Below are 65,597 nucleotides of genomic sequence, written 5' to 3'. Positions count from 1 at the left end.
TAATCTATCTTATAATTTCTAATATAATTCGTTTTCTAGTTAAAGGCAAGCTATTTCTCTCCATAATTCTAATTCTAGATTTTCTCTATTCGCGTAGAGAAGTTCATTAATGAGGATTATTAGTAGTAAAATTTCCGGCTCTATTATCGTAAGTAGAACTACCTAGGAAGCGGGAATAAGATACTACTCTTATACGGCCTTTACTTTTTCCTTTTAAGTCTTAAGCTACTCTTACTTTCTTATAAGAATATTAGTAATAATATTCTCTTTTCCTAGTTAGTAAGTGAACCGGACTTAGTACTTAGTAAGTTATTTAGCCTATCTCGCTTATTATGCGGATAATTAGCGTTTAGACGTAAAGTATTCTAATACCTAATAGTCTATAATTACGAGGAAAGGTTTATAAAGGCCTATAAGCATAGATCTCTATTCCTCTAGTCCCTATATAATAGCTAGGAGTTCTTTATCTAGTATTCCGTAGCGAAGTTCGGCGTCTAATATTACCTTAGAGTAAAAGGATACCGGCTTCCATTCATAATTAGTTTAATATTACGAGAGAACCCTAGTAACTACTCCATTACTTACGTCTATTTCCGTATAAGTATTAAGAGTAGGATTATAGTTTACTAGAAATGATTTACTATATATTAGTTTCTTAAGATTTCTAAAAGATTCTTCTTTAACTAGCCCTAGTTATCGCTATTTTACTTTTAAGCATAGTTTTTCTAGTAGCCGGCTAATTCGTCTATAGTTAGGGAGGAATCTCCGATAGAAGTTATAGAATCCTAAGAAAGACTAAAGAGATTAAAGGGTCGTAGGTAATTACTAAGTACGAATAGGTTTAATTTTTTATGGGTCTATTAAGATACCCTTAGTAGAGATAATATATCCTAGAAATTTCATATAAGTAGTTAAGAATTCGCTCTTTTTTATATCGGCTTATAATCCCGCTTTACGTAATCGTTATAGAACTTTAATAACGTGTTAAGTATATTCGTGCGGGTTTTTAGAAATAATAAGGATATTATCCATAAAAGTAATAATAAAATCATCTAAATAGTTAAAGAGGACTTAGTTAATAAAACGTTAAAAGGTAGTAGGCCCGTTACTTAGCCTAAAGGGTAAAACGCGGTATTTAAATAATCCGTACCTCGTATAGAAGGTAGTATATTCTTCCGACTATTCTTAAAGTCGTATTTAATAGAAAGCTTATCGAATATCTAGTTTTATATAGACCTTTCCTTTACCTACTCTCTATAAGAGTTCTAAGATAAGAGGTAAAGGATATAAGTCTTTCTTTATCTAATCGTTTAACCGTTAGTAGTTAATATAGATTCGCTAACCGCCTCCGGGTTTTTTTACTACTAATATAGGAGAGGCGTAAGGTACGTAGCTCTTAGTAATGAATCCTTTTTTTAAATTCTCTTAGACGTATTCCTTTACTATAGCAAGCTATTCTAGAGATATTCTATAGAGAGGACTTAGTAGAAGGCGCGGAGGGCCCTTATACGTAAGAGAAATTTAATAATTAACTCCTACATAATAAGGTAGTAGCTAATTAGATTCTTATTTTAAAAAAACGTCGCGGTAGTTTTTATATTTAGAAGGTAAACGATCGTTAAGGTATTCGTTAAAAGCTTTATCTTTAATAGCTTCATCGATATCGTCTAGTATAATAGAATAAAGGTCTACTACTTCTATTAATGTTTTTATAGGTAGGTTAATTTCTATAAGAGAAGTAAAAAAGGTTTCTTAATTATTAAGTTTAATCTTATCTAAGGTAAATATTAGTAAGATTAATTAGTTAATAGATTATAGTTATTTTATCCGCGGAACTTTACTTCGTACGGATGTTTTTAGGATGTTTAAAAGATTTACGAAAGAAATTCATCCTAGGAGATCTAACTAAACGAGTTATCGGTTACGGTAATCTAGGAGAATATAATAATAGGCGAGGAACTAGCGGCCTAAGATAATATCGTAGCGCCTAATATCTAGTATAAAGGCGTACGTTATAACTAGCTAATATTAGAAACGGAATTATAATTAATAAACGAAATTAAGTTACTTATTTATGCGTTAGTTAAACCTAGAGACTTTAAGGTTCCTACTAGTAATCTTTCTTTTCTTAACCCCTAATTCCTTAAGTTATAGAAGGAGTCGGGGGTGAATAAAGCTAGATCTATTCGCGCTAGTATTAACTAGGGTACGAACGGGTATAGCGCGACCGCTAGCTATAATTATAGTTCGTATAGTAAATAGGTATTCTCTAATAAGGTTATAAACGTTTACCTATAAATTAGTAATTTATAGAGCTCCGAGTTTAAGTCTTAGGGAGGAGACTTCCCCTAAGACTCGTCGTTTTCTAATAAGGATAAGTTAGTTTCTAAGTTTACACGCTCTTCTACTTCTTCTTCTAGTATAGCATCTACTATCTTCGCTTCGGTTTCTAGATACTACTAGATAAGGTATCTAAATTTTCTATATTAGTAATAGGGTCTAATATTACCTTAAAGTTCTACCTTTCCTTTACGTGTTAGATTTTCTATTATCGCGTAAGGAGTAGATCTCTATAATAACCTAGAAGAAGGTTATTCTCTTAAACTTCTACTTATTAAAAGAGTAGATTTACCTACTTATTCCTATTATTATTTCTTTATATAGTCTTCCTAGGAGGATAAAGATACGTTTTTACTATTTTAGTACTTAATTATACTTCGCGCGATAGAATACGCCTTTTAAAGATATTCTTTAAATAAGATAGAGTCGTCTTATTTAATACCTACTAAATGAGTTTATAGTAGGGGATCTAAAGAAGAATAGAAATCCTCCTTCTATTATTCGTACGGAAGATTAGCCTCTAAAGCTAGGTATATAAACTCTAACTAGAACTTCTAAAGATCTATAGGAATTTTATAATAAAGATCCTTTAACTTCTTCTTTATGTCCTTCTACTAGTGCGGATTCTTAAATACTTACTTAAGCTAGTAATATAAGTTAGTATCTAGTACTAGATCGTCTATCTTTACGCGGGCATGTAAGAATAGTACTAGATGCTATGCTACCTCGCCCTATATCCTTAAAAGGATATAACTTATAATAGCTTCCTTAGTATCTATAGCGGTATCTCTTTTAAAGTAGTCCTTATTACTACGGATTTTATTATTTATAAGGAGTCGCTAATACTCGTACGTAGGGTTTTAGCCGTTTATTAATTTAGGTAGGTCGGGCACCTTTAGTATACGTTTCTTCTTCTTTCGGGATCTATTCCCTTCTAAATACTATAAACTTATTAAATCTATAGCATCTTCGCGTAAGGGAGTTTAAATGCTTATAATCCTTTTAGCTAAGTTAAGGATAACTTATTTAAGAGTCTTAATTTACATTCTTATATAAATAGTAATATCTTAGGTTAGTCCCTTTATGAGGGGAGTAATCTTAAACCGATAGTTACTAGCTTCTTCTAGTAGAATATGCCTAAAAGCTTCTTTAACCTAGAATTATATCGCGTAAAATAAACCTTTCTCTTATATTTACGTATTAAGCTTAACCGGTAAAAGGGAATAAAAAGATTATAATAAGAAGAGGAGTGCCTATCCTCTTCCTTTCTTAGATTCGTAAGGTAACTTAGTACCTCTACGCGAGGGTGTTTATTATTAACTACTAGACCCTTCTTAGGTACTAGCTACGTAGGCTTAATTCTTAGCTATACTATTCGCGTATGGAATAGTCTTCTACTTTCTCGTAAGTAGGTATAGAGAGGATACCTCCTTAAGATTTACACGCTACCCTATAGTCTTATAAAGACTTCTATAGTTAATACGTACTTAATACTCTTTAGTCCTTAGATAACACCGATGCGCCTTACTAAGACGACTTAAATTACCTTCTTAAATAATAGACGGTCGTGTATAAGGCTAGGGCTATATATATAGTATGCCTAGTTTAGGTATTCTAATACCTCCCTTAGGTAATAAAAAATAGGACGGGGATAATACCTAGAATAATCTTCTATATCTATTATAAATCGTTAAACGGCTAATATATAGGCTTTAGCCTAAAGACTATCTACTTAGTCGGACGTATATGAAATTAAAAGAATTTAATTAAAGTTAAGTAGAGGAAAGATGAAGTTAAGTGAAGTCTTATTAATTATTATAAATATAGAAGATACTATATACTCTACTATCTTCTATATATATTTATATAAGAAGTAAAATGAAATCTAAACGATTAAAATAAGAACTAAACTCTCTTCTTACTACGCGAATTACTACTTTAGTTATGTTATTATAATAGATAAAAGAATTAATCTTTTTATTATTTACGCGAATTTCTATTAGTTACTAAGTAGGCTATATAGCCTTAGTAGTATTATTATTTATTAGCGTAGCCGGCTTACTTAGCTTAGCTAGTTTACGCGGCTCGGTTATAATTTACTTCGGCTTATTAAGTAATCGCGTAGTAGTATACTCGCGTTACTAGCGTCGTCTTACTTATTAGCTATCGCGATAGGTAGTATAAAGTAAGAGTAATAAAAGGAAGGGGGATAGGAAGAAGGCGTATATAGAAAAGTAAATATAGTATAGGGTAGTAGGTAAGGTAGATTATATATATACTCTACTATAGCGTTCTAGTACTATTCCTAATAGTACTATTTTTAGTTAGTATTATATAATACCTATCTTAGTACCTATAAAGGTAAAAAAGCGGGTAAGGTTTTTAACTAGTAGCGTATATCTTCTAGCTAGCTAGTATAGTTAGCTAATACATTTATATATACTATACCCTAGTAGATACCTTCGTCTAACGTACGAATTTAAGTATAAATTATTAACTAACTTCTTCTTAGAATAGCTCTCTATAGGGTATAGAGGCTATTTTCCCTCTATTATTATCGTACGCCTTAAGTGCTTCCTATATAGCTTCTCTCCTAGTAGAGCTATAGAGTAGGTAGTTACTAATAAGATATTATAGTATTTATCGGGTAGTATTAATATAGCTATAATTATCCTAGTCTATCTTACTAAACCGTAATAGGTAGGCTCTAAAGTAGCTATAGTTTAGTTTTAGTTAGAAGTAGGCTAATACTTCTAGTTATCTATACTTAGGGAGTTAGATAGACGTCCTTAGTATAGATAGGAAGTTACGTACGTATAACTCCTAGGATAGTATTATCTATACTTCCTAGTATTATATAGTATATACTATCTATTCTACTATAGTTCTTTATCGTACGCGCATCCTAAGTAGGGTAGTACTTAAGTTATTATTCTCTAGGGTTAACCTAGTAGCCTCCTTTATAAGGGCATCTACTTATAGGTTTCCTCTAATCCCTATATAGCCTAGGGCCTATAAGAAGGTAAGACTACCTTATCTAGCTATAACTAAGTAGCCTATATCTATAGCTTAAAGTTATAGTCCTTAACTAAGTAGGTTAGATAGGGTCTAGAGGTAGTATAGTATAGCTTAGTTATCTATATATACTATAATCTATTATCCTAGCTATTTCTAGGTAGCTAGCTCTATAGCCCTTATAAGTACTTCTAGTTCTCTATTATATACGAGCTAGTATAGTCTAATATTTACTCTATAGCTTACTACTACTCTTATACTATCTTATTAGGTATCGTACGCTATAATTCCTATACCTACTCTATTTCCTTTTAGGATAGATAAAGCGTTAGAGTATAGGATAACTACTTAAGTCTTATATTCTATGCGTCTAATATATACTTAGGCTTCTTATTCCTTTTAGAGGTAGCTAATCTTAACTTTATACGGCGTAGTCTTTTTCTATAGGGGAAAAGAACCATGCTTAATAAGGTTTTTAGTACCTATTACTAGGTCTAAAATTATATTCTAGATATATTTAAGTTATATCTAGCGTCCTAGTATGCTCTCTAGTTTAAACATATTAATAATTATACGTACTAGGTGTTAGTAACTAAGTTTAAAGATTCTTATAGCGTATACTTAAAGTAATATGTTACGCCTAAGGTAGAGGGAGAGAAGGCCTACTTTAATTTCTATAGGAGTAATTAGGAAGGTGTAAAAGTATTATACCGCTACCCTAATATATAGACCGACTAAGTAAGATAGCTACTATCTCGCTTACTATACCTTTTTAGGTCGGTTAGTATAGTAGTATCGGCCCTACTACCTCATAAAAAGGCTCCTAGGATTTAGTATAGTCTACTATTTTAAAGTGTTCGTCTAAGTATCTTAGAGCTACTAACTTACTAGAAAACTAGAGACCTATAATCTACTATACTTTATACGTAAGTAAGGTATAGTTATTAGATAGTAGTAGGGGATAGTCTACGTTATATATTAGCTAGCCGCATAAGTCTTCTAAGTAATTACTTTACTTAGGCATTCTAAATTATCGTATACTACTAGAATAATAGGTATATATTAAACTATATCCTTAGCTATTAGATGAGCTACTTTAGCTATACTATATAATCTCCTAGGAGTATAATTATAGCTACCTTAGCCTTATCTAAGCTTATAAAATAGATAAGGTCTATTTTATCTTTATTAAAATTAACGGCATACTAGGTTCTAAGTAAGAAAAGCTAGGTTACTTCCTACTAGAGGATCCGCGTATTTTTCTTCTAACTAGTTAAGGAGATTATAATTAAAACATTATTAATATATAAGAGGAATCGTACTAAGTAAGAGGAAAAGAGCTTTTATATATAAATAAGAAATAGGATTAGTAAGACTAGGCTTCCTTAGGGGATTCCTAAAACTATTAGATAAAGGTCCTCTTATTAGCTATTAAAGGAGATCTAGAGTTATTAACTACTAGTAAATGTCTTTACCTATACTAGGAGGGAAGTAGGGAGCCTAATTTCCCCTATTACATATAAGAGCTAATAATAGCTAACTAGTAGGTAGCGATAATACTATAGTAGCTATAGGAATGCGGTATATATATATAGTAGTAAAAAGTATAATATATACTAGGTATATAGATTCTATAAGTATACTACTAACTAATATATATACCCCTAAGTAATAACCTAAATTTAGCTTATACCTATAAGAGTAGTTTAACTAGGACTTAAACTATTAACCTCTAGGTAGGTATAAATCTTACTTACTCTATAAGGTAGTAGGACTAATACTACTACGCTAGCTAACCTAAAAAGGTATAGTAAGTAAGATAGTAGCTATCTTACTTAGTTAGTCTATATACTAGGTATGATGCTATAACTAAGGCGGGGCCTAGAGAACTCTAACTAGGACCTAAAGAGGGCCGTACTAGGACCTAAAGAGGGCCGTACGTATTAGTAAGGACATATAAACGCCCTAAGAGACGAAACCTAATAAACTAAGGTTTCGTCTAATATCTATACTAAATATATTATTATTATTCACCCTTAATTCGACTCCCTACGGTGCTAAATCTCACATTTAAAACCTTTAACTACCGTAGCTAGTTAAATCGAAAATAGCTCCTATAACTTATTTAGGAAGCGTTAACCTAGAGGCTAGCTCTCTAGCCATAAACTAGCTAGTTAGAGGCTAAGAGGCTACTAACTAGAGGATAGTCCTCCCCCTAGTTAATAAAGATGCTTATGTTAAAATCTAGTCCCTAAATAATAGTAAGAGCTAGCTCTTAGCTACTCTAACGCCGAATCTATATATTACGACCGTTAATAATAAAATCACGGCGCTCTTAGTAACGCTTAATTCCATAAACGTAGAGGAGCTTACTAACTTATACTAACGGGTTTAGAGGCTTTAGGAGATTAAATGAAGTCTCTTAGGGCTACCTATTATGACCCTAGTCGGGCCTAACTCGTAACCTAATTCGTGAGCTCCCTATTATAACCCCCTTAGCTCCCTTATTAAGGCCCCTACGCCTAAGCTTATAAGCTTAGAGGTAAAGGATATAGACTCCTAGTTTTAGGCCCTAAATAATACGTTTAAGATATATAGCGCCTCTAAAGATTTAGGGCGTTAGTTATAATAGGCTACCTAGGGGTTAGCTATTAGTAAGGTAAACCTACGCGATAAGGTATTTAATACCCTTAACTTAAAAATAAACCCCCTAGTCTACTTTAAAGACTTCCGTACGTTTATTACGGACTAGATCTAGGACCCTAATATATAGAGGTTTAAGATATATATAAAGTTCTTTAATACGACCTAAACGAAGAGGTAAGAGTTTAGAAGCCTATAGTCTATGCTAGAAGCTAAGGAGCGACGTCTTAAGTTTAAGATTATTAATAAGGAGCACCGCGTTATATACTAGTTCTTATAGGTATACCTAATCTTACGCACTAAGCTAACTAAGATGAGTACTAAGAGTCGTATAAAGACTAAGTATGATGTATTTACTAAAGTTAAGAAGGCGGAGGAGCTCCTAGGGTAGGTATCCCTAAAGAGCGACCCTAAAGGGGCGCCTAAAAGGGGCCGGTTTAAACCTAGCTTAGTACCCCCCTAGAGGCCGAGGCCTAAGAAGAAACACTAGGGCTCCCTATCTAGGGGCGTAGCTAATAAAGTAACCTAATAGGGGAGTAGGCTAAAGAACTATTAGACTAGTAATTAGTACTAAAAGAGTAGTACTCTCTAGCTAAGGAGAGACTAACCGCTACTAACTAATAAAAAGTTAGAAAAAGGCGTGCCCTAGTTACATACCTAAGAGCGTCTTAGTAACTAGGATAGGAGAATTAATAAGGAGACCGTTAAGTAACGTATAACTTATTAGTAGTTCGTATTACATGTAATATAGCTACTAGGACATACTCCCTAATAGCTCTTATTAATAATAGCGCTACCCTAAACCTAGTTTAGAGGTTAGTAGCTTAGGATAAGGGCCTAGTCCCTACCTAAGAGCTACCTAGTTACTACCTAAATACTACCTTAGCTAACGGGTCTCCTCTTACTTTAGGACTAGCCTATTAGCTTACTATAACTACGTAAGATGATTAAGGTTAGAGCTAAACCGTAGGCCCCTAACTATTCTAGGAGAGCTAAGATGCGGCGTTTAAACTTATCCTTAGCCTAGAATAGATTTCTAAGGCTAAATGCTATTTTAAGTACTCCTAAAGATGTAGGCCGTCTTTCTCCTAGGCGAACCTAGACTATAAACCTATAATTAAATAAGTATCGTTAGAGGAATTAAGAAAGGAGGTTAGCCCTAAGGGATATATCTACGGTGCCTAGACCTACGGGTCTACGGTATAATAACCTTAACGGGTTAGCTACCTAGGCCCTAGTAGGACCCTATAGGGTATATAATTACCGGTAACTGCTAGTTATCCTAATAAAGGCGGTTATGCTCTATACCTAGTAGCCTATATAGATACTAGTAGGAGCCTAATCTAGGGCCTCCTAGAGTAATATACTAAATTTAATAACGTCTTTAACGGCGATCTCACTAGTATATTAGCCTAGAACTTAGTATATAACCATGTAATTAATCTTAAGGACGGTAGAATACTACTATAGTTACCTATATATAACCTATCTAAGAGAGAATTAAGTATCCTTAGAGAGTACCTAGAAAAGGCGCTGCGCCTTAGATAGATTAGACTAAGTAAGTTACCTATAGGGGCCCTAATCCTCTTTATGCCTAAGGCTAATAGGACCCTACGCCTTTATATAGACTACTAGGGACTTAATAAGGTTACTATTAAGAACTACTACCTCTTACCCCTAATTAGGGAGCTAATAGACTACATATTAGGGGCTACTATATATATAAAGTTAGACCTCCGTAACGCCTACTATAGACTCTAGATTAAGGTAGGAGATAAGTAGAAGACGGCCTTTAAGACATAGTATAGCTACTATAAGTATCTAGTTATGCCTTTTAGGCTAGCTAACGCTCCTACATCTTTCTAAGCGTATATCTACTAAGCTATAGCTAGGCTCCTAGATTCTATCTACGTTATCTACCTAGATAATATTCTTATATACTCCTAAAATAAGGTAGACTACATACGGCACGTAAAGTAAATCTTATAACATCTATAGGAATAGAAACTATACGCTAAAATCTCGAAGTACGTATTCTATATAAAACGCGTTAAGTTCCTAGGGTTTATAATCACCCCTAATAGCATCTAAATAGACGCTAAGAGGGTCTAGACTATTAAAGAATAGCTAGAACTATAAAGCTATAAGGATATCTAAGTGTTTCTAGGCTTTACTAACTTCTATTACTAGTTTATCTAGAACTACTCCGCGCTAACCTAACTCCTATATGAACTCCTATAGGAGGCTAGTTAGGCCCTAGCCGGCGCCTTATTAGACGCCGCGGAAGTAAAGAAGAAAAAGACTAGAAAGGGGCCTATAAGGTAGTACTAACCCTAGTACTAGCCGGAGGCCGCCTAGATAGCCTTTAAATAGCTATAAGCAGCCTTCCTAGAAGGCCCCCTACTATAGTACTATGATCTAAAGCGCCTATTAACCCTAATTATAGACGCATCTAACTACGTATATATAGGAATACTCCTATAGCTAGCCATTAGTAGCGATAGGGCTACCTATTAGCACCTAATTACCTACTACTTACGTAAATTTATTACTATAGAGGTACGGTACGATACCTACGATAAAGAATTACTTATAATTATAGAGTGCTTTAAGACGTAGTAGTACTACCTAGTATATATGCCCGCCCTAACGCGAGTCCTTATAGATTATAATAACCTCCACTATTTTATAGATACTAAACGCCTAACTATAAGGTAGGCTAGGTACGCGGAGTTATTAGCGGAATTTAACTTTAAGATTAGCTATAAACCTAGCTTAATTAACCCTACTAATAGTTTATCCTGCCGCCTAGACTACGTAAAGGGCTTTAAAGAAGCGGATAAATAGCTAGTATTAGACGTACTATTACCTACTCTATAATAGAAGCTCTAAGTGAAAGACCTTAAGGAGTTACTAGGTACTACTATACCCCTAGTTACTAGCTAGATGGACGCGTTACGGTACCTACTTAGAGTAGAGGTACTAGTAAAGCTGCCCTTAAAATAAGTCTAATAACGTAAGTAATACCCCCTTATAGTGTCCTTACTTACTAGTATTAGCTTAGCGCTAAGTCTAACGCCTTACTAAGAAGTAGTAGTAGCTACTCTTAGCGAAATAGTATATACCGACCCCCCTAAGTCCCTCCTCTAACTACTTCTAGATAGCTAGAGGAAGGACCCTCTATCTTAGAAGGTCCGTATAGACGGCGTAATAGGGGTAGACGGTGCCGGAGAGGGGTATTCTATAGACCCCTAAGGTCTTATCTACCGGAATAGTAAAGTATAGGTGCCTAATAGTACCCTACTACGCGGTAAGATCTTTATATAGAACTATAACGACCTAGTAGGCGGATACTTCGGTGTTAAACGCACGATAGAGGTTATTAGCCGTAAATACTAGTAGCTAACGCTAGCCGAAGACGTAACCGTGTATGTAGGAGACTATAATGCCTACTAGTAAAATAAGCCGCGGCGGTATAAGCTATATAGGCTCCTTAAACTAGTCTAAAGACCTATAATGCCCTAGTAATATTTCATAATAGATTTTATTACGGACCTTCTAGCCTCCTAGGACCTATTAGGACGCGAATATAATGCTATCCTAGTCCTAGTAGATAGGTTTATAAAATATGCGTAGTACTTTCCTATATAAATAACTATAAGTATAGATTACTTAGGTACTCTTATCTAGCGCGAGGTTATTATAGTAACTAGGTGCCTAATTAATATTATCTTAGACTAGGATAGCCTCTTTATAAGTAACTACTAGAGCATATTCTACTACTACTTAGGAATTATCTAAAAGTTAAGTATAGCGTTCTACCTATAGACTAATAGGTAAACTAAGCGCTAAAACTAGAAGCTAGAGGTATACTTACGCATGTATGTTAACTATAAATAATTAGACTAGGCCTCACGCCTATAGGAGGCGGCCTTTACCTATAATAGTAAAGTCTACTTAATAACTAAGTTCGCTCTAATATACCTAGCCTACGGCTAGGTACCTAATCTCCCTAATAGCATGCTAGATGCTATACCCTAGACGGGGGGGGGGAACTAATAGGGCTACTATAGGGCACCTAATTAATAACGAAGGGGTTACTATAGACCCTAACGTTATAGTAATAACGGACTCTAAGTAAGCTTAGCGGGTAGAGAGCCACCTCTACTAGCTAACTAAAATATATAAGGAGGCTAAGGAGCGTATAGAGCGCGCCTAAGTACTCTAGGCTAAGTATGCTAACCGTTACTAATCGGATAAATAATTTAATGTAGGAGAAAGAGTGCTTCTTTTATTAAAGAACATCTATACTAAATGACTAATAAAGAAGTTAGACGCCCGCTATCTAGGCCCTTTCCCTATTATCTAATAATACGGCAGGCTAACGTATAAATTAGACCTTCTACTAAGCATAGTAAGGATCTACCTAACATTCTACGTCTCCCTACTAGAACCCTATTAGGGCCTAGTAGACGCTAAACCCTACCCCGTTAAGATTAATAACGAGGGCGATAAGTACTAGGAAGTAGAAACTATTATTAACTATAAACTTACCCCTAGAGGGGTATAGTACTACGTTAAGTAGGTAGGCTATAGGAATAAATTCAATAAATAGATGTATAAGGACGGCCTAGATAACTACTAAGAAATAATAGACGCGTATAAGTCTACCTATAACGTTTTAAAAAACCCGGCTAAACGTAAGTAGATAGTACCTAAAGGGGCGACTAATAGGCTAGCCCTAGTAGGCCCCGTAAAGTAAGGATAAGGATAACCCCTAGGGTCCTAAAATAAATCTAAAGGGGTAATAGCGGTAGTAGGGAGCCCCCTTAGGACCCTAGCGGATCCTAATAATACCCTACGGAAACTAGGAGATAACTTAGGTAATAGCCTAAGTAATAACATAGATATATTAACTTAAAGAGGAGTATAGAAAGGATTATAGGTAGTAACGGGTAAGAGTAAGCGCTAGATAGGAATAAGCATGTCTTAGAAACTATCCTATAGACTTAGCCTAATATAAGTAGACTATTCTACTAACTATACCCGTAAAAGACCTTAATTACTATAAGGGTATTAAAAAAGACCCGATAACTCTACTAACTAGACCCTATATAGGAACTAGGGATAATAGGAACGCCTAACTAGTATAAATAGATCCTATAGAAAAGAAAACCTAGTTTAGCTACTATAGTAAAGGGTATTACGGCAGGCAGGCGTAATATATATACGTAATAGCTATAACTACCCTAACTCCTCATTTATGATAACATTAGCGGGCTTATTAGGGCTAAAGAGACCGCCGGCGTTCTACTATAGGTTAGCTAATAGGAACCTAAACGGGGTTATAAATAGTAATAACTTACCTTCTAATGCTCCTACACGGCGCGGTAACTTACCTAATAATAATAACCTAACTCTACTAGTATAACCCCTTTACTCTTTACGCTATTACCTATAGCCTTAGTATAGTTCTAAGCTATATACTCTAGCGTGTTTAAATAGCCGAACTACGAAGCTAAGGGACGCATGAACATATCTTACTAGGCTAGAGTAGTAGTATCGTACGTATCCTTATCTAAAAGCCTATAAGTATAATCTAGCTTAGCCTTAGAATAGGCTGCTAGTAGAGGAATATTAGCTATACTACTAGTAGATATAGGAATAGGAGACGAATAAGACGCCTAAGTCTAAGACTAGGTCTAGTAATAAGACTCTAACTTATTATATACTATAGTATAGTAAGCGTAGTTAATTAAGTACTCGCGCTCCTCTAGCGTAATGTTAACCGCGCGGCGAAAATACTTATTAATCTACTAATAACCGGTTAGTAACGCGCCTAAGTAGTACCTAAATAGTATACCTATTTATACTAATTAGCTATAGCGGCGTAGTATATATACTTACTACTCCTACCTATTAGTACCTTATAACCGATAAATAATATGCGGATCTAGGCCTAAATAATTAAAGAGTCCCTAAAATAGTTAGCTATAGCTATTTAGGAAATTAGTCTTAATAACTTACTATAAGTAAGCCTATAGCTTACGACTACTAGACGATAACGTACTAGTATCACCCCTAGAAGAGCCGCTAGGCGCCTTACGCTTATAAGGAGAGGTCTATAGCTTTATAATAGGGGCTAAAGGGTTACCTAGTAGCACCCTAGACTAGTAGTAAATGTATTACGCATAAGTAGGGCGATCTAATAGCGGCTAAGGCTAGAAATAAACCGGGTAGCTACGAACCTCGTTATATATAAGATAGGGGGGGGCTATAGTAAAAGTCGTATAAAGGTAATAGTTAAAAAAGATAGATAGTAGGTAAGATAAGCGACCCTATTTATACGCTACCGCTACTAGCTACTAACTCCGCACCTATAAGCTAATACCTAGGCGCTTATATATAAGCTACGAGGCTAATAATAAAGTAGATAACTCTATAGGCTTAAATAAAGAAAACCCTATTACTATATAATGATGCTTAGGGCTATAACGACGCTAATTACGGGCTAGAACACGCCTAATAGCATAACTACACCCTTAGGCCGGATAATAGATAATGCTACCGCTTAACTCTAACTTAGCGCCCCTAAGACGGCTACTTACTAACGGTCTAAGAATAGCCCTTTTAGAGGGGGGGATAGTATAATGCTATAACTAAGGTAGGGCCTAGAGAACTCCGACTAGGACCTAAAGGGGGCCGTACTAGGACCTAAAGAGGGCCGTACATATTAGTAAGGACATATAAACGCCCTAAGAGACGAAACCTAATAAACTAAGGTTTCATCTAATATCTATACTAAATATATTATTATTATTTACCCTTAATTTAACTCCCTATAGTGCTAAATCTCATACTAGGGTAGTAGTATAACATTAATATAAGCATCTTTATTAACCTAGAGAGGAACTATTCTCTAGTTAGTAGCCTCTTTACCTCTAACTAGTAGGTTTATAGCTAGTATACTAGCCTCTAGGTTAATACTTCCTAAATAAGTTATAGAAGCTATTTTTAATTTAACTAGCTATAGTAGTTAAAGGTTTTAAATATAAGATTTAGTACTATAGGGGGTTAAATTAAGTAGGAATAATAATATATTTAGAGTAGATATTAGATAAAACCTTAGTTTATAAGGTTTTTATCTATAGAGGGCTTTTTATATATCCTTACTCTTATATATAGCCCTATTTAGGTCCTAGTTAGTAGCTACTAGGCCCTACCTTAATCCCTAATCTCTAGTAGGGTCTATAGGCGCTAGTATTATATTATTATTATATAGGCTTTTTTCTAAGAAATAGTAGCTAAACTAGAGAAGAGTGTCGTATTTATAAGGATGTAGGATAGGGAGAAAATGCGCTAGAGGCTAATAGAATGATTAGATGGTTATTAGTGGTGGCGTCGGCGTAGTAGTGGGGACAGGCGAAGATCGGACCGTGGCTCGCTTCGCCTGCGTTGTGGGGTCGGAATGGCCGAACGCGCTGGATTCGGACGGTCAATGACGAAACAATTTGCTTGATTCGCACGGCAAGTGGTGGTGTTGCTGGACAAGTTTTCAGGTCGGATCCCAATGTTCGCAGCTCGACCTTTTTCTAGCTGTGCTGAAGCGTTGAAGTAGGCCTTGTATTTTTCGACGGAAAGCCGGGAAGCGGTGGAGCAACGAGGGGCAGAAATCGGTCTGCTGGTATTGGTAGAAAACTAATGGAGAAGGGGGCTGTAAAATTGTATAGATATTGGGGAGAGGCAGACGTGTGGAGTGGGAGGCGGATGAGGACACATGGCCATTTTAGTCGAGTGCTCAGCCAACACCATGCAATTGAGTCGAGTTTCGCCAGAGATTTGATCAGAACAACGTAAATTAACGACTTTGTGTCCAATATCGATGGATGGAGAGACGTTGAAGTGTGCGGTGGTGGAGAAGACGAGCAACAATTGAATGCAGGAACACCGGGTATGCGCGATGCATGCCAGTGACGTCATGACCCTCCCAAATGGAATGACACCGCACCAGCCCAGGACGGGGAGGACAGAATGAAAGCGGCGTGTGAGGAAAGAAGAGGTAAGCAGTCTAGCGCCGAGCTGCGGCAAGAGCCTAAATCAAATCAGACGTCTCACGATAGACGTACCTTAACTTCCGTTCCTGGCTCAATTACCCAGCAAGCCATTTTCGTCGTTTTCCCTCCCATCGCTGCCAAACTTTCGCGGGACGACCCGTCTCCCGCTCACCACCTGCACCTGCACCTGCGTCCAGCTTCCGCTAACCTCATCCAACCCGCTCCTGCTCCCCAAGCCCCAACCATGGCTTCCATCATTGGTATCTTGCTCCAGCACACCTCTTGCAGCTCAATTGGGGTCAATGGCAGCTAACAAGCCCCCACAGACACCGTAACCAGCGTCGCCGACGCGTACCTCAACCCGCTCCTCGACGGTGGCTACATACCCTCGCGCGTCATCCGCATCGGCATCCGGTCGCAGCTGCACCAGCGGCTCCTCTCGCTCGCGTCTTCGACGCTGGCCGCCGACTACGCCCGCAAGATGGAGTACGTGGCGCAGCTGCGGTCGCGCCCCATTGCCATTGAGACGGCGACGGCCAACACCCAGCACTACGAGGTTGGCACCGGCGTCCTGGCCGCGTGCTTGGGCCCGCGCATGAAGTACTCGTGCTGCCTGTACGAGAAGGGGAGCGAGACCTTGGGCGAGGCCGAGGTGGCCATGATGGGGCTATATGTCAAAAGAGCAGGGATCGGTCCAGGGATGAAGATTCTAGATCTAGGGTAGGTTTTCTTTTGATGTCTCTCATCATCCCGCTCCATTTGCTCCCTCTACAACCTCGAGAGCCTTAGTACTAACCCTCTCAGGTGCGGCTGGGGCTCTGCCTCTCTATACCTGGCCGAGGTGTTTCCCACATGCCAAATCACGGCCTTTTCAAACTCGCGCACCCAAAAGGAGTATATCGACGCGTGTGCTGTAGAAAAGAAACTCACAAATCTCGAAGTCATCACGGGCGACGTGGTTGACTATGAATTTGAGCCGGAGACATATGACCGTGTCGTCTCAATTGAGCTGTTTGAGCACATGAAGAACTACGAGTTGTTGATGGCCAAGGTCGCAAGGACGTTGAAGCCTGGAGGCAAACTGTTCGTGCATATCTTCGCGCACAAGAGCATGCCATATGATTTTGAGAGCGGATGGATGACGGAGCACTTCTTCACGGGTGGAACCATGCCAAGCGCGGATCTTTTGCTGTATTTCCAGCGCGACCTGACCGTCAAGGAGCAATGGTGGGTCAATGGGCAGCATTACGCCAGAACATGCGAGGTATGATCATTCCATGTTATTTTAAGAGCAGACTGACACATTGGCTAGGACTGGCTGGCCAAGATGACAGCCAACAAGAAAGCCATTTGGCCGCACCTGCAAGAGACATATGGCAAGGAGAATGCGACAACGTGGTTCCATCGCTGGCAGATCTTTTACATGGCATGCGCAGAGTTGTTTGCACATGAGGGCGGCGACACATGGGGAGTGACGCATTACTTGTTTGAAAAGGCCGAGAAGTGATGGCAGTTTCTCAAAAGCTGCTAGAGTCTAGTCTGTGAATAATGTTTAGTAGCTTTTGTGAGTCGTGAGAATCGTAGTGTAGCATTGCCGCCTGATCAAACGCAGTGGTTCGTCTTGCGCCAAAACACATGATAAGTTCGACTTGACAATGTGCGTCGAAAGTTTGATTGTTTTTGTGCTGAATGAAGGGCAGTGCTGATCCGCCCGACAGAGCATCGCCGCAAGGCCGGACGACGGAGATCTTGGTCTAGGTGCGCAGAAGACATGGGAACAACCACTCTCTTTGATTTGCCAGACTCTGGCATTCCATAATGGTACCAATTCAGACCACTTGCGCCAGTTGCAAAGTCACGTCTCTCATGCTCATCTTCGGCCCGGTTGGCTCAATGGTCCCACGGGTGTTTCCATCCAAGCAGCACGGCGCCGTTCTTCTTCCAGCTGTACAACACCTTTGAGCAGTGTCAGCATTGTTTTTGAATGACGGTACAAGGCGTACCCAGAACCACATGGCAGCGCCGAGACCAGTGGCGGCGAAGCGGTAGAGAGGGCGAACGGGGTGGACGTGGACGGGGTGGCTGCCGGGGCCACGAGCAGGACCGGGGCCGTGACCAGCCATTGTGATGCGAATTGCTTGAGCAGTGTCAATTGCGCGGTTGCCGATGATCGGAGGGCATAGAGAGGCTCACAATGGAGATGTCTGGAGCTCGGGAGATGTGCGGAGGTCGATGGAAGTGATCTCGTGGAGTCTGTGGTGGTCGGTCGGAGAGCGGTGGTGGAGCTTGCCTGACGGCCTTGGCGATCGACAACGGTCCAAGGCCGCAGCTAGGAACGGCATCGCGAACAACGTACCAACACGCGCTGCTCATCGTACTGCCCACCCCCCCTCATTCTCCGGCATTTGCTCGCCATCATCGCTGCCGCCGCTCCATCTCTCGCCTGAGAACATGCGCGCTTGAATCGCGCGCACATGGCGCCAAGTCTTCTCAGTTTCCGCCACATTCACATTCACTTCACTTGCTGCGCGCCGCCTACATGTCGCGATTGAAGATCGGTCCGCTCCACCACTCTAAATCTCAACATCTGTCCAGTCGCCTCTGAGTTCACCCCGACGATCTTACGCTGGCCACTCATCTCTATCTGCCTTCCTCATCCCCTGCTGCCGCGCAGCATGGCGACTCCATCAACCGTGCCCGCGCCGGGCCTGGCCCATCGCAAGTTCCAGGGTTGCTCAAAAATTGGCGATTATGAGGTCATGGGCAAGCTCGGCGAGGGAACCTTTGGGTCAGTCTTCGCTCGCCCGTCTGCCACCTGAGGAATTACTAATTGCCTGCAGCGAGGTTCACAAAGCGCGATCGCGGCGAACGGGTGCTGTCGTTGCGCTCAAGAAGATTCTCATGCACAACGAAAAGGATGGCGTATGTTTGCACCAACCTCACTTGAGCTTTTACTGATCGTGCCGCAGTTTCCTATCACTGCACTCCGCGAGATCAAGCTGCTGAAGCTGCTGAGCCATCCCAACGTCCTTAAACTCGAAGAAATGGCTGTTGAGAGAAGCAAAGGTACCAACCGGTCCGGCCCCGTATGGCCAGAAGGAGGCTTACAATGCGCTAGGCGAAGGTCGTAAACGAGCAATCCTCTACATGGTCACGCCTTACATGGACCACGACCTGTCGGGCCTGCTTGACAATCCTGAAGTGCGCTTCATCGAGCCGCAAATCAAGTGCTACATGCTGCAGCTGTTGGAAGGCCTTAGGTATCTACATGACGTATGTCACCCAAGCCGCAGATCCGTAACAATAACTCTAAAACTCAGCTGCAACAGAATCAGATTCTGCACCGTGACATGAAAGGTGAGTTTGCTCGACTGCGCCCATGCGCGACATTGCTGACGCTAGTAGCCGCCAACTTGTTGATCAACAACCGCGGAATATTGCAAATTGCCGACTTTGGACTTGCGCGCCACTATGATGAACCCGTGCCGCAGGCAGGCAAAGGTTGTGGTGAAGCTCAGAGAGACTACACCGCCCTTGTAGTAACGCGCTGGTACCGCCCACCGGAGTTGCTTCTACAGCTTCGACGTTACACCCCCGCTATAGACATGTGGGGTGCTGGGTAAGATCTTTGAAACGCTGCTGCTCAGACATGTCTAACCGGACGTAGTTGCGTGTTTGGAGAGATGTTCAAACGAAAACCGATCCTGGCCGGAAACAGTGACATCAACCAGGCCCAGATCATCTTTGATTTGGTCGGATCGCCCAACGAAGACAACATGCCCGGCTGGAGTCAACTGCCTGGATGCGATGGCGTCAAACAGTTTGCCCCACGCAAGGGCAATCTCCAGAGTGTTTTCCGAGAGTTCGTGCGACGACCCATTGGAAAAGACGCGCGCAGCTAACTTTTTATCCAGCCAAGATCCCCTTGCAATTTCGCTTCTCAGCGACCTATTGAAACTCGACTGGAGAAAACGACTTAATGCTATTGACGCGCTTAACCACCCATACTTTAAAGCGCGACCCCTGCCGGCAAAGCCGGAAGATTTGCCACGATTCGCAGACTCTCACGAGCTGGATCGCAGAACCGCTCGGGGCAAGCAACAAGCACTCCCTCCTGCGCCAGCAGGCGGCACAGTCGGAATGGGACCTAATCCAAACGGCGAGTGGCCCGTCGGTCCGCCAAATGGAGCAACCCTTGCCAACGGCGACCGTTACCCTCCGCGCGACAGAGGACCGCCAGGGACCAATTCTTTGGGTCATCATTACCGCGGAAGCTACGACGGCAGGGTCCCACCACCACCAGGACCCTATGACCATCGAGGGCCTCCCCCGGATCGGAGAAGGCCATGGGACAGCGACAGTCGGCGAGGCAATATGCCTTACGGACCTCCGCCAAATGCAAGACTGCCACCTCCGCCTCCCGAGGGCAGCATGCATCCTCTCCCACACCCCCCATCGAACCGGCCGTATTCTGGCGCTCGGCGCGGCGCAGGGGGTGCCAACGTGGACACATATATACCAAGCTATGCTGACGGTGGCCGACGCAACAGCACGGATCGAGGGTCAACGGAGCGAGAGGAGCACCGCAGCTCTCGCGATCGTAGCAGACCGCCATCCAGAGATGATCGTCGAGGGTTTCGGGAGCGCGACTGGAGCCTCGATTACGACGAGGGGTCACGCCGCCGGACGCGCAGCAGAAGTCCGGTGAGCAATGAGGCTCACGAGCGGCGCGAGCGAGAACGGCGAGAGCGGGACAGGGAGATATACAGCAGGAGATAGGATGGATTGGCGAAAAAGGGTTGGACGTGTTGGTCAGATTTTTTCGTCATGAGAGGCTACAGCATAAGCCTCTGGCGTTTTTGATTGGAGCATTTGGGGTTTCTTTGCAGGGTTTGATCGGTATGCATAGCGTGGCGCATTTTTGCGGATAAAGGCTTGATGGATTTGGAGGGGAGGTGGATGGTATAGGGAGAAGGACGACCAGACGACCTATACCCATGATGATGGTAGCGCACAATTGACGAGATGGACAAGTAAATATTTACTCTTGATGTCGAGACGTGGATGCCCGGAGACCTTGGCTGGGTACGTTAGAGGAACAGGAACAAAGGAAGGGTGTGGGGGCGCGTGGTCACCGCCTGCGGGCGGCAGAAAAGGCAAAATGACAATATGAAATAATCCACACGCGAGGGTTTGGCCAGTCCCTAGGTCCCGTCCCTTTGTGAGCCCCGCCGCCGCCGCCGCCGCCGCCGCCGAACTCGGTCCACGCCTTTGCCTGTGACTCTTCTTTTAACAATCAATCGCCCGACCCTCACGACAGCACCCCCACTACCTTACCACCACCGCGTCCTCGGCTTAAATCCATCCTCCCCCGCCAACCTCCTCGTCCGCAATGAACGGCACAATGATCAACGGCGCCTCGAGAATTAATCACACTGAGGAGAAGGACCTGCCCGGCGGCTGGGTCGTGTTGAAATTCGGCGGAACGAGCGTCGGCAAGTTCGCCGTCAACATAGCAGAGATTGTCAAGTGAGCCTGCGCTCCCTCGTTTCCGGGGAGCTGTCCTGCTAATCGCTGCTTGAAGGGCAGGTATCGAGAACAACCGCGTCGCAATCGTCTGCTCTGCCCGCAGCAACAATACGAAGCTGGAGGGCACCACCAACCGGTACCACCACCTTCTTCTGCGCAGTGTAACCTCAGGCGTCGCTAAACATTCAGGCTGATCCGCTCCGCACGCGAGGCTGAGATTCCGGGCTCCAGAGGCTACATCGAAATCGTCGAAGCCATCCGCACCGACCATATTCAGGCCGCCGCCGACACCATCAAGACGCCCGAGATTCTCGAGCAGTTTACAAAGGATGTCAACGAAGAATGCTCCACCCTGGTCAAGATTCTCGAGTCTGCCCAGCACCTTGAGGAGGTCAGCATCAAGGTCGAGGACAAGATCATTAGCAAGGGCGAGAAGCTGAGCTGCCGCTACATGGCCGCGCTGCTCGAGCAAATGGGTGTCCCGGCCCAGTATGTCGACTTGTCGCAAGTCTTGAGGGGCACTCCCAGCCAAAAGACGTTGGACGAGACGTTTTACGCCGGCCTGGCCACCACCTTCGGTGACGAGCTGCGCTCTTGCGGCAACAAGGTCCCTGTTGTGACGGGTTACTTTGGCAACGTTCCTGGAGGCATCTTGAATGCTGTCGGACGTGGGTACACTGATCTTTGTGCGGCTCTCTGCGCCGTTGGCACTAAGGCGCAAGAGCTTCAGATTTGGAAGGAGGTCGACGGCATCTTCACTGCTGACCCGCGCAAGGTCCCTACTGCGGCGCTCTTGTCGTCTGTCACGCCCTCTGAAGCGGCCGAGTTGACCTTTTATGGCTCTGAGGTCATCCACCCCTTTACCATGGAACAGGTCATCCGCGCCCGCATCCCCATTCGGATCAAGAACGTCATGAACCCGCGCAACGCTGGAACCATCATCTTCCCAGACACGGAGGATGAGCTTGACCCCAAGGCTCCGCTCCATGACCCCAAGCTGTTCCGCACCCGTTCCACCGTCAATATGCAGGCCGTCAAGGGCCCCAAGCGCCCTACTGCTGTAACCATTAAGCGTGGCATTGTGGTGTTGAACGTGCACAGCAACAAGCGTACCCGCGCTCCGGGCTTCCTTCGCAACATCTTCTCCATCCTCGACAGGTGGAACATGTCGGTCGACCTCATTTCGTCGTCCGAAGTCCATGTCTCGCTGGTCCTTCACTCGGAGTCGAGCATGCTGAGCTACGGCACCGACGAGGAATACCACATCCAGGACGAGGACCTCCGCGGCTGCGTCGTTGGCCTGAGTGACATTGGAACCATTGACTTGGTGCCCAACATGGCCATTGTGAGCTTGGTTGGTAAGCAGCTCAAGAACATGGTCGGCATCAGTGGACGGTTCTTTAGCGTGCTTGGTGAGAACAATGTCAACATTGAAATGATTTCCCAGGGTAGGTGCCACATGTGAACTTCTTGACCGTCTAGGTGTGCTGATTGTCGAATAGGTGCCAGCGAGATCAACATCTCGTGCGTCATTGAAGAGAGGGACGCCGACCGCGCCCTGAATGTTGTACATACGAACCTTTTTACGTTTCTAGACTAGATGAGCGAGCAGCATGAGCGGGCGTTTCTTTTGGGTACAGCTTGTCATTTCCACGCGCCATGTTCACGAGAGACGTTCAAAAAAGCAGCAGAGGAGACAGCAGTCAGAGGTTGAGACACCACGACTACCCCGCAGGCATTCATGTCTGCATGTTGTTCGGGCATTTACAGACGGTGGCAAGCAAGTCGTTGGATTGGGTTGGATTTCGGTGGATAGCGTCAAAACTAGTTTGATAGAGAGCCGGTTTTCGGGCAATATCTTGTATAGACCAAATCAGACTGTGTATCCGCGGGTGTAAGAGCAAGGAAAGGTAGGTACGGTCTTTCGCTGGCATCAGTTGAGATCTGACCTTTAACGCGCAGGACTTTGTCGAGAAAAATCAGCACGAAGCCGGAGCGAAACCTGACGATTGTGATCATGTGGGAGAGTCCGTGGTCGCAGGATGTGGGTGCTTGCTTGCCTTCGGTTGGTGGCCCACGGGCTGCTTCAAGTGAGAGTCGGGCCTGGCAGTTCCAAGGTTGGCATTTCGCACACGCACCGACGCCGACCTTGACACAGAAATATCGCCTCGCAGCTTGTCAAGCCCTGCGACCCGCGCACTACCATCTCATTGTGGCGTTTCTCAAGCCCTTTTGGCTCTGCCTTCGTCTTCACCCACACACCTCCGCACATTTCCTCCACCCACTCTCTAACAACCTCAACGACCATCTCCGAAATTGCAAGCCGTTCCATCCACTTTCAACAAACATGGCGCCGCCTCGCAGCGGAAGCAAGCATGGCAGCCTTCGCCGCCACGTGAGCCAACTCTTCAACACGTCTGCAAGCAAAGTCGACGCGGCCGACGTGCCACCCGTTCCACCCATTCCGCACTCGCTTCCTATCACTCCTCAGCAGGAGGAGAGCCCGCTTGAGCAGCAGTGGCAACAGCATCAGCAGGGCAAACCACCCTTCGCCAAAGCTGAGGGCATGTCGCAGGGAGCTGGGGAGCACAACGCTGGGCCTCCTCCCTCCAAGATTCCTGCCGCACGCACCAGGACTCCTCTCACTCCGTCGACGTTCGTTGCCCCGACTCTTCCCACAGAGTCTGGCAACATGTCGCGCAAGTTTGCCTCGCCTTCTTTCTCAAAGAAACAGCCTGACCCTCCTGGCCCCACGGTAATACATCACTCCCAACCCAAGGCAAAAATATTCCCTCAAGAAAAAGAAGATTCGGCCAAAGGTGTCACTACGCGTCTCGCTGCGCGTCAGGCGCTCGCCAACGTATCTGGCTTCGTCTACAAGCCAACATATGAGCATCACGAATTGAGGTCCAAGTCGCCGTGCAACTCGCCCCAGCTATTGCCGAGTGATTTGAAGAAAAAACAAGATGAAGAGTGGCAAAGAATAGACCGTTCCAACGAGGAGATGGAGCCTTCTGATGAGGAGATTCGGCATCTGCTCGACATTGCAAGGGAGATGAAGGTGGAGGAGGAAGAGCAGAGGAGGCGGGATCTTGAGGCTTCGAAAGAAAAGCTTAGACGTCTGTTTGACACGACGAGCAATGATCCCGCATCCGACGAGAAAGATGTGCCAGCTTTGCCTGAAGCAAGCTTGCCAGAGGACTACAGCAATCGTTCAAAGGCCGCCAAGAAGTGTGCTAGGCAGAAAGCCAGCAAGAAGAAGGCGACAGAGCCAGCTGAGAAAGCGCCTGCAAGAGATGTTCCGGTCGTCATTGGCTGGCCCGGTAAGTTTGGTCACCGTCTCGTACATCTGAAGGAGTGCTAATGTGGCCGGTGTAGCTGGTGTGAAAATGCCCGATAAGCTAAGGACCTCTGTCGGTCGCGATGGAGTCTTTTCCTCTTCTCAAGCCGTCAAGATCGCCCACCGCCCACGGACAATGGCGGACTTGCTTTCAGAAGGCCATGGACTCACAATGCGTCCCGAGGCTCCTCCGGCCGGGGCTTCGTCACCAAGGTCCAGCACATCGAAAGGCTTCAAGATCTCGAGAATCCCGCGACCCAAGAGAAGTTCGACCATGTCTTCAGCAAGGTCTGCAGTTTCAGTTGAGACTGTCATGACAGCCATCCCGCTTGAGAGAAGACGCACGGGTTCTTCTTCGATCGCAGCGCCATCCACGCCGTCATCCTCGCCTCTGCTCTTCTTGGGGCCGCCTATGCCTACGGATTCTGACTCTGATAATGAAGACGCGTTGTCAGTTTCCTCCATAAACATCGCTGAAAAGGCTATTGAGGATGAAGCTGCTCCAGACGAGTTTACCAAGTTACTTGCTTCCGACCTTGTCCACCCGTGGCCGGACTTGTGGGCAAAGGATGTGTCTGGCTGGCCTCGGGATGTCCCTCGAGAGGACGCAGATGCCTACAAGCAAGTCCGCGAGCTGCTCATTGATGTCTGGATGGCGTTTACCGGCCAGAAGAAGGCCACTCAGGAGTTGGCGGACGTCTTTGCATCCATGCTCCCAGAAATTCCTCATTCCATTTCCAATTCCAAGCGATCATCCAAGGACAGTGGGAAGAAGCGGTTCTCCAAAGATTCCTTAAAATTCAAGAGAATCAGCAGCTCAAGCGCTAGAGTCCCTGCTGTCGACAACCTCAAGACTCCAAATCAGCCCTACAATGATTCTCATCTTGGCACCCTTGCTTTGGACTCTCCCATGGGAGGGAAGCTCTCGTTTGGCAGCAACAAGAGTGTTATCGCGAGTTTTGATAAGCGCATTTCTGGAACCTCCGAAGTTGAGAGCACTCAGCCTAGCAATCGCAGCCAGAGGAACAGTGGCCACAGCGGGGTTTTCTCTCTACCCAACGCCGTCTTCGGACGAAAAGAAGGTAGCCAGCAGAACCTTGGCCAGCGAAATAGTTGTCCAGATTCGATTTTCTCGCCAGACCAGCCCGATTTCGCACGTAAGGAGAGCAGTCCCTCAGATATCACCAAAGCCAGCAACGGTGAGGAAACAATCACGGTTGAGAATATCCCCAGGGGTACTCCAGCAGGCAATCTTCAAAGCCGCAAGCCTAATCTGACCATCCGCACGTCCAAGAGCAGCACGGAGCTGCGGTCTCCTGCCATCCAGAAAGTGACTTCGGCGACAGAGACGCCCACGCCTACCAAGCGCAGCCGCCTGGCGTCTTCTTTCGGAAACCTGTTCACCCCCAAGAAGTCTCCGAAGACACCCAGGAGCTCTTTCGAAGCCGATGATTACTTTGCTACCACGCCTCTTGACGCTCCGCCCATGCCAAAGCTGCCCCCTGCCTTTGCTCGCAGTGCATCGCAAATATCGACTCCGACGCCTCCTACGCCTGCCGGAGGTCTCTTCAGCCGCAAGACGTCAAGAGCTGCTACTCCTGTTCCTCCTACGCCCGGGTCTGGCCGATTCGATCGCAGCACATCGCAGCTTTCCACCTGTACGACGGCGCCTCCTACCCCTGGCAGTGGTCCGTTGAATTGCAGCACCTCACAGCTTTCTACCGACGTTCCTCCTAAGTCTAAAAGTGGTCTCTTTCACCGTAGCACATCGCGGCAGTCTGCTGGCACGGCGCCACCTTCTCCTGGCAACGGTCTGTTTGGCCGTAGCACGCCACATCTTGCAGACTCGGTTCCTCCCACGCCCGGTAGCACTCGCGGGAAGTCGAAAAGTTTCAGCAGCATTCTCCACGGCCTGGGCGGCAAGAAAAAAGACAAAGAAGAAGACGAGAACCAGGAGCTGCCCACCCACGTTGACCCAGCCGTCTTCGAAGAGCTGCTCGAGGAACTTATCCTCTCCTTCACCAACTGGCACAACTCCAACACCCCTACTTCGTTCCCACTCACTGGCCTCGCTGTCCAAGCCGCCCGTGCCCTGGTCACCTACACGTCGACTGTGCTTGAATCGTTGCACGACTTTGACGAGGATTGTGACAATGTCGATCAGCAACACGCGCGTCTCATCTGGATCACCAACAACTTTGACCTCCCCATGAATCTCTGTCCTTTTGAAAAACCCCCCGACATGTCACCAGAATACATTACCGCTGGCCATTGCGACGTCTGGGCCCTGCGCTTTCTCGCGTGGGCAGAAGAGCAGGACGAGCTCGCGCGCTACATCGAGCGCGATGTCCCTGCAACCTTCCACAGCGATGGCACCACCAACAAGCAGGACGGCACGAAAGCGAGCACTGCCGACGGCAACGGCAGCCCCCATTCGCGAGCAGCACCTTGTCCCCAGGGCCTCGACGCGCCCGGTCGCCGCGAGACCCTCAAGCGCCGTCTCGACTGGTGCGAAATCGACTCGAGGCTGGCGATCCACCTCAACTTCGACGGGCCCTTGGACCAGGTGACCGCAGCCATGGCCGAAGTCAGGGGCGAAGGGCGGCCACTCACGGCCGAGGCGGCGCGCAAGCGGTTCGAAGCGCTCGTGCGCGAGGTCGGCGATGACGCGCGCTGGGCCGTATGCGTGGAGCAGATTGCGCGGCTGGCGGGCCTGGTCGGGCGCGACGCCATCGCGGGCATGGAGGCGAAGCGGCTGGTCAGGGTTTGGGAGGAGCAGAACGAAGAAGATCGGATCGAGCGGAAGAGGGTGGAGAGGAAGAGGCGCCAGGAGAAGGCGTTGAAAATGATGATGGTCGGAATGGGCCGGAGGGGCATGGGCATGGCGCGCGCGGCTGGTGATGAGAGCTTGAAGATTAAGAAGAAGGAGGATGTGGTCGTGAATGAGGTGGAGAAGGAGAGGAGAGAGAGGAAAGAGGCTGAGAAGAGAGAGAAGGAGAGGGAGAAGACTTGCAAGGCGAAGGGGAAGGGCAAGGTGAAGATCCACATGCCCTGGAAATGATGTGGTGGATGTGACTCCTCAACGAACGGAATGGGTGAACTGAGGGGTCAACATCGGATCGCGACTTCATATCAGCTGTTGAGATCTGACGGGTTGTTGTGGTTCGGTAGGTTGCTGGCTGCTATGAGCAGGAAAATCTGTGTTGGATACCTTGCAACTTTGGTCAGGCAAACGGACACAGTCAATCTGTTTTGATGTCAGCATCTGAACATGCGAGAGGATGTGTGAAGTGCTTATATCAAACAGACATTCCTCCAGAACTCAATCAGTTTTCTGTGGTGGTCCAGAGATATGTCAGCCAATTAAGTGTCCATCTGCTTGCAAGCCGCTGAAGGAAACAGAACAAAGGATTTCCCGATATGTATCGCCTGAGAGTGTACAACCACGTCAACGCCTAACCTAAGCCGTAGCCCTCTATGCCGCAGCGCTCCCACCATTTTGCCATTCATCACTCCGAATCTTTACCAACAAACGCTTTCACCCTCAAGACACGACAGCTACCTCGCCTTCACAGCCGCCAGCTCGGCGCCATTCCTCACCACGCCAACCACCGCGCCCGTCTGCACCGTCTCGTTTCCGCCGCCACTCAGCCTGTACTCGACCTCGCTCAAGCCCTCCATCCACAAGACGCGCGTCTGCGGCGGGACGTCGAGCTGGGCGAGCCGCTCGCTCAGCGCCGACAAGATGTCGGCCAGGGCGAGGCCCTTGTTGGCCTTGAGCTGGTGGACGGCCTGCAGACAGCTGCGGACGTTACGCGTCTCGAGCAGCGTGCGCAGGATGAAGTCAATGTCCTGCGGGTGCGGCGCCGCGATGCAATCGTAGATGGTAGCCTCGGTGATGGTGTCGCGGGGCGGGGAGGTCGAGTTGGCAGCCTTGGTGCCCGGGGCACGAAGCGGCGTGCTGCTGGCATGGCAGGCCTGCAGGACGTTGAGGGCGCGACGCATGTCGCCCTTGCTCAGCGCGACGAGGCTGTCGACGGCGTCGGGCGTGATCTGCACGTCCTCCTGCTCGACGACTTGGTCGACGAGGCGCCGGATGTCGGGCGCCTTGAGCGGCGAGAAGCGGAAGCGCGTGCACCGCGACAGCAGCGCCGGCGACAGCTTGTGCGTGTAGTTTGCGATGATGCAGAAGCGCGTGTTGGCCGTGTACTTCTCCATGATGCGCCGCAGCGCCATTTGCGCGGCCGACGTCATGGCGTCGGCTTCGTCGAGGATGATGAGCTTGAACGATGCCAGCGCCGAGCTGCCCGCCGACGGCGCTGTGCTGAAGATTTGCCGTGTGCTGGAGAAGGTCTTGATTTGTTCACTACGCCCGCGTTAGTCGATCGGAGGAGAGAACGAGGTGAGGTGGGCGGCTGTTTTTACCGCACAACGTCAATGCCGCGGTCGTCACTGGCATTGAGCTCCAGCACCATCTGCCTCATGTTTTTGTTTCCATAGATGCGCCGTGCCAGCGCAAGCACGGTGGACGTCTTTCCCGTACCCGGCGGCCCGTAGAGCAGGAGATGCGGCAGTCGGTTCGAGTCGATAAATTTGCTGATGGTCGCGAGAATGTCTTGATGTCCGGAGACGTCGTCGAGAGTGTCAGGACGGTACTTTTCTACCCTTCAAAGAGTCAGAACACTGGCTGGACTGGGGATGGAGGGCGCTCACCAAGGCAGCGTGTCTTCGGCTTCGACGGGCAGATTTGCGGCGCTCCTCTTGCCCTTGGAGCTTGCGTTTGCAGAGCTGAATTCGATGCCGCTCATCGAGGGCTTGTCGATATCCATCTCGTCATCTTCGTAGTCGGACATTTTGGCGAATTGCGGGTGGGGATGGAAGCAGAGGGTGTGCAGCGAAGATGCGGACGCGTGGTGGGGAGACGCGACGAGGACGAGCGCGTAAATTGGGTGCAAACAAGACAAACGCGGACGTCAGCCCTACCGCTTGGCGACTTCCCTCGCTGACCTCACGCCCGTGCTGCTCCATCTCCCCCAGAGATACCCCGTGCCCCGTCACTCCTCCTCAACAACGCCAACATGCCTGTAAGTCTTGTCCTCGGATGTCTGTAAGCTACAGCTAACCCTCGCTCCAGGCCTACCACTCTGTCTTTCTCGATGAGCCCAACCAGCACATAATAGGTACGCCGCAGCCCCCGGAAGCTCCCCGCAGGCGCCATCGAGCTCCAGCCTCCACCATCTGCGCCTTTCCGCCAAACACACAATGCCCACCACCTTCAAGCCTCAATTGACAAAGCCCAGGCAACTTTGCCTTGCTGCCCCTCCGCACACGGACGCGGGGACCCGCCATGCAGCTGCCCCCTCTTCCCGCCGACGTCACCGAGCTCACCGTTGATGCCTCGCACGAGTCGTACGATCCTGTCGACGAAATCCTCGCCCTGTTCCGCGCGAACACCTTCTTCCGCAACTTCGAGATCAAGGGCCCCGCCGACCGTGTCTTGATTTATGGCATTCTGTTTGTGAGCGAGGCGTTGGGCAAGATCAAGCCGGGCTCGACGAGGAGAGATGCTGAGAAGGTGCGTTGGAACTCCCTGTTGGATTTGTGGTGGACACATTACTGTGTGGAAGCTCTCAGGCCTACGGTCTTGTCGTTTGGAGAAGCATTGGCTGATTGACGAGTCAAACAGGCGGTCCTGAACTTGGCCCTCGACAACAACTTCGCTATCCCCGGAGACGCGAGTTTCCCGCTCAACCAGGCGTTTGAGCCACCTGCCACCCGGCAAGATGCCGAGGTCCTCCGCCAGTACATTTCGCAGATGCGTCAGGAGATTGCTGTGAGGTTGCTGAATCGGGTGTTTGGCGAGGAGGCTGCGCCTAGCAAGTTCTGGCTCAGCTTCACGAAGAGGAAGTTCATGAACAAGGCCTTGTAGATTGGTTGGTCTAGAGATGGGGACTTCTTCGGCGATTTGGAACCATGCGGTGTGGTAAGCAGCAGGCGACTGCGATGGCGGGCGTGCTCGCCCACCGAAAGCGCTTTGAGACGCAGTGCTAGCCCTTTTCATTACATTTTCAATGTCAAGCCTTTCAAGACCTTGGAGAGAACCAGTCATTAGCTGGTGGTCCATTTTCTCCATGTTTCTATTGTACATGTTGTTTCTCCTTCAATGTCACGCGCCCCCCTTCTCCCCCTTCCCCCTGAAGGGACTTTTGATATGCCCAAATCCCCAAGAACACTTCCCAGGTGGAACCTTGAGTCACCTTACATATACACATGTCATAGGCCTCCTCCGATATCCCATTCCCACTTGCACATGCGTCGATGTTTTAAGGCTGGCGTGCTCTGCCAATACTACGTCGATATCAGCAGCTGTCTCGTAGACAGTCACGCGTATGCACGGACCATGGCGAGTACTTATGATACTCGCAGGCCCTACCCTCTTCCACCCTCTTCATCATCGACCGGATTGAGTGTTTCTTGATTACTCGACTCGTCCATAGATTCAAGATTTCTAGAATAATGGACCGCTTAAGTTTGACCCGGCAAGTGGCGCAAAGCTCAACCAACCTGAGCAGAGACCAACATCTGACGCAGGATAGGCTCGAGTCCACCACCTCGCATTGCGAGACTCGGAAGGCTCTGAAGTTCCCTTCTACACCGTCCAGGTGTGGAACTTGGCCTGCTTTGGCAAGCTCGCTGCCATGGCCGACATGAGATAGACATCGCCAAGCAGTCATGAGCTATCCTGGTCCCCAAGACTTTCTGATTGCGCCGCTGCCCTCGCCCCAGTTTTCGTTGCCGGCCGCCATACTTTGACCGATCTTTGGCTCGCATGCGCTGTTCTCCCAGCAGCAGCAGCAGCCGTCGGAGTGCGGCAGCGACGAGGACGGCGGCGTCGCCTTGCCGGTGGAGAAGGAGGAGGATGAGGAGGATGGGGGCGTCCCGTTGGATCCCCATGACTATGTGGAGTGAGGGGTGGCGTGGGGGGAGCATTCGGGGGTGGGGGTGGTGGTGAGGCGCGCGGGAGAAGCATTCCAGAGCGTTGTAAGTGTTTGATGATGCCCAGGACACGGCATGGTATAGCATGAGGTGGAGAAATGTTTGATTTCTGATTCATAGCTAGACGGCTCAAAACTTCAAAAGTGAAAAGGAATTCGGGAGAATTGAGCAACTATCCATCAGGTAATCAGAGACAATAAGCTAAGAGTCAGATTGTTGGGCGAATATTGTAGAATTGAATCAGCGGGCAGGGGATCTGGAAACTGTGAGAAGCAAGTAAGTAAGCAAAAGGGTGAGACGCATCACAGAGCACTTTCTCCTCCTTCTCTGCGACAGCAGCAAAGCCCCCATTACATCAGCAAACGCGTGGACGCGCATCGATTAAGCAAGCAAGCGAGCGAGCCTGTTGTTTTCAAAAACGCGCAAACGCGGGGGGCAGCGGCACGGGACGACGGCACCAGCTACCCAGCTACCGGTAGCGCAAGCGCATCCTCTTAGCCGCAGGATCGCGCAAGCTATCGTGAACCACCTTGACCGACTCGACCAACTGCTCCTGATGCGGCTGCGCCTCGTCGAGATCGTCGTTCACGTCGATGATGGCGCCGTTTTCTTTGTCGTCATGGTCAAAGTCAAATGAGCGCTGCCGCTTGCCTGATGGAGAAGCCGCTGCTTCATCGTTACTGCTGGAGCTGCTGTCAGTTTGACGGCCGTGGAGAAAGGCAAAAGTGAAGCCGTTGTCGTCGTGTGGGGGTGCGAAGTAGCGCGGTGGTGTCATGATTGAGATTGGCTGGCGGGACTGCTGCAGGTTCAGGGGCGATTCATACAGGGTCGTTGGGGGCGCGGAGTTCGGCTTGCTGGGCTCTGATGTGACGCTGTTAAGCATGTAAAAGGGAGGCGGAAGGTATGGAGTCGAGTCTTCCAGGAAGACTTGAAAACGCGCATTGGACGGACTGAGCGGCGGGCGAGTATGCTGCTCAACATGCGTCGAGTCTTGTGAGACAGACGCGTTGAACCTGGCTACTGACGGCGAGGCACGCGTGCCAAGTTGGATAGGTCCTCCCGCAAGGATAGCGTCTGTCTCTAGATTAACCTGGGCGGCAGGGATGCTAGCCGATGAAGCTTGATTGCTGGATCGAGGGGGATCGTCCTGTGTCACTGAGGCGGCATCATATGATGGTTCCAGAACCTTGGTTGCGGCGTGCGTGGGCGTCGTCTCCTCTTGGATGGTGCTCAGCCCTCCTTTGCGGGATGCCTCTGTGAAGCTAGCACCTTTCGACGTTGGCGGGGAAGTGATGCGTGATTTGGAGAAGAACTGTGATCGACGAAGCTCCATCTTTGGGCGTGGTGATCCGATGTATTCCATGATCTTGAAGATCTTTTGACGCGGCTTCCAGTCTTTGATGGCGTGCTGATACAATGTTTCGTGGTCCTCTGCATGTGCCTTGTTGGTAAACCATGGATGTGCAAGTGCGTCTTTGACCGTCATTCTTGCATTTTCGTCAATCACCAAGACCTTCTTGATAAAGTCTTTGGCACGAGAGCCAACGTGCTTCCAATCTGGGTGTTCGTCTAAGACTGCAAGATTTACGTTTCTGGCCATGTCCAGGATCACTCGGTTGGGATACTGTTGAAACTCCGGGTGCGTACGGTCAACGTAAAAGACATCCCCGCTGATGAGAGCACTGGCAATGCACCCAATTGACCACATATCGATGGCTTTGCCCCAGTATCCTTTCCCTGGACTCATCTTGTGGGGCAGGCTAACTTCACTGTCTGGTATTAGTCTGCCGTCACAAGAATAGAGAATGGCCTTGAACGTACGGGGCCGCGAATTCGGCAGTTCCAACCAAGGAAAAGAGTCTCTGTCGGGCATGTGTGCCATTTTGGTCTGTCGCTGGCTCCGTGCAAATCTTCCTTGCACTGCCAAAATCGGTCAGGATAACGCGGTAACGACCTTTTGTAGACGTCAAGAGTATATTGTCGGGCTTGATGTCGCGATGAACAATGTTCCGATCATGGAGATACTCAAGACCCTTCAAAACTTGACGGAGTATGACTGCTGCTTCAACGGTGGGTATCCCAAAATCGCCTCTTTTCGTAATGAAGGAAAAGAGGTCGCCGCCGGTGATGAGCTCTTGGAAAATGTAGCTGCGAACAAATTAGAGCGGCTCGAACAGGTGCGTCGATAGAAAACTTACATTCCATTGATGCTGAAAAAGACCTTCTCAAGCCGAACAATGTTTGGCTATCTCCTGTCAGCGACAGCGCGACGATGCTGAGAGCGGGAACATACGTGATCGAGATTCTTGAGCACTCTACATTCTCGGAAAAGCCCCTCCAGACAGGCGCTTTTGGTCTTGGCTTTGGCGCCGTTTGCTCTGGACTGAGAAGTCGAAGGGGGGGCGACCGGAGTCTTTCCGCCTTCCAACTCGAGGTCTGTCAAGTCAATCACTTTGCAGGCTTGCTGTTGTTGAGTGCTTCGATGTATCGCAACATAGACGCTGCCATGGCCACCGGAACCAAGAGTCCGATTCGTTACATGATACCTATCCTCGATCGTCTTGGCTGCTTAGTATGAGACAATGAATTCCTTGGAGTTAGTTCACCTTCATGTCAGCTGCATGGATCGGACTCGGCTTGTCGCGCTGGTCTCCAAATCTTTTCATGATATGGTCTGAGACATGATAGCGAAGGACAATGCGCGGCGCGGGCCAGAGCTCGTCGCCGTGCTCGAGCAGGGTTGACTTTATTTTCTGGCCCATCAAAACGCCGTGAGCATCGTCATGCGGACAGTCTTTCCTGTTGATCCTCTGCAAGAAGGTGCCATTTGATGAGATGTCTTGGGCGTAGACCAAAGGAGCAATGCTGTCGTCATATAGCACGGTGTGAATTTTGACATGTCGTTTGGAAATGGTGGCGCTGACGCCAGGAGATTCAGAGAGATTGCATTTCCTGTGAAGATGTTTAATCAAAGTCGAATCACGCAACAGATCAGTGTACCCTTTGGTAGAAGCTCTGCCTAGGTGGAAATCTTCATTGGCGTTTACTGGTATGGAGGTAAAGAAAACTAGAGCGAGTAAGCGCGAGCAGAGAAGCGCAGACCCTGACCTCTGGACAAACGTGAGTCTCTGCTGTCATAGTCATATTCTGCGTCACGAAATTCCAAGGACCCGATTTGATGCGCGTGATGCAAGCCCATGTTCACGGTGGACGAAGGTGGTGTGGTGTTGGAGTGGGTTTCCGTTGCAGCAGTCGGGGAAAATGTCACTGGCTGGCCGGGGAGGAGAGAGAAGAGGGCAGCGGGTGCGTCAGGCCTACGTCGCCGGGCTAGCGGGGCTTAGTCATTGACGCTAACCCGATTAGAGCTAGGCTCGCTTAAGCAACACACAAGTAAGTTGCTCCGCAGCCCGCAACCATCTTCTTTCCTCACCATCCTTCCTCATCTCGACAACCAGGTTCGTTGATTCTCAAGCGCTTTTGCTCGTCGGAGCTCGCGTGTGGCAAGCTTCTGCTGCTTGCTCGCTGCAATTCCCTCGCCAATGCGTGTTCCTTGATCGCCGCAAGCTAATTCCACCCAGTTCTTCTAGTTATCGAAGATGAGAGCGAAGTGGAGGAAGAAGCGCGTTCGTCGCCTCAAGCGTAAGCGCAGAAAGATGAGGGCCCGCAGGTAAGCTCACACTCAATTGTTTGAAGCTATGGAGGTTCTTGCTCACAAGTTTACCAGCAAATAAACGTCTCGTCCCCTCGACACTGTCAACCCCACATCCTACACCGGCGACGTCTTGACGACTTAGCGGCTACTCCAAAAATCACACGCCTGTCTTGACGAGCTTTCGATGCTCCCGGCATTACGTCATCCCTCGACAAACGCGGCACGCTCTGCCCTGGCGCTCAATGCCACGCGGGTGATGGTGGAGGATTCTGGGGCAACCTGGTTGAAATCTTCGAGGAAAACCGGCGTTTGCTGTTCGGCAGACTCACTCTCTAACACCGGCCTTTCAGCCTTTGAGACCCGTCTAGCCTTTGCTGATTAGGAACGAATACATGACCTGATCCGCACCACGCTCCCGATGCCTCGCTCGTGAAAGACTGCTCGTGACCCCCTGCCACATTCGGAACATTGTCACGCCCAGCTCAAATTGCCATTTTGATTTGGGCCCTCAATGAAATTTTCGTTCCAAGAGCGACACGGTGCGTCAAATTGACTTGGCGGTCGCTTTACCGACGCCCGGCCAGGTCTCATTCCGCACCGACATTGACCTTAGTGAGCTAAATACCTACTTCATCTCTAGACACGAACGTCCTTTCATCTTCTAGGCTCGTTGCCGCGTCTGAGTATGGATGAAAGGTGAAGCCATGAGGTGCTCCAAGACAAAGCTTCAAAACCGCTTCGTTACCGCTCATGTGACACTTCGCAGCCATCATGATGCTGTCATCCACCAAAGGATCCTCTGCCCCGACTATGAAAAGCGCTGGTGGCAAAGCTCCTCTGCTCAATCGAGCGTAAAAGGGCGAAATGCACGGGTCTCGGCGTTGCTCAATTGTGTAGTTAGGCAAAAAGGTGTGGATGCAGAGCTCAATGTTCGGCCTGTCAGTAATGAGGTTTTGCAGAGCAAAGTTGCAAGCTCGTAGATGTCGTAGTGGAGAATGAGACCCTGCAGAGCAAATCTAGGCCGAATCTTGTGGAGATGGAGGGCGGTGACGACAGAGAGATGTGCACCAGCCGACTGTCAACATGGAGTCCATCAGCTATCGAACGTCCAAGCGGACTTGTGGCGTCATACCTCACCGCCTATGAATTTCAAGTCTGCGCCGTAGGTAATTTTGCTTCGCCTTCTGCATCTACGATTCGGCGGCGTCGATGCAATCCTCTGGCCCTGAAGGGTAGGGGTGCTCTGGTGCCAGCCGCACGATACCCAATGCTGACGACAGCAAGGCCGAATTGTCGGCCATCCACCTGAGCAGCTCGTCGTTCCAATCTTCCCCCTGCAGAACCCAGCCACCGCCGTGGAGGTGCATCATGACGCCTTTGACTTGTCCGTCTTCTGGCTTGAAGAGGCGACATGGAATCTCGCGTCCAGCATCGCGCGACGGTATCTTGAAGTCCACACCCGATTCCAGCACAACGACCTTGGGCAACGAGCCTTCGCCATTCCGACGCATTTCTCGATAACGGGCGGCTCTGTTACGGATCCGAGGGTGGTGTGCTTTTGGTACCTCATGCCACGAAGGCGCTGCCTCAGATTTGGCCTCGCATACTTCATTGAGTTCGATTGTCTGTCGGCTGATCGCCTTGGGATCAAACTTGGACGCGTCAAGCGAGGAGACACCCCTGCACATCGCCCTCGGATCCTCTCGAGGAGAATTTATGCAACAGCCATCACTTCCTTGCTTGTGAAGTTACACAGACATTTTGTTGGCGCTTAGCATTGCGTCCACTCGGTTCGGATGTTGACAACACGGGCAATCCGACGTTCACAAACACAAATGCGGGGTCGCTGATGCTCTCGTCATGTTGTCACCTACAACCTCTACTCTAGGTTGAGCATCAAGTCGCCCTGTACCCTTAGCCTCACTGCACACGGTCGACTGGAATTGTCCCCGCTAACCAAAAGTCTGCGAGCCAGGTTTCCGAGCTTCCCTTTCCAGCCACCCCACCAATGGGGGAAAAGCCCAGCGACTGGACGCGTACGCCAATGCAGCTCGAATCCTTTGAAATCATTGGACAAGCATGGCCTCAAATCATGTGAAGATACGTCAACCCACGGTCCGACTGGATTGGTCCAACGTTTCTTTGTTAGGTCCATATCCGCCAGCCAAGCGGATTGCGAAATGCTGGCACAATGCTGTGATGATGTAAAGCGTCACGAGACGACGGGCGCCTCCACGAATCGCGAGGCAAACTTCCCACGCCCGCTTCTCAAAGAGGCAACAAGTCAGGCGTCTCCTCAAGCCTGTTCTCCATTGTTCCAGCGCGCAGACGCGCCAATGTGTTGTGTATTCGTGTTGATTGGGAGCTGACTGGTGTCTGGCATCCTCTCCACCACAGGTCTGCTGATGATTAGGTGTTTTATCTGAGGAGAGCCAAGCAGCCGAGCCATGCAAAGCCTTGGAGACCCCCGCTTTCCCATGGCCTCGCCGTCTCTTGACATCCGGTCCTGGGTTGGCGGAACATGGCGGCCGCCCACGCATGCGGGCGCGCGTGCTGTACCTGCCATGAGGCTACCTACTGACAAAGCTCCCGCTAGGCTATCGTGCTCATGCTTGGACAGTTTGGATACGCTATTTAACTACTAACCTATCCGCAGCCCCCCTCTGCCCGCGTGCGCTGTTCTTGCTTGCACTGCCCGTCTTGAACACGTCGAATCAGCGATCCCCGTCCCGTCAATCAGCTCTCGACCAAGCCCATACTCTCTTCGCAAACCTAGTGAATGGGGATAGAGGACTCTACTCTTGATGTCGAGGAGTCGACTGAACCTCCTTTAGGTGGCTCCTCGAGCAACCTAAACAACACAGAAAAACTCGCCTATCGAGGGCTGAAATCGGACGAGACCGTGGGCATCTCGAGCAAGACCCCAACGCCTGGGCTGTCGTCCATCTCGTCGTTTGAGAGCCTCTGCACCGAGAAGGGCTGCTACGCAGACTCGCACACGGTACCGGCGGCCATCGTTGCCCAGGTCCTTGGCGTCGACCCCAAGTACGGCCTCCGTCCCTGTTCCCCTGCTCGTTCCATCAAGCAATGCCAGCAGAATGACGCTGACTGTGTGCTCATAGACATGGACTCGCTCGTGCCGAGGCCGCATCGCGCCTGCATCGCGATGGGCCTAACAAGGTTGAGGGAACTAAAGGGCTTTCCATGTGGAAAATTCTGTTAAGACAAGTCTCGAACAGTCTGACCTTAGTACGTGCTGAATCGTAAAACCAAGACGGCAGTCCAAGCATTACAATGCGGCATTGAACGGGCGACGAGCGTAATCCTGGGGTCCTCCACCCCCTTCAATGGCAGGGCAGGCCCCCAGTGAAAAGCGCTGTACGCCAATCTCTAACTGGGTTCAGGTTCTCTTCATAGTCATGGGCTTAGGCTTTGGTATTGATGACTACATCGAAGGTGGCGTCGTGACGGCTGTTATTGTGCTCAACGTGGTTGTTGGGTACGGTGCAACTTGCTCCCCCAAGCACTTTGGTGATGCTAATTTTGGCTAGATTCGTCCAAGACTACCATGCCGAGAAGGCCATCATGTCCCTGTACGCTCTGTCCGCCCCCGTGTCCAAAGTAATACGGGATGGCAACGTGGACCAAGTCAAGGCAGAGACGCTGGTCGTTGGCGACATCGTCCAACTCAGTGTGGGCGACATTGTCCCCGCCGACGTGAGACTTGTGGAAGGCATCAACCTTTCCACCGATGAGGCTCTGCTGACAGGCGAGTCGATGCCCGTCTCCAAGAACCCAAGCAAAATCTTCGAGGCCCCTGACATCCCCATCGGAGACCGCATCAACATGGCCTACTCTGCGACCACCGTAACACAAGGTCGGACCACGGGCATTGTGATTGCGACTGGAACCAAGACCGAAATCGGCAAGATTGCAGAAATGCTGCGTAGTGACGGTACTGTCAAAGACCAGAGCCCTCTAAAGCGCAGCTGGACCAAGTTCAAAAATGCGACCATGGTGATTCTCGGCTTGGAAGGCACTCCACTGCAGGTCAAGCTCAGCAAGTTTGCGCTGCTTCTCTTCGCCCTGGCCATCACCCTGGCCATCATTGTCTTTTCCTCGGCCAAGTTCAAGCTGCGCGGCGAAGTCCTGATCTACGGTATTTGCGTCGGCGTGGCTGTGATTCCAGAATCGCTCATTGCCGTTCTTACCATTACTATTGCTGCAGGAACAAAGGCAATGGCAAAAGGAAATGTCATTGTGCGAAAACTAGCCTCGCTCGAGGCCGTAGGCGGCGTCACAAACATTTGCTCGGATAAAACCGGAACCCTTACTCAGGGTAAAATGGTCGCTAGGAAGGCTTGGATACCGGAGACGGGCACTGTTACCGTGCATGATACCAGCAATCCTTTTGATCCGACGAGTGGTTTTGTCCAAATTAATGACGTCGATGTTGGGCTAGCTGAAGACGAAAAGACACCGGAGCCCCTGGATCTGTTCCTCAGGGCGATTGCGCTTTGCAACCTGGCGTCTGTCTTCAAAACTGCACCAGATGACGCGTCCATTAGCACTGCTTCAACGTATGGATCCGACTGGGTCACTGTGGGCGAGCCGACAGAGATTGCCCTCCAGGTTCTCGCTATGCGCTTCAACTCTGGCAAGGCGTCGCTCATGGGAGACTACAATTTGGAGCTCCTGAACGAATACCCTTTCGACTCGAACTTCAAGCGCATGTCTGTCGTCTATGGCGACAAGTCCGACAGTGGCATCCACGTCTACGCAAAAGGCGCGCTCGAAGTCATGCTGCCATGTTTGCGGATGCCAGAAGCTGAAAAGGCCAAGATCAACGCCACGGCAGAGGAAATGGCCGGCCAGGGTCTTCGAGTGCTCTGCGTAGCGCACAAATTCGTCCAGTACCACGAAGAAAACCAAGTCACTGAGCGCTCTTCCGCCGAATCCAATCTCGACTTTGTTGGCCTCGTCGGCATTTATGATCCACCCCGGCCAGAAACAGCTGACGCCGTGCGACGGTGCCAAATGGCAGGCATCACGGTGCACATGCTGACGGGCGACCACATCAAGACGGCAACGGCCATTGCTCACGAAGTCGGCATCTTGAAGTCGTTTGGCTCCAGAGCGGCGGCATCGGCCACAATGGCGGCTGCAGACTTTGACCGGCTTTCCGACGACGAGATTGACGCGCTGGAGACCTTGCCGCTGGTTTTGGCTCGCTGTAGTCCGACGACCAAGGTCCGCATGGTCGAGGCCATGCACCGTCGTAAGGCCTTTTGCGCTATGACAGGCGATGGTGTCAATGACTCTCCTGCTCTGAAGCGCTCTCCTATAGGTATTGCCATGGGCCTCAACGGCTCTGATGTGGCCAAGGAGGCCGCCGATGTTGTGCTGACTGATGACAATTTTGCGTCGATTGTCAAGGCGATTGAAGAAGGACGGAGGCTTTTTGACAATATTCAAAAGGTAGGCCGGTCACTTCCTTCTGTGGTCGCGACTGGAGCTGACCAAGCCGCTGTAGTTCCTCCTCCACCTCCTCATCTCCAACATCTCGCAAGTGATTCTCCTATTGATCGGCCTCGCCTTCAAAGACTCTGGCGGGCACTCCGTGTTTCCGCTCTCGCCGCTCGAAATCCTGTGGGTCAACCTCATCACGTCGTCGTTCCTGGCGCTGGGCCTGGGCGTCGAAGAAGCCCAGCCCGACATCATGTACCGGCCGCCACATTCGCTGCAGGTGGGTGTGTTTACACGCGAGCTCATCGTCGACAAGTTCATCTATGGCTCCTTCATGGGTGGCCTGTGCCTGGCATCCTTCACGTCCGTTGCGTACGGTGCAGGCCACGGCGCCCTCGGCCGCAACTGCAACGTTGGCTACAACGACAGCTGCGACTACGTGTTCCGCGCCCGCGCGACCACTTACGCTACCATTTCGTTCCTGCTGCTTGTCACGGCGTGGGAGGTCAAGCACTTTTCGCGCTCGCTATTCAACCTGCATCCACCGCCAGCAGAGGCCGAAGACAAACGCAACTTTGTCCAGAAGTATCTTTCCATCTTCTCTACCGTTTGGCGCAACCGCTTCCTGTTCTGGGCCGTCGTCGCCGGCTTCGTCATCACGTTCCCCGTCGTGTATATCCCCGTCGTTAACCGCGTCGTGTTCAAGCACAAGGACATTACGTGGGAGTGGGGTATCGTCGTGGCGTGCGTCGTATTTTATCTTGCGGCCGTCGAGAGCTGGAAGGCGATCAAGAGACGCATGGGTTGGGGCAGTGGCAGGTACGGGAAAGCTTTGACGGCTGGCGAGGCCGAGTTGAGAGCTGGGTTGTGAGCTAACCCTGCCGGTGGATGGTTGGGGCCAAATTGCAGAATGCGATCAGCGCAGTAAAGAGACGGTATTTGAAAAAGAAACGAGAAATCAATGAACAGATTGGAGACAAGCCTTGGTCAAGATTGCGAGACTTTGGGAGTTTACGACTAAATTGGAACGCTCGGGATGTGGACAGTCGGTTTCCTTACCTTGTCGCTCGTTTAGCTTTGATTTTGCATTTTTCGACAGCCGTCACTCGTTTGTGGTATTGACATATCAATCAAATCGTAAAGCCTGGCTGGCTGGCTGGCTGGCTGGCTGGTCTTGCCTTGCGAAGACGATGCGGTTTGCTGTCTGTTGGCCAGGCGCTCGGCTTTGCGATGCGGCTTTGTTAGCTCCATGTGCTTGCATCGTAGCCACCACGCCGTCATCTGACTGTTTTGCAGATTCCTCAGGCAAGATTTCGGTGAAGACGCTTCTGACAGAAACGGTCCTCACCCAGACATTTAAGAATCGATCACGTGCGACTATCAAAAAAGCTAAATACGGGTTTCCGTTGCTCCCAGGCAGCGTCATTCGTTTCACTGCAGAATCGGACAGAAGAAGTAATTAGTCACACGGATAGAGTCCAAGGAGGAGGCAAGGACTCAGTTCGACCGGGCTGTCGAGGAGAACAAATCTGCAGCAGTCCTCGAGGAGTACACCATTGAAATTTTCGAGGTCAACTTGAGCAACATTCCGCCTGATGAGACGGTCACGGTAGAGCTGGTCTTTGTCCGGGAGCTTGCGGTCGACTCCGCGATTGAAAAGACGTCGCAAAGTTCCGAAGTGGTTCTCACCCTCCCCACCTCGATTGCTCCATGTTTTGGACAGTCCCCAAAAGGATGGAGCCGGGACGGCGTCGGTTCCAGTGTTGATGCAGGTGGGATCGGTATATTGGTAGACATTTCGATGCCTTCTCCAATTTTAGAGCAGAACTGCCAATCACACAGAGGCGTGTCCCCGCATAGGATCATTTGTAAGTCCTTTGGAAAAGCTGCTGCCGAAGCTATGTCAGGCTGATTTCGTGGATAGAGCAAAATTGGCGGTCTTTCAAATCTCAAGCCAGGCAACTAAGACCCAAATAAGGCCCACGCAGAGCTCAAGAGCCACGCAGCCAGCCTTGGACGCGATTTTGTTCTTCGAATCACCCTTTCCCAGCCCATATCATAATCAATAGCCATCGTGGAGCCACACACTACTCTTGAGAACCATAGCGCTATGATGGTGAGCTTCTCACCCCGAGATTTCTCGTCTCAGACAGAGATGACATACGACTTCACCGGAGAGATCATCTTCGTAGTAGATTGTTCTGGCTCAATGGAGAATAAAGTCAACGATCTCCAGCGCGCTCTTGAGGTCTGCATCTGTGGTTTGCCAGAGAACAGCTTCTTCAACATCTGCCTCTTCGGAAGCCACCACCGTTTTCTTTGGGACGAGTCGCAGCCTTCTAATGCCCAAACAAAGGAGGCTGCTCGTTCCAGAGTGAAAGATTTGAACGCAGACATGGGAGGGACGAATCTCTTCGCAGCACTGGACAATGCAATACAGCAGTCAAAGAATAATGCAGAAATCTGTATCTTTGTCATGACAGATGGAGAGTTTTAGAACGTCGGCGACCTCCTGCATCTCGTAAGAGATTCCCACAAAAGCCATGGGATACGCTGTTTCTGCCTTGGAGTAGGTCACGTGGTCTCCTACGTTCTTTTTGATGGAATAGCAGCAAATGGGGGCGGTCTATCCGAAGTGGTCCTGACCGACGCTGGAGCAAACTGGAACTCTAGGGTCACCTTTCTGCTAGATCAGTGTATTAATCCGACAAGGTGAAAGCTAGAAGTTGAGGCGGGAAGTGGTCTCGAGCAAGAGCACCATTCTGTCGACGGCAACAGATACTGTTCTGGTGGTGGTTTGAAGCTCCTCGACATTAAGACCCCTTCAGCCATACAAGCGCCATTCTGGATCCCGGACAGCCACACACTCTCAGAATTTCAGTCTATCTCCTACTCAGGAAAGGTGCACATCAAGCATGAAGGTCACGCCAAAATGAAGCAGTCAAAGGACAATGCTGAGATTCTCAATGACCGCAACTTAGAGGGAGCCATGCGTAAGGAGGAGAGGATCCCCAAGGAGGGCCCCAAGGTAGCCTAGTCCACTCCATCGATGCACCAGAAGATCATGCTCACATTTCTCGAGTAGAACCGGCAACGCCAAACATAAGCTACAATCCAGTCACCCAAGATTCCTTCGTCGTTGACGGTCTCGTTGCCGAAGCTGCGCATGAAATAATGGCCAACACCGAATCTGAGTGCGCTCAACAACACACGGACGATGATTCCTTTTTGCGCTTCGGCGCCCCCAGAGTTGACCTGAGACGCTTACTGACTGGCCAACGTCATCCCGTAAAATCTGATGGAGAAGCTGTTGAATTGGGAGAAAAGACGCCGCAACTCCGAGAAAATGCGGCCGAATGCTTTGGAAGGACTGACACTGGAGGCTTTACGCAACAGGCACTTCCTCTGCCAGTAGAAGAGATTACCATGGACGAGCTCGTCGAGTCTGTCTCAGTGTCAGGGTATTGGGAGATGGCTGCTGAGAGAGTCGTTCTGCTTGGACGCTTCTTTTCCGTCGACGAAGTTCAGCAGATAATGGAAGAAGCCGCCAGCCTCAGGCTCGCCAACGGAGTCTACAAGACGAGAATCGTGCAGATGTCTCTGGTTCTCGTCTATCTGGAGAAGAGGTTTGGCTAACATCAGCAGCTCCTCGACCTGATGTTGAAGAAAGCGCGACGCGGGCTGCAAAAGTCACTGCCGGATGACGTTAAGAGAAAAGAGATACAAAGTTTGGCCAGTGCAGCTTGGCAGGAACAGACTGAACATTAAAAGTCAAACACAAGGTAAGCTTCCGTGAGGCTCGCTTCCTCCTGAGTCGTTTCTGACCGGACTTTGCAGTGTCCGGTGCTGTTTTAGTCGTGAGAAATTGCGGCAAACCTTAGCTCGAAGCCACAACTGTCAAGATTCAACCGATGCCGACGTTTTGCATGCTGAATACGGGCTTTCATGCCGCGCGTTAAGCGCCTTTTTGGGCATTTTTTTGGTTCGAAAAGAGTCTGTCCTTCAATATTGCGATTCAGAAGCAATGCTTGTAATATTCTTCACGGTAGAATGGTTTTCACCCGAACAGTCCGCACATCTTAAATCGCCTCATCAACAAGCATCTGAATCACGAGGTGGACTAATATGGGCTTTCACGAGAAAGCAACCTTGCAAAGAGTGACACATCGTAGGCGAACAATCGGTTGTCAAGACATGTTAATTGAGAGCTTCTTTTCGATTAAGACCCGCCATTATTCTCACAGAAAGGAAAAGGAAATTTGGGTGTCAACGCATGTTCAAGTTATCCCAACCCTTCCTCATGCGCTCCAACGCTTGAACGCCTTGGTTTTACTCTTGCTACCGGGCGGCAAGCCCTTGAGGTCCACAACGTCCGCAAGGATGCTGTTCAACTCGCCATAGTTGCCAGGGTCAAGACGGCCGGCACCAACCACGAGGGCCTGCTCCGCGTTGAGAGGTACAACGCAACGGGCATAAGCCTGAGCAGCTTCGGTGTAGAGTGTCTCCCAAGGTCCTGAGGCGTCAGCCTTGCGGTTGACATATAAATCGTACTGATTGCTGGAGCTGATGATGACGGTTCCGTCGGTGGGAGACGCGCCACCACCAACATACGCCGCGTAAGGTGCGCCAGAGGGAACTTCACCGTTGGGACCTCGAAGGACGAAGTCGGGCGCGGGGTCGAAGTTGCGGGGATCATCGGAGATCCTATAGTGCACAGCGAATGGAGTTTCTGGTGCACCGCCATACTCGTATGTCATGAGGAACTGGTTGACCGAAGGGCCTCCGTTTACTCCGGGTTTGTCACCAATCTGAGTAACCGTGGCAATGGTGGGGCGAAGTGCCCTGTCTTCGTAGGCCACTTGGCCGACCGGGTCGCTCCAAGACCTGAGGTCGCTGGTGTCTGAGTAGACAATCTTGACACCATGGGCCGGGTCGCGTGAGTCGGAGAAGTAGCAGAGAAGCTTGCCGTCGTGGAAAAAGAAGAACGGATGCCAAACAGGAGTCGCGAGATTCTGTTCCAGAGCAGCGCCACCCTCAGCAACGGTGGACACGTACTCCCAGGTAGCACTGTAAAATGTTAGACGTCTGTCTCGTGTATGCAGAGACAACCAAGGTTACTTACGCCCTATCCCTGGAGACGAAGACGAGGATCTTGGTGGTAGCTATATTCTCGGGCACCGCAGCAGCAGAGAAAACAATGGTGCCGGCGGGGTATTGACCAAGAGCGGCGGGTATTTGGATTAATGTCGGGTGGTACCGAAGGCCCGCCCTTTCTGGTGTTGTGTCTTCCACTCTCGACTTCTGGTACCAGCTACGTCCTCCGTCCTTCGACTCGTAGAAATACATGACGGGGGGTTCTTCAGAATAATGCTCGCTGGTCACGAGAAATGTGCCATCATCTAGAACGATAGCACGAGCATAGGAAACACCTGGCTTTTTGAAGGTAGATGGCGCCGTGAAGACAGTAACCGCGTTGGTTACAGACACAAGGGCCGCGAGGCCGGTAAAAATGGAAGACCACAGCATGGTGGCGTGAGTTCGTCAAAGGCCAGAAGGCAGAGACTGACGGAGGTCGTTGATTGAAGGGAAGGAGGTTGGATGATGTTAGCTATGACGGCGAGGTGCAAAGATTCGGGAAGAGGACGCTCGCAATTTCATATACAAAAGCACTCCAATCGCATCATCTCCAAAGCATCACAGGGTGGGTGCGAAAATAGAAACTGCAGCGCAAAAGCCGCCTCAATGGTCCGTTCGCAATCTTGGCTCAAGTGCAAACTGCCGTGTCGGGCTAGGCAATGATGGCGGCCGTCAACAGCACTCGGCGTGGCCAAGCGGAACAAAGCTTCTCAACGCGTGTGAAATTACCAGGCAACTCAAAATCCCAAGATAAGCAGACCACAGGGAGGGAGTAAGGTCTGGCAGTCACCGCATGCTGGTGTTACTCGATAAAACAAGAGTGTGTAGCACGGACGGCGGGACGCGTTGGTTCCACTACTCGCACAAGCTTCACAACGCCCGCGATTTTGACTTTTGAACTTCGTATGGCTGCGGTTTGGCTTCTAGAACCAATGGTGTTTCTCCTGAGCTGAACTTCACTCCGCAATGGTACTTTCTAGTTGCTCATTGCTATCAGTGCTGATCCGTCTTTGTCGTGATTGTTGGAAGCAATGGAAGCAGACATTTTCCAATATTGCGCCTTCAACGCGGCGGGTTTGTTCGGCCTGCATGCAAAGAGCCGGAGGTGCTTGATGAACGATTAATCTTGTTGCAGTCCGCATGTTCCCATTGGCTGTTTCGCGCAAGGCTTGCCCGCGTTCCCCTTTCTAGAGATTTTCGCAAAACCTTGCAAGAACCCGACTCCACTCGGTCCGCCTCCAGCCGCATCTTCTCCCGGAGTTTTTTATCCAGACACCACCACCAATCGTGCATCACTCCTGCCGAAAGGAGCTTGTTGAAGGGCGCAGCACATTGCCGGCAAGGCGGTCAATTTTTGCAATGACGAAGCTGTCGTTTTCATCCTCTTCTCAAAATCGAGTCAGTGTGTCGCAATCAAAGCAACCACCAGAACTTCACGATACGCGCTTCTTGGCTTCGCGCTTGCTGTTCATGCATCTTGGATCGGTGGTCGGAGCTGCGCGGGAGACCCTTGGTGCTGAGGGGAAAAAGATGTATTTGATTGGATGGATAAAGTTTCTGGAATGTTGACAGGCCATCTTGAGATCTCACTTTGGGCCATGGGTACTTGGTTGCCGAAGGCACTTTGTCGGTCTGCGTTGTGGCTTCTCCGCACCTGTTTTGAAAGCTTCAAAAACAAGCTTAAGTATTTTGGGCGATGAAGGTTCTGGTATCGCGAGACGGTTTACTTCCTCTGCGCCCGCAGAAAGTCAAACTTCAATATTTGTTTGCCGAGGATCTTCGTAAGACTTGACCATTCCGCGACTTTTGAATCCGGTAGATGTGTCGCTGGGCAGAGAATCGGCTTGGATCAGCCGAGCTGTTGATAATGCCACGCGCTTGGTTTTTGCGCAGTGATGGCTGTGCGTGGTAGAAACGGCTGATGTCAACATCGTGCTCTGTCCACCGACGCGTTGGATCATATCCCACAAAGTCCTTAGAGTTTTGACTTCTCGTATCAATATGGCGTTAGACACGGGTCGAGGAAGCGATGGGCAGCGCTGCACGAACAGCCCTGCCCGCCCGTTGGATTGCGGCAGAAGTGACGATTATCCGCCGCCCATCCGGCTCGAGTTTTCCGGGTAACAGGAACGCCCGGCTTCGTCTTGGACTGAGCTCGCAGGTCACGGACGAAGTGCAGCACAACAACATTGGTCGGACCGGTACTACACGATTTCTTGTCCTGCGTCGAAACCCAATCTTGACCGCTCTTCCGTGGAATCTTCCGTGGTGATGGAACACGCGCCCAACGACGTCTTCCTCAAACAGGCAGTTTAGGCGACCCTCGGCCGACCAAGGGCTGACCCGGGAGCTGGACTGCTAAGTGCTTCTCGCCATCGACAAGCCCTTTCACCTGCAACACCCCAAAATCGCCAACTCTTCGGCCCATCGAACTCTACAGCAGCATCACCACCACAGCGCCGATTACGTTGGAACACCAGACACTACCAGGAGCTTTTCTGCACCTCATAAGACAAAGTTATGAATGAATTCTACGCCAACTGGCATTCTACACGCCTAGAAACAAGGGCCATTAGGTCTTACAACACCATGCGAGAACGAGGACTCCACCCGCAGCAGTTTCCTTTCAAGAGGTGGTGATACTACAGCTTGCCTCAAACGACCGCCTTCATCCAAGGTCGCGGGCTCATCATGCCATCTTCTCCTCCTCGGCGCCCTGTGTTCCTACGTGCCACTGTTTGGCGGCGAATCCGCCGTCCTCTTGGCCTGGGACGCAGAAATACAGCCCAGGGGGCTGGCCAAATCCAAGACGCCATTCTTTGGGATCGTATCGACGAAACGCAGCCCTACATGCGCCGTCGCTTTTTTGGACGCTGCGTCTGGCTGAGTCCGCGGATCTCAGCTCACGCTTGGTACCACATACCCTCTTACCCCGGCGGTCATCACGAGGAAAACAATGTCAAGATTACTTTACCGGCTCCTCAAAGACGCTCGCACAAGACTTCTTCGCACCGTCATGTTGGCTTCGGATACCAACGCCGCGCCGTCCAAACCTGAGCGTAGCCCCATGCCCCCACACCCCTCATTCGACATTCGGCAGGAAGTGCCAGTGTCCATTCACCTACTCGAAAGGCGACGACGCGGCCCGCGCAATTCCAGCGGCAGAGTTGCGCAGGTACATGCCACCACAGCGACTCCGAAAAGGAAAACGACGGTCCTCATCACCACTCCGGCCGACTTTGGAAAAGCCGAGCGGACTAAATTTCGATTCTCATAATTCATTTCTACGAAGCTATGTATGAAGGTGGGGTATAATAACAGCAGCCAAGTCGATGCGTACACTACGCATCGAGTAGACAGGAAAAATCTCGCGTTGCCCCATTTTTGACTTCCTTTGAATTCCGATCCCTGTGTCGCCCTCCGAATGCAAAGGAAAACCATGGTCCATCGAAGCGTTTCGGATGCACTAGTCGCGGTTCATCCTACTCCTCACCGCACTGCCCACCGCACCCGTCCATGGTGAATTCGAACATTCGAAATCCCACAGGCTCGCTTTTTCTTCGTTAAGCGGCCAACTTCTCGGCCTCGGCGTCCGCGCCTTGAGCAGCTCCAGCGACGCCCTTGGTCGAAGGCTTGCGGACGAGGCGCAAGCCAGCAACAAGCATGATAAGAGCCTCGAGGCCGAGGACGACGGCGAGGGTGACCATGGCGCCAATGACGCCGCCGACGGCCGTCGAGATGCCGTTGCCACCGCCGGTGCTGCTCTTGCTGCTAGCACCAGAAGAGCCCGAGCTGGACGAGTCGGCATAGGCGGCGCAGGTGCCGGTCGTGTTGCCGCACTTGGTACACCATTGCTCGGTGGTTGAGACGGCGAACTTGTTCATCTCGGTCTTGAAGTCAGACCAGGAGATGGTGGTGTTGGAGCGGCCAAAGAGCGGGTAGGCTACGGGCTCGGACGCGTTGGTTGCGGTGCCGTTGTGGAAGAGGAAGCGCACGTAAAGGTCTTCGGAGCTGGGGAAGTCGCTGCTGCTGACGTCGTCGGAGGGCGTGAAGAGCTCAAACACCATGGATGAAGCATAGTCAACAACGGCGCGGAAGTCGCTGTTGGCGGCGGGCAGCTGCGCCAGGCCGAAGAAGGACATGAAGGTGGCGTAGGCGCCGAATTGAATGCCAAACTTGCTGGCGCCCTTGCCCGTTATGGTTCTGTCGAGGTATGAGACAATCTCGCCCGCAAGCTGCATGCCGGCCATGGCGCGGAGGTCGTCGGACGCGTTGTACGCGAGCCCCCACTCGTGCTTGTCGGCCAGCGTGCGCAGCTGGAAGAGGGTCTCGTTGGTGAGCAGGTCGGACGAGTTGATGGAAGAGTTGTGGATCTCGGCCACGTTGATGAGGTCCCAGACGACGTAGGCGTTCTTGAACGTCACGTAGTCGGATTCAAAAGTACCGTTGACGACGGGCATCAGGTCCTGGTAAAAGTCCCTGGTGCTCGAAAGCAGGCTGGTGTAGTCGGACGACGCAAAGTAGTTGTTGGAGCTGACTTCAGACTGGCCGCAGTCCGAAGTGGATTGCAACCAGGCGCTGTCTTCACTGCTCGCACCAGTGCTCGTCGAGGCAATGGGAATCAGCTGGTAGCCGTTCATAGGCGCCGTGATGGAAGTGCCATTCCTCAGGGTTTCGGTGGCCGACGAGGTCCCAACGGGCGGGTACAGGCCCTGCAGGAAGCCCATGGCAGAGTTTTGCAAGACATCATCCGATGGTGCCGAGACGTCAATCTGGCTCTGCTTGACAATGTCGCTGCTCAGGCCGTTGATTTTGACGTCGGCGCTGGAGTCGACGTAGCGGCTCCGGTAGTACTCGCCGCTCTGGTAGACCTGCTGGTAGCCAAGGTCGGTCAGGTTGGCCGGCTTGAGGGCCTTGGGGGTGCGGTCGCCATGGCGGTGGTACATGTAGACGCCCACGACGGTCTCGGCGGACACGCTGAGCGGCAGGGCAAGAACGAGGGCGCCGAGTGCCGAGTACATGATGGCGGCTATCGTGTACTGCCCGAGTTAGATTGAAGCAAGCTCCGAGAGGGAATTGAGAGCTGGAATGCGGCGAAGGGCGTTATGGTTAAATGGCTCACGGGGTGGTCGATTTTGCCTTTTCACTGCATTGGACAAAGTGGGGTGGAGTTACTCCGCTAGCTAGCTAGCTACAGCTGCATTGACTTTTGATAAGCCCTGGCTTCCACAGTCGCAAAAGAGCAGCGATCAATGGCAAGGCACGGGCGGGAGCAACCTTTTGGGGGGGGGGGGGGGGTAAGCAATTGTGCTATTACGGATTGGCAGACGCAGACGTCGGCGGGCAAGCCGCAAAGGGCAAAGAGACGAGGATTTGTTTGGGAGCGCTAGCAATCAGCGGGCGGCCGGGCCCGTCGGCCAGGTAGTGACGGTGGCCGAAGAGATGCAGATGCGGCGGCGCAATACGCCGACTCTGCCTGTGAAAGCTGTGGTGATAAAAAAAAAAAAAGAGCGGTCAGGTGGCGGGCGGCGACGCCGGGAGCGGGGTCCCTGCTTCCAGACCATCAAACAACTGGCTGGCCGACTTCCCGCATCCGCTTGCTGCACAAACGCCTTTTGCGGTCATAATGGCAGTCCCACGCGAGAGCCATCCATGCTTTGCCGCTGCGTGGGGCGGACGGCTCAAAGATGTAACGCGACGCGGTCGACTCTTCGATGGAGGCCTGAAGCGGTCGTTCGTTCAGACTCACCTCGTCATGTCGAGGTCGGTCAGCCCGGAAAAATGTTCCGCAGCGCAAAGAAAAGCTTGTCGTTCGCACGCGCAGCATTGAGGGGAGGGCTCTCCCCGTCTCGTCCCGCCGCTCGCACGGTACAACCTCCGAACCGGGAATGACCGGGAGTCCACCACCTAAAAACGACAACACGACCGCTGCAAAAAGAGTGCAAAACGTACAACAGCCGGGATTCGCTGCTGGTCACCCACGCAACTACTAATCGGCCGCAAGGTAGCTTATCTATGGAAGAGCGGACGGGGTTCCGAGTTTTTTACCTGCTATGGTCGTTCGTGGGTAAAGGGGCGGTGTAAATGCTTTTTGAGGCTGAGCTCAAAAATTCGCCAGTCTTTAGATCACGTGTAGTAGAGTCACGTGCCTCGTCGCGATGGCGATTTTAATTAATTAATTAATTAATTAATTATTTTACGTCTTACTAGAGCTATAGGCTATCTAAGACGGAGCTATCTATAGAGGATACTATATATATTTATAAGGTAAGTAGGGATGCCTAGCTAAAGAGTCTTATATAATAAAGTATAATTCTTAGTATAGTATTAGTATAGGGTTATTATAGATAGATAGGTTATCTAGGCTCTTTTTAGATAAGGGGGGGCTAAGAACTAGCCTTCCTACTATTATCTAAGTAGATAGGTAGTATAAAGTAAGAGTAGTAAAAGGAAGAGGGGTAGGAAGAAGGTATATATAGAAAAGTAAATATAGTATAGGGTAGTAGATAAGGTAGATTATATATATACTCTACTATAGCATTCTAGTACTATCCCTAATAGTATAATTTTAGGGTAACCTAATATTTATACTAGGGGGATAGCTTTATTAGATAATAGGGATAGTTATCGTAATAGCTATTAGATACGGCTATTAGACGCGACGTAATAGCTATTAGATACTAGTAATACGAGTATATTATAACTACGCCCTTATATGATTACTTAATAAGCCGAAGATAATTATAACTAAGCTATATAAACTAGCTAAGCCGTGTAAGCTAGTAGTACTAATAGATAATAAATACTACTAAGAATATATAGCCTACTTAACGGCTAATAAAACTTTACGCGGTAATAAGAAGATTAATTTCTTATCTATTTTAATAATATAACTAAAGTAGTAATTTACATAGTAAAGAGAGAGTTTAGTTCTCATTTTACTTCTTATATAAATATATATAGAAGATAGAAGAGTATATAGTATCTTCTATATTTATAATAATTAATAAGACTTTACTTAACTTTATCTCTTCTCTACTTAACTTTAATTAAGTTCTTTTAATTTTATATACATCTAACTAAGTAGATAGCCTTTAGGTAAAAGCCTATATATTAGCCGCTTAATAATTCATAATAGATATAGAAGATTATTCTAGGTATTATCCCTATCCTACTTTTTTATTACCTAAGGGAGGTATTAGAATACCTAAACTAGGTATACTATATATATAGCTTAAGCCTTATACATAACCGCCTATTATTTAAGAAGGTAATTTAAGTCATCTTAGTAAGGTATATTAGTATTATCTAAAGACTAAAGAGCATTAAGTATATATTAACTATAGAAGTCTTTATAAGGCTATAGTATAGTATATAAATATTAAGGAGGCATCCTCCCCATACCTACTTATAAGAAAGTAGAAGACTATTCTATATATAGATAGTATAGCTAAGAATTAAGCCTACATAACTAGTACTTAAGAGGAGTCTAGTAGTTAATAATAAATACCCTTATATGAAGGTACTAAATTACCTTATAAATCTAAGGAAGGAAGAGGATAGGTATTCCTCTTCTTATTATAATCTTTTTACTCCCTATTACTAGTTAAGCTTAATATATAAGTATAAGAGAAAGGTCTTTTTTATATAATATAATTTTAGGTTAAAGAAGCTTTTAGGCATATTCTACTAGAAGAAGCTAATAACTATTAATCTAAGATTACCTCCCTTATAAAGGGATAAATATAGGATATTACTATTTACGTAAAGATATAAATTAAGACTCTTAAATAAGTTATCCTTAACTTAGTAGAAAGAATTATAAGTTATTAAATGATATTACGTAAAGATACTATTAAGTTAATAAGTTTATAGTATTTAGAAGAGAATAGATCCCGGAAGAAGAAGAAATATATACTAAGAGTGCCTAACCTACCTAAATTAATAAATAGCTAAAACCCTACGTATAAGTATTAGTAGCTACTTATAAATAATAAAATCTATAGTAATAAAGACTACTTTAAAAGAGGTACTACTATAGATACTAAGGAAGCTATTATAAGTTATATCCTCTTAAGGATATAGGGTAAGGTAGCATAGCATCTAGTACTATTTTTATATACTTACGTGAAGATAGATAATCTAGTTCTTAATACTAACTTATATTACTAGCTTAAGTAAGTATTTAAGAATCCGCATTAGTAAAAGGATGTAAAGAAGAAGCTAAAGGACCTTTATTATAAAATTCCTATAGATCTTTAGAAGTTCTAGTTAGAGTTTATATACCTAGCTTTAGAGGCTAATCTTCCGTACGAATAATAGAAAGAGGATTTTTACTCTTCGTTAGATCCCCTACTATAAACTTATTTAGTAGGAATTAAATAAGATAACTCTATCTTATTTAAAGAATACCTTTAAAAGGTATACCCTATTATATAAAGTATAATTAAGTATTAAAATAGTAGAAATATATCTTTATCATCCTAGGAAGACTATATAAAGAAATAATAATAGGAATAAGTAGGTAAATCCACTCTTTTAATAGGTAGAAGTTTAAGAGAGTAGCCTTTTTTAAGATTATTATAGAGACCTACTCCTTATATAATAACGGAAAATCTAATACATAAAGGAAAAGCGGAACTCTAAGGTAATATTAGACCCTACTATTAATACGGAAAGTTTAGATACCTTATCTAATAGTGCCTAGAAACTAAAGTAAAGATAGTTAATACTATAATAGAAGAAGAAGGAGAAGAGTACATGATATTAGAACTATACTCTTCTTTATTAGAAAATAATAAGTCTTAGGGGAAGTCTCCTCCCTAAGATATAAGCTTAGAGCTCTATAAATTACTAATTTATAGGTAAATATTTATAACCTTATTAGAGGACACCCGTTTACTATATAAACTATAATTATAGCTAGTAGTTATACTATACCTATTTATGCCCTAGTTAATACTAGCATAAATAGATCTAGCTTTATTTATCCTTAACTTCTTCTATAACTTAGGGAATTAGGGATTAAGAAAAGAAAGATTACTAGTAGGAACCTTAAAGTCTCTAGGTTTAACTAATATATAAATAAGTAACTTAATTTTATTTATTAATTATAATTCCATTTCTAACATTAGCTAGTTATAATATACGCCTTTATACTAGATATTAGGTGCCATAATATCATTCTAGGCCGCTAGTTCCTTACACATTATTATATTCTTCTAGATTACCGTAACTAATAACTTATTTAGTTAGATCCTCTAGACCGAATTTCTTTTTTAAATCTTTTAAAAGTTCTAAAATTATCTACATAAAGTAAAGATCTATAGATAAACTAATTAGTTTCTTTAATATATATCTCTAATAATATTAAAGTTAATAATTAAGAAACCTTTTTTACCTTTCTTATAGAAATTAACCTACCTATAAAATACTAATAGAAGTAGTAAACCTCTATTCTATTACACTTAATGATATTAATGAAGCTAATAAAGATGAAGCTTTTAATAAATACCTTAATAATTATTTACCCTCTAAGTATAAAAACTACCGTAACATCTTTTTAAAATAAGAATCTAATTAGCTACTACCCTATTATATAGGAGTTAATTATTAAATTTCTCTTATATATAAGGATTCTCTATGCTTACTAATAAGTCCCCTCTATAGAATGTCCCTAGAATAGCTAGCTATAGTAAAGGAATACATCTAAGAGAACTTAAAGAAAGGATTTATTACTAAGAGCTATATACCCTACGCCTCTCTAGTATTAGTAGTAAAAAAACCCGGAGGTGGTTAGTGAATTTATATTAACTACTAACGGTTAAATGATTAGATAAAGAAGGACTTATATCCTTTACCTCTTATCTTAGAACTCTTATAGAGAGTAGGTAAGGGAAAGGTCTACATAAAACTAGACATTTAATAAGCTTTCTATTAAATCCGCCTTTAAAAGTAGTCTAAAGAATATACTACCTTCCGTATAAGATATAGATTATTTAAATACCGCGTTTTACCTTTTAGGCTAAGTAATAGGCCTACTACTTTTTAATATTTTATTAACTAAGTTCTATTTAACTATTTAGATAATTTTATTATTACTTTTATAGATAATATTCTTATCGTTTCTAAAAACCCGTATAATTATACTTAAGACGTTATTAAAGTTCTATAATAATTATATAGAGTAGGACTATAAGCTAATATAAAAAAGAGTAAGTTCTTAACTACTTACACGAAATTTCTAGGATATATTATCTCTACTAAGGGTATATTAATAGACCTATAAAAAATTAAACCTATTTATACCTAGTAATTACCTATAACCCTTTAATCTCTTTAGTCTTTCTTAGGATTCTATAACTTTTATTAGAGATTCCTTCCTAACTATAGACGAATTAGCTAGCTACTAGAGAAACTATGTTTAAAAGTAAAGTAGTAATAACTTAGACTAGTTAAGGAAGAATCTTTTAGGAACCTTAAGAAACTAATATATAGTGAATTACTACTTATAAACTATAATCTAACTTTAGATACTTATATAGAAATAGATATAAGTAATAGAGTAGTTATGGGAGTCCTATTATAATATTAAAAAGATTATAAATAGAAACCGGTATCCTTTTATTCTAAGATAATATTAGATACTGAACTCTACTATAGAATACCTAATAAAGAACTCCTAGCTATTATATAAGGACTAGAGGAATAGAGATCTATGCTTATAGGCCTTTATAAACCTTTTCTTATAATTATAGACTATTAAGCATTAGAATACTTTACTTCTAAGTACTAATTATCTATATAATAAGTAAGATAGGCTAAGTAACTTACTAAGTACTAAGTCCGGTTTACCTACTAACTAGGAAAGGAAAATATTATTATAGATATTCTTATAAGAAAGTAAGAGTAACTTAAGACTTAAAAAGAGAAATTAAAGGCCGTATAAGAGTAGTATCTTATTCCTACTTCCTAGGTAGTCCTACTTATAATGATGGAGCCGGAAGTTTCTCTACTAATAATTTTCCTTAATGAGCTCCTCCGCGCGAATCGAGAAAACCTAGATCTTAAACTATAGAGGGAAATAGCCTTTCTTTAACCGGAAAATGAATTATATTAGAAGTTATAGGATAGATTACTTCTTTACTATAGCGCATTAGTTATTCCTAACTAGGATAACCTTTACGTAAGAATAATTAAAGTAATATATACTACTTACATTACTACCTATCCTAGAATTAATAAAATGTAAAAGCTAGTATAGTAATACTATTACTAGCCTAGCTAGACTTACATAATTAAGAGATATAGCTGAAACTACTATATTTACTACTAGAACTATAAATTTACTAATAAGACACCTAGCCTTCTATATCCTCTACTAATTCCTAACCGTCCCTAGTAACACCTAGCTATAGATTTTAAAGAGATACCGTAAGACTAAAAGGGATTTAATTATATCCTTATTATTATAGACTAGTTATCCTAAAGAACCTTTAGTTTACCTTATATAAAGAAAATCTATACTAAAGGAGTATCTTAACTTTTTTATAATTACGTCTACTAAATTTTTAGAAATCCTAAAAGTATACTATTAGATTAAGGTCCTTAGTTCATTTTAGCCTTTATATAGGAGCTATATAAGTTAACTAGTATTAAATAATACTTTAATTTAGCCTATCACTCTTAGATAAATAGAATTACTAAGATAGTTAATTAGGTTCTTATATACTAACTATAACCCTTTATTAATTACTATTAAAATAACTAGTCTAACCTTCTACTATTAATGGACCTAGCTTAGGCTACCCTTCTATATAAGGCTATAGGTCTTATACTAGCTAAAATAGATCTTAGCTTCTTACTATGTATATATTATAACTAGACTACTTATATGATAATAATTACTTTACTAGAAGGTAGAGCATAGTCTATAGCTTAGTCTCTCTAAAAAAGAAGATAAGAGGCCTATAAGTATACCTATAAATTAATTTAATAATTATAAGAAAAGAACTACTAATAAGCTAATAAATACTATTATATACCTAACTTTAACATTAGAGACTTTATTTATATTAAGAAGACTAGCTAGATAATAGACCGGCTAAATCTAAAATTAGACGCTCCTAACGTAGGACTATTTAAGGTTACTAGAATAAAAGATCATTCATATAAACTAGATCTTCTAGAAAGCATAAAGGTAATAAACCTTTTCTATACTAATCGCCTACGTAAAGTAGCTATAGACCTATTACTATAATAGAGATACATAGAACTAAAACCTAAGATTATTAATAACTAGTAAGAATAGGAAGTTAACTTTATCCGTATAAGTAAGGTTACTTATAGAACTTTAAAGTATTAGGTTTAATAGGTAGGATATAATTAAGATAATAAATAGTATGTAGTAAGTTCTTTTATTAGGGCCCCCTAAAAAGTAGAGGACTTCTATACTACTAATCCTTCTACCCCTAGACCACTAAAGAACCTAGAAAAGTAGAAAAGAGCCTTCCTCTAATAAGAATTATGGGAAGAAACGTAATTAGATAACTAACCCGCCTATACTCTAGTAAAGAGAATCCTCTAACACTATAGTAAATAACCCTTATCTATATAAACTAATTTATCCTTATCTATCCTATCCCCTATTTTAATTTTATTCCTTATCTTTTATACCCCTACTCCTCTTCCTCCTCTTTAGTAGGAATTAGAGCTAACTTCTTAAGTTTAGGCCTTATTATACCTTTAATAGAGCCCTAGAGAAAGTTATTAACCTAGTTATCTATTATATAGTAAAGAGTAAGGTACTCTCTAGGCTATATCTTATCCTTATATCTTTTATGTTAATTAGGAGGATAAGTACTAGTAAGGTTACTTATAGTATAGTTAAGGTTACTAGTACCCTAGACGTAGTTTATGTAATAACCCTATAAGAAACCTAGTAACTTACGGTAACCGTAGAAGATATAAGTAGAGAGATTATCCTAGTACTTAGTATAACTAGTAGCTTAATTAATACCTATGTATTAAATTAAGTAAGTATCGCATAAAGAGCTATAAGATTCCGTAGACATAATATTAAAATAGTCCTTAGAAACCGGGATAACAGCATAATAAGCTAAGTTACTAAGGCCTAATATGCGTATTATATATTAGCTAGTTTCATTACTACTAAGGGATTTCTATAATAAGTTAGCTATTACGTAAAGATAAGTAAGTAGTAATATATACCTTAGTAAGTTTTTTAAAGGCCTTATACGGGATGAAGACTATAATCTTATTAGAAGCATCTACCTCTAAATCCTAATCTAAAGGTTATACTAGTAATTCCGTAGGTAAAGCAGCTAGATAAATAATGCTACTATTATTACCCTTATATAAAGGTATACTCTATAGTACATTAGTATAATAGCTACTAGAACGTGTATATAAGGATAAAGTAGGTATAGTAGGCGTATTAGCATGCGTAACATTCGCGTAAGGATCTATAGGTAGAATAGTAACGTATACTAGCTCTTAGGAGCTAGGTACTATACCTAGACTAGTTAGCTTTACTTCACCTTTTTAAAAAACTCTAGATATACTAATAATTAGCTAATTACGCGTAACGTGTTATGTAATAATTCTAAGTAGCCTTAGCATCCTCTTAAGGCATTATATTACCTTTAAGGTGCTTTAAGTAATGAGATTAATTAGATACTATCGCGCGATAATTAGTTAAGTGTTTTAAACTAAGGACTTACCGTAAACGCGATGACTTACTATTATTACTTAAGTAAGAAAGGGAAGATATAATGATAAGGGATTATTATTATAGGAAAAGTTAATATAAGGAAGATTAGTTATTATAGAAAGGGTAGTAGTAAAGAAGGTTAGTTAAACTATAACCCTAATAATAAGATATACCTAGTAGTCCTATACTTTACGCCCTTACCGAAATAATACTAGTTAGTTATCTATATAAGCACTTAATAAGCTAACTTAGGCTTCCTATTAGGGGGGGAATGTTATAATAGCTATTAGATATAGCTATTAGACATAATATAATAGCTATTAGATACTAGTAACATGAGTACATTATAACTATACCCTTACGCGATTACTTAATAAGCTAAAGATGATTATAACTAAGCTATATAAACCGGCTAAGCCGTATAAGCTAGTAGTACTAATAGATAACAAATACTACTAAGGATATATAGCCTACTTAACGGCTAATAAAACTTTACGTAGTAATAAGAAGATTAATTTCTCATCTATTTTAATAACATAACTAAAGTAGTAATTCACGTAGTAAAGAGAGAGTTTAGTTCTCATTTTACTTCTTATATAAATATATATAGAAGATAGAAGAGTATATAGCATCTTCTATATTTATAATAATTAATAAGACTTCACTTAACTTTATCTCTTCTCTACTTAACTTTAATTAAGTTCTTTTAATTTTATATACGTCCGACTAAGTAGATAGCCTTTAGGTAAAAGCCTATATATTAGCCGCTTAACGATTCGTGATAATAGTTTAGATCCTAGGAGTAATAGGTACTATTATAGTTACTATACTTTAACGCTATATAGGTATATTTCATGCCTCTCTTTATATAGTAGTTATAGTTATGCTTTTCTATAGTGTAGGGGCTAGTATATAGTAAGTATTTAGTCCTATTATAATACCTAGAGGAGCTATAGCTAAATTCTTAACACTTTATATACTATACGTCTAGAGTGATCCTAAGGAGTTTTATAACCCTTATACTTACTCCTATAAGATAGAATAGCTTTAAGATAGCTATCTCTACCTCTTTTACTATATGGAAGGCTATAATAACTAACCCTACTTTTTAGGTAGCCCTCCTTTCGGCCGAAGTGAGCTAGTATAGAGTTATAATAATAGAAAGGCTAGGATTAAAGGTATAGACCTCTTCTATAATAAATTATCTAATATTAAGTAAGCATAGGTCTTTAAGAGGGATGCTATAGGTAATAACCTTATACTAGGTTTAGTTCTCCTAGACTATAGCGTCTAGGAATAGGTAAGTAAAGAGGTCCTTATAGGAGGTAAGGAATTTAGAGTCATACTAGGGTAAGCTAGTAAGTAGGATGTTACCCTTCTCCGTATATATTACTATTAACATAATAGGGCTAGATATACCTATATTCTTAAAGGTATTATTAATGTTATTTCGTATAGAGAGAGGGTTAAAGTCTAGAAAGGGACTTTACTACTAGATAATAACCTATATATCCTATAGGGTCTTTAGGGGAGTAGTAGCTAGCTTTATAGTTATCTTTAGGTAAGGAGTTATTATGTATAGTTTTCTAGTAGTAGTTACTTTCTAGGCTTAGGTTATATGTAATGGTTTAGCTAGGTTTATAGGAAGGATAACCGGCTTTTATAGCTAGTAAACCTTTACTCCTAGTATATAAGCAGTGTTTTTAAGGGAGTAAACTTATATAGTAAGAACTAATAACATATTACCTACGTAACCTATCTTAGTATAATCCTATAGGATGTTACTAAGGTTATAGAGTCTTTACTTTTTACTTATATTATACGTGAGGTTTATTATATATAGGATGTAAGAGAGTACTATATTAATTACCTCCTAGATAGTATTTATCACGAATCGTTAAGCGGCTAATATATAGGCTTTCGCCTAAAGGCTATCTACTTAGTCGGATATATATAAAATTAAAAGAACTTAATTAAAGTTAAGTAGAGAAGAGATAAAGTTAAGTGAAGTCTTATTAATTATTATAAATATAGAAGATGCTATGTACTCTTCTATCTTCTATATATATTTATATAGGAAGTAAAATGAGAACTAAACTCTCTCTTTACTACGCGAATTACTACTTTAGTTATATTATTAAAATAGATAAGAAATTAATCTTCTTATTACCGCGCGAAGTTTTATTAGCTATTAAGTAGGCTATGTATCCTTAGTAGTATTTATTATCTATTAGTACTACCGGCTTACACGGCTTAGCTAGTTTACGCGGCTTAGTTATAATCATCTTTAGCTTATTAAGTAATCGCGTAAGGGCGTAGTTATAATATACTTATATTACTAGCGTCTAATAGCTATTATATTACATCTAATAGCCGTATCTAATAGCTATTATAATATTCCCCCCCTAATAGGAAGCCTAAGTTAGCTTATTAGGTACTTATATAGATAACTAACTAGTATTATTTTAGTAAGGGCGTAAAGTATAGGACTACTAGGTATATCTTATTATTAGGGTTATAGTTTAACTAACCTTCTTCACTATTACCCTTTCTATAATAACTAATCTTCCTTACATTAACTTTTCCCATAATAAAAATCCCCTATTATTACATCTTCCCTCTCTTACTTAAGTAATAATAGTAAGTCATTATGTTTATAGTGAGTCCTTAGTTTAAAACGCTTAACTAATTATCGTGTAATAGTATCTAATTAATCTCGTTACTTAAAGTACCTTAAAGGTAATATAACACCTTAAGAGGATGCTAAGGCTACTTAGAATTATCGCGTAATATATTACGCATAATTAGCTAATCGTTAGTATATCTAGAGTTTTAAAAAGGTAAAGTGAAGCTAACTAGTCTAGGTATAGTACCTAGCTCCTAAGAGCTAGCGTATGTTACTATTCTACCTATAGATCCTCACGCGAATGTTATACATACTAATATACCTACTATACCTACTTTACCCTTATATATATGTTCTAGTAGCTATTACGCTAACGTGCTATTAAGTATACCTTTATATAAGGGTAATAATAGTAGCATTATTTATCTAGCTACTTTACCTATAGAATTACTAGTATAACCTTTAGATTAGGACTTAGAGGTAGATACTTCTAATAAGATTATAGTCTTCATCCTACGTAAGGCCTTTAAAAAACTTACTAAGGTATATATTACTACTTACTTATCTTCGCGTAATAGCTAACTTATTATAGAAATCCCTTAGTAGTAATGAAACTAGCTAATATATAATATATATATTAGGCCTTAGTAACTTAGCTTATTATGCTATTATCCTAGTTTTTAAGGACTATTTTAACATTATATCTACGGAATCTTATAGCTCTTCGCGTGATGCTTACTTAATTTAATACGTAGGTATTAATTAAGCTACTAGTTATACTAAGTACCGGGATAATCTCTCTACTTATATCTTCTATAGTTACTATAAGTTACTAGGTTTCTTATAGGGTTATTATATGAACTACGTCTAGGGCACTAGTAACCTTAACTATACTATAAGTAACCTTACTAGTACTCATCCTCCTAATTAATATAAAAGATGTAAGGATGAGATATAGCCTAGAGAGTACCTTACTCTTTACTATATAATAGATAACTAGGTTAATAACTTTCTCTAGGGCTCTATTAAAGGTATAATAAGGCCTAAACTTAAGAAGTTAGCTCTAATTCCTACTAAAGAGGAGGAAGAGGAGTAGGAGTATAAAAGATAAGGAATAAAATTAAAATAGGGGATAGAATAGATAAGGATAAATTAGTTCATACGGATAAGGGTTATTTACTATAGTATTAGAGGATTCTCTTTACTAGAGTATAGGCAGGTTAGTCATCTAATTACGTTTCTTCCTATAATTCTTATTAGAGGAAGGCTCTTTTCTACTTTTCTAGGTTCTTTAGTAGTCTAGAGGTAGAAGGATTAGTAGTATAGAAGTCCTCTACTTTTTAGGGGGCCCTAATAAAAGAACTTACTATATACTACTTATTATCTTAATTATATCCTACCCATTAAACCTAATACTTTAAAGTTCCGTAAGTAACCTTACTTACGCGGATAAAGTTAACTTCCTATTCTTACTAGTTATTAATAATCTTAGGTTTTAGTTCTATATATCTCTATTATAGTAATAGGTCTATAGCTACTTTACGTAGGTGATTAGTATAGAAAAGGTTTATTACCTTTATGCTTTCTAGAAGATCTAGTTCGTACGAATAATCTTTTATTCTAGTAACCTTAAATAGTCCTACATTAGGAGTGTCTAATTTTAGATTTAGCTAGTCTATTATCTAGCTAGTCTTCTTAATGTAAATAAAGTCTCTAATGTTAAAGTTAGATATGTAATAGTATTTATTAGCTTATTAGTAGTTCTTTTCTTATGATTATTAAATTAATTTATAGGCGTACTTATAGGCCTCTTATCTTCTTTTTTAGAGAGACTAAGCTATAGACTATGCTCTACCTTCTAGTAAAGTAATTATCATTATATGAGTAGTCTAGTTATAATATATATATAGTAAGAAGCTAAGATCTATTTTAGCTAGTATGAGACCTATAGCCTTATATAGAAGGGTAGCCTAAGCTAGGTCCATTAATAGTAGAAGGTTAGACTAGTCATTTTAATAGTAATTAATAAAGGGTTATAGTTAGTATATAAGAACCTAATTAACTATCTTAGTAATTCCGTTTATCTAAGAGTAATAGGCTAAATTAAAGTGTTATTTAATACTAGTTAACTTATATAGCTCCCGCATAAAGGCTAAAATAAACTAAGGACCTTAATCTAATAGTATACTTTTAGGATTTCCGAAAATTTAGTAGACGTAATCATAAAAAGTTAAGATACTCCTTTAGTATAGATTTTCTTCATATAAGGTAAACTAAAGGTTCTTTAGGATAACTAGTCTATAATAATAAGGATATAATTAAATCCCTTTTAGTCTTATAGTATCTCTTTAAAATCTATAGCTAGGTATTACTAGGGACGGTTAGGAATTAGTAGAGGATATAGAAGGCTAGGTATCTTATTAGTAAATTTATAGTTCCGGTGGTAAATATAGTAGTTTTAGCTATATCTCTTAATTATATAAGTCTAGCTAGGCTAGTAATAGTATTACTATACTAGCTTTTATATTTTATTAATTCTAGGATAGGTAGTAATATAAGTAGTATGTATTACTTTAATTATTCTTACGTGAAGGTTATCCTAGTTAGGAATAACTAATACACTATAGTAAAGAAGTAATCCATCCTATAATTTCTAATATAATTTATTTTCTAGTTAAAGATAGGCTATTTCCCTCTATAGTTTAAGATCTAGGTTTTCTCTATTCACGTAGAGGAGCTCATTAAGGAAAATTATTAGTAGAGAAACTTCTAGCTCTCATCATAAGTAGGACTACCTAGGAAGTAGGAATAAGATACTACTCTTATATAGCCTTTAATTTCTCTTTTTAAGTCTTAAGTTACTCTTACTTTCTTATAAGAACATCTATAATAATATTTTCCTTTCCTAGTTAGTAGGTAAACCGGACTTAGTACTTAGTAAGTTACTTAGCCTATCTTACTTATTATATAGATAATTAGTACTTAGAAGTAAAGTATTCTAATGCTTAATAGTCTATAATTATAAGAAAAGGTTTATAAAGGCCTATAAGTTGATCTTCTGATCCTAG

General features: G+C 44.9%; 11 protein-coding genes across 11 annotated transcripts; 5 read left to right on the top strand and 6 right to left on the bottom strand.

The window, feature by feature from the left end:
• Positions 1–16,416: 16,416 nt before the first annotated feature.
• IWZ02DRAFT_384663 (S-adenosyl-L-methionine-dependent methyltransferase) lies at positions 16,417–17,559 on the top strand (the record flags this gene model as incomplete). The annotated part of the gene is made up of 3 exons (XM_066765351.1): positions 16,417–16,772; positions 16,857–17,316; positions 17,365–17,559. Coding segments are annotated over 3 exons (1,011 nt in total), but the record flags the coding sequence as incomplete, so codon positions are not given.
• A 383-nt stretch (positions 17,560–17,942) lies between these two features.
• Positions 17,943–18,175, bottom strand: IWZ02DRAFT_493824 (uncharacterized protein; the record flags this gene model as incomplete). The annotated part of the gene is made up of 2 exons (XM_066769968.1): positions 17,943–18,008; positions 18,056–18,175. 2 exons carry the CDS (start codon positions 18,173–18,175, stop codon positions 17,943–17,945), a joined length of 186 nt encoding a protein of 61 aa, XP_066618884.1.
• Positions 18,176–18,727: 552 nt separating this feature from the next.
• IWZ02DRAFT_436394 (kinase-like domain-containing protein) lies at positions 18,728–20,831 on the top strand (the record flags this gene model as incomplete). The annotated part of the gene is made up of 8 exons (XM_066766523.1): positions 18,728–18,840; positions 18,893–18,974; positions 19,022–19,118; positions 19,171–19,325; positions 19,346–19,409; positions 19,458–19,671; positions 19,720–19,914; positions 19,967–20,831. 8 exons carry the CDS (start codon positions 18,728–18,730, stop codon positions 20,829–20,831), a joined length of 1,785 nt encoding a protein of 594 aa, XP_066618883.1.
• Positions 20,832–21,260: 429 nt separating this feature from the next.
• On the top strand, positions 21,261–23,181 carry IWZ02DRAFT_508707 (Aspartate/glutamate/uridylate kinase; the record flags this gene model as incomplete). Its single annotated transcript, XM_066770455.1, has 4 exons — positions 21,261–21,581; positions 21,637–21,717; positions 21,771–23,029; positions 23,084–23,181. The coding sequence occupies exons 1-4, from the start codon at positions 21,445–21,447 to the stop codon at positions 23,179–23,181; spliced, it is 1,575 nt and encodes a 524-aa protein (XP_066618882.1). The 5' UTR covers positions 21,261–21,444.
• Positions 23,182–28,190: 5,009 nt separating this feature from the next.
• On the bottom strand, positions 28,191–29,842 carry IWZ02DRAFT_84995 (putative DNA replication factor C subunit Rfc3). Its single transcript, XM_066771308.1, has 3 exons — positions 29,635–29,842; positions 29,347–29,586; positions 28,191–29,287 (listed from the first exon to the last, which is right to left on the bottom strand). The coding sequence occupies exons 1-3, from the start codon at positions 29,772–29,774 to the stop codon at positions 28,480–28,482; spliced, it is 1,188 nt and encodes a 395-aa protein (XP_066618881.1). The 5' UTR covers positions 29,775–29,842; the 3' UTR covers positions 28,191–28,479.
• Positions 29,843–29,927: 85 nt separating this feature from the next.
• IWZ02DRAFT_84939 (actin-related protein 2/3 complex subunit 3) lies at positions 29,928–31,273 on the top strand. The gene is made up of 4 exons (XM_066771307.1): positions 29,928–30,005; positions 30,056–30,101; positions 30,222–30,496; positions 30,608–31,273. Exons 1-4 carry the CDS (start codon positions 30,000–30,002, stop codon positions 30,848–30,850), a joined length of 570 nt encoding a protein of 189 aa, XP_066618880.1. The 5' UTR covers positions 29,928–29,999; the 3' UTR covers positions 30,851–31,273.
• A 730-nt stretch (positions 31,274–32,003) lies between these two features.
• IWZ02DRAFT_502250 (kinase-like domain-containing protein) lies at positions 32,004–35,116 on the bottom strand (the record flags this gene model as incomplete). Its single annotated transcript, XM_066770298.1, has 7 exons — positions 32,004–33,686; positions 33,739–34,065; positions 34,116–34,162; positions 34,211–34,477; positions 34,524–34,869; positions 34,918–34,984; positions 35,038–35,116. The coding sequence occupies 7 exons, from the start codon at positions 35,114–35,116 to the stop codon at positions 32,387–32,389; spliced, it is 2,433 nt and encodes an 810-aa protein (XP_066618879.1). The 3' UTR covers positions 32,004–32,386.
• A 1,070-nt stretch (positions 35,117–36,186) lies between these two features.
• Positions 36,187–37,257, bottom strand: IWZ02DRAFT_477272 (Alpha/Beta hydrolase protein; the record flags this gene model as incomplete). Its single annotated transcript, XM_066769048.1, is given in 4 exon segments — positions 36,187–36,542; positions 36,572–36,644; positions 36,702–36,744; positions 36,764–37,257. 4 exon segments carry the CDS (start codon positions 37,255–37,257, stop codon positions 36,187–36,189), a joined length of 966 nt encoding a protein of 321 aa, XP_066618878.1.
• Positions 37,258–38,229: 972 nt separating this feature from the next.
• Positions 38,230–42,066, top strand: IWZ02DRAFT_84756 (potassium/sodium efflux P-type ATPase). Its single transcript, XM_066771306.1, has 5 exons — positions 38,230–38,614; positions 38,692–38,818; positions 38,974–39,068; positions 39,121–41,047; positions 41,103–42,066. The coding sequence occupies exons 1-5, from the start codon at positions 38,349–38,351 to the stop codon at positions 41,904–41,906; spliced, it is 3,219 nt and encodes a 1,072-aa protein (XP_066618877.1). The 5' UTR covers positions 38,230–38,348; the 3' UTR covers positions 41,907–42,066.
• Positions 42,067–45,230: 3,164 nt separating this feature from the next.
• Positions 45,231–46,720, bottom strand: IWZ02DRAFT_461537 (BNR/Asp-box repeat domain-containing protein). Its single transcript, XM_066768221.1, has 2 exons — positions 46,158–46,720; positions 45,231–46,102 (listed from the first exon to the last, which is right to left on the bottom strand). Exons 1-2 carry the CDS (start codon positions 46,559–46,561, stop codon positions 45,334–45,336), a joined length of 1,173 nt encoding a protein of 390 aa, XP_066618876.1. The 5' UTR covers positions 46,562–46,720; the 3' UTR covers positions 45,231–45,333.
• Positions 46,721–49,481: 2,761 nt separating this feature from the next.
• On the bottom strand, positions 49,482–51,275 carry IWZ02DRAFT_84718 (histidine phosphatase superfamily). Its single transcript, XM_066771305.1, has one exon. It carries the CDS (start codon positions 51,190–51,192, stop codon positions 49,735–49,737), a length of 1,458 nt encoding a protein of 485 aa, XP_066618875.1. The 5' UTR covers positions 51,193–51,275; the 3' UTR covers positions 49,482–49,734.
• Between the last annotated feature and the right edge of the window lie 14,322 nt (positions 51,276–65,597).

The sequence above is a fragment of the Phyllosticta citriasiana genome (assembly GCF_038021145.1).
Source record: "Phyllosticta citriasiana strain CBS 120426 chromosome Unknown IWZ02scaffold_15, whole genome shotgun sequence".
NCBI lineage: Eukaryota > Fungi > Ascomycota > Dothideomycetes > Botryosphaeriales > Phyllostictaceae > Phyllosticta > Phyllosticta citriasiana.
This window is presented reverse-complemented; position numbering and strand designations above follow the sequence as displayed.

What these genes read in the sequence shown, in the direction of transcription:
- IWZ02DRAFT_84995 (XM_066771308.1), bottom strand. Translation starts at nt 29,774, where the DNA reads ATGTCCGACTACGAAGATGACGAGATGGATATCGACAAGCCCTCGATG. An exon ending in GCCGAAGACACGCTGCCTTG is followed by an intron (nt 29,587 to 29,634) that starts GTGAGCGCCCTC and finishes GACTCTTTGAAG; the next exon opens with GGTAGAAAAGTACCGTCCTG. An exon ending in CGCGGCATTGACGTTGTGCG is followed by an intron (nt 29,288 to 29,346) that starts GTAAAAACAGCC and finishes ACGCGGGCGTAG; the next exon opens with TGAACAAATCAAGACCTTCT.
- IWZ02DRAFT_84939 (XM_066771307.1), top strand. An exon ending in GCCCAACCAGCACATAATAG is followed by an intron (nt 30,102 to 30,221) that starts GTACGCCGCAGC and finishes GACAAAGCCCAG; the next exon opens with GCAACTTTGCCTTGCTGCCC. An exon ending in CGAGGAGAGATGCTGAGAAG is followed by an intron (nt 30,497 to 30,607) that starts GTGCGTTGGAAC and finishes CGAGTCAAACAG; the next exon opens with GCGGTCCTGAACTTGGCCCT.
- IWZ02DRAFT_84756 (XM_066771306.1), top strand. Translation starts at nt 38,349, where the DNA reads ATGGGGATAGAGGACTCTACTCTTGATGTCGAGGAGTCGACTGAACCT. An exon ending in TCTCGAACAGTCTGACCTTA is followed by an intron (nt 38,819 to 38,973) that starts GTACGTGCTGAA and finishes AACTGGGTTCAG; the next exon opens with GTTCTCTTCATAGTCATGGG. An exon ending in TTTTTGACAATATTCAAAAG is followed by an intron (nt 41,048 to 41,102) that starts GTAGGCCGGTCA and finishes AAGCCGCTGTAG; the next exon opens with TTCCTCCTCCACCTCCTCAT.
- IWZ02DRAFT_461537 (XM_066768221.1), bottom strand. Translation starts at nt 46,561, where the DNA reads ATGCTGTGGTCTTCCATTTTTACCGGCCTCGCGGCCCTTGTGTCTGTA. An exon ending in TTCGTCTCCAGGGATAGGGC is followed by an intron (nt 46,103 to 46,157) that starts GTAAGTAACCTT and finishes AACATTTTACAG; the next exon opens with TGCTACCTGGGAGTACGTGT.
- IWZ02DRAFT_84718 (XM_066771305.1), bottom strand. Translation starts at nt 51,192, where the DNA reads ATGTACTCGGCACTCGGCGCCCTCGTTCTTGCCCTGCCGCTCAGCGTG.